The sequence below is a fragment of the Manihot esculenta genome, chromosome 15 (genome assembly GCF_001659605.2).
Source record: "Manihot esculenta cultivar AM560-2 chromosome 15, M.esculenta_v8, whole genome shotgun sequence".
Taxonomy (NCBI): Eukaryota; Viridiplantae; Streptophyta; class Magnoliopsida; order Malpighiales; family Euphorbiaceae; genus Manihot; species Manihot esculenta.
The window spans coordinates 11707335-11778704 of NC_035175.2; the positions used below are offsets into that span (position 1 = coordinate 11707335).

The window sequence follows — 71370 nt, forward strand, 5'->3', positions numbered from 1 at the left end:
GGAATAGAGATCGGTCTGGCATTGGGCATCAACTCAATCTCGAACTCTATTTCCCTATCAGGTGGTAGTCCTGGAAGCTCTTCAGGAAACAAATCTGGGAAGTCTCTAACAACTGGTACTGAGGATGGTTCCCTAACCTGACTGTCTAGCTCTCTCACATAAGCTAGGAACCCCTGACACCCCTTCCTTAACATCCTACGAGCCTGGAGGGCTGATATCAAACCCCTAGGTGTCCCTCTCCTGTCTCCTCTGAAGACACACTCTGACCCATCCTGGTCTCTAACACTGACTACTTTGTCTCTACAGTTCAGGGTAGCATCATACGTAGATAACCAGTCCATCCCTAGAATGACATCAAAATCTGTCAACTCTAGAACCACCAGGTCAGCTGGAAGGTATCTACCCTCTATGCACACTGGACTGAACCGACAGACTGACTCTGCCAAAGATGGATCACATTTGGGTCCACTGACCCATAGAGGACACTCTAACTCAGACACCATCAGACCCAACCTCTCTGCAGCTCTAGAAGAAATGAAAGAGTGAGAAGCACCGGGGTCCATTAAAGCATACACCTCGGAACACCCAATGATGAGATTACCTGACACCACCGTGTTCGACGTGTCTGCCTCCTGCTGAGTCAGGGTGAAAATCCGTGCTGGGGCTGACGGACCTGCACCTCGGGAACCCATCCCTGATGAAGAGGCTGCCCCTCTTCCTCTTCCTCTGCTACTGCTTGGTGGTATGGCTGAAACAACGGGCTGTACTACACTGCCCGTACTCATCTGCTGGGATGGTGCAACTAAAGTCGCCTGAGGACATTCCCGTGCATAATGTCCCTCCTGCCCACATCTATAGCAGGCTGTGGATCCCAACTGACAAGCTCCTCTATGTTGTTTGCCACACCTCTTGCACACTGGAAAATCTGCGCCAGAACTGGAGCCACTACTCATTCCCAGACCCGACTTAAGCCTGTTCCAGAACTTGCCTCTCTTTCCTCTGAATTTCTCCCATCTCTTCTTACTTGCACCTGCTGAACTCTGTGAGGAGGAACCGGGTTTAACACCAGAAGACTGTGCCTTGACTACACCTTGACTTATGGCACTGGCCTCCATCTTTCTAGCAGCATCCACAATAGAGTGGAAACTTTCCTTCTCCGCATGAAGAATCAAAGAGAAATACCTGGGATGAAGCCTTGTGGCATATCTCTTTGCCTTCTTCTGATCTGTATCATATGCCTGACCGACATATGGCAACAATTCCAGGAACTTATCTGTATAGTCATCAACGCTCATCTCCTCCGTCTGTCGCAACTGCTCAAACTCCACAACCTTTAGTTCCCTGGAACTGTCAGGAAAAGCCCATCCAGCAAATTCGTTGGCGAACTCTTCCCATGTCATACTCTCAAGTCTCGGGTCCACATAGTTCTTGAACCATTCTCTAGCTTTCTTGCACTTTAAAGTGAACCCTGCCATCTCAATGGCTCTACCGTCATCAGCTCCCAACTCACTTGTTATCATTCTGACTGCACTGAGATACTCAAAGGGATCATCTCCTGTATTGAATTTAGGAGCATCCAACTTTAAGTACTCGGTCATCTTCACCTTACTTCCCCCTGAAGAACTGGGTTGCTGTGCTTCCACAACAGTGGCTACTGGTTCAGGAGGTGGTGGTGGAGGAACTGGTTCCCTCACTTCAGGCTGTACTGGACTTGGATGAACAGGTGGGGGTGGATACATGTGATATGGTGGATAAAAGGACGGATAGGGCATATATGGCATGTAGGGTGGATATGGAGCAAAGCTGGAGTAATCCGACGTGCCTCCCATCGGATACTCTGGGCCCTGAGGAAAGGGTGGATAGCCAAAGCCCGAGGCCTGCATGCCTCCCTGGGACTCCCCCATACCTTCTTCTGACCTTCCTACACCCATGCTTACATCTCTCCTCTGATCCTCTTCCATCACACCTCTTTCTGCTACTGACCTTCCCCCTCTGCTTACTCCTCTCCTGCTCTCGTCAGAAGACCTTCTAGGGTCTCGTGACGTTCCTTCCCTGCTTGACCTGTGAGATCTTGCCCTTGGCAAGGCAGGTGGACGAGCAGCTGTACCCTCACTTACAGGTGGGACTCCAGTCAATCTCGCGGATCGACGAGTTCCTCGCATCTTCCCTCGCTGGAAAAACAACAAATCACATAACACATCAGCAACACATCACAAACATGCACATGCATAACTCATGGCATTGCACATCAGCCTATAGACAGGACTAACATCCTATCCTCGTGGACATGTTTTCCTATGATGCTTGACCTGCTAAACCTCTCTATGAGCCCAACTCTCTCTCATAGGTCCGACCATGTGAACCTAGGGCTCTGATACCAATCTGTAACAGCCCGGAAACCGAACTGCCACCGGCACTAGGATCCAGATCGACTTAAGGTCGCCGGGACCCGTAGTAAGCCTGCTATCCTGTCTGTATACCTGTGAAATCCCATACATGATCATACATTTTCTGTAAAAACATAAAACTTTTCTTCATTCCAAGGCTTAACCTGTGCATGCACTCTCTCTGTTCTCTACTAATCCCTACTAGAGCTCCTCATGGCTCTAGGCGGATCAAACTCGTAATGTTAAGCCTGGTTTTGCTCATAACCATACAACCATACAACAATAAAGAAACATACATAAACTGATCATGTGACTCTACAAAGGGATTACAAGTCTTATAAGTCAAGCACCATTCTATACACTGTACATATACATTATCTCTGTTCATTTACATGTCCACACTAGCTAGTACACCACTCTATACTCTTTCTGTACTCTGCTGAGTTCTCTCTAACCTCTGAACCTGCACCACTGGAATTAGGGGAGAGGGATGAGCTACGATAGCCCAGTGAGTAGAATAGTCATAAAATACCAGGTGATAAAACATGCTCTCATGGAATGCAACACATAATCACATCACCTCGGCCGGACGGATCAAAACTCCCTCTATCTCATCTGGGGTACCGGAGTACCATGTGCCTGGTCCCCGTAGGGCTGTTCCAGGTCTTTCCTCTGAGGGCTAATGAATCCTCACGAAGTCCGTGCCGTCTCACATAAGCAATGTACAAGGAGCAATGCCAAGTACAAGGAGAAATGCAATGCATCATCTTTGTGTACACTAATGCACTCACCCTATAGCATATTCATGATGCATGAAGCATGATAAAATACTCAGTTCTCAGATTAAAACATTACATTCAGTTAAATTCCACTCACCTCTGGTTATCTTTGCACTGACACTGCAGGTTCTGACACTGGACTCACTGCTGATTTCCCTGATTCCTCTGGTCCGTACCTACACAGGTGGACTCAAATGAGGGACCAAACTCACTCAAGAACATCTCTAAGAAACTCCCCAAAACCCCTCTAAACAAACCGAAAACCATCACATAAAACATGCAAAAGAAAGCTGGACAGGGCACTTTCGGCGGCAGGTTCGGCGGCCGAAACCCCACTCCAGAGACGAAACTCATGCATGTTCGGCGGCACCTTAGGCGGCCGAAGGTCTCGTCCAGAGACGAAACTCACACACTTTCGGCGGCCGAACTTCCTCTTTCGGCGGCCGAAAGTCTCTTTCTACACCGAAAGCCTAGCTTTCGGGGGCAACCTTTGGCAGCCGAAACTGCCTCCACAAGGGGTTCGGCGGCCGAACCTGGTTTTGCCCGAAGGACAGAACCCTGCTCTGTTTCATGCAAACTTTGCCCAAAACCCTACAAACATGCATATCAACTACTCCCAACTAGCATATACACATATATATGCACAAAGGGGTCTAAAACTACCCTAAACCCCCAAACAAACATAGCACATAACACTGAAACATGTTTGAACACCACAAATCACCAAAAACATCACCTCAACCTAAACATGCATCCTACCCATACAAACTTCATAAAACCTTTCAAAAGCATCAAAGAAGCTCAGGATCTTCACTTACCTCTTACACAACGTGAGGATGAAGGATCCTAACGTGGAGATATGAAGAAAAGCTCTTCCAAAGCTCCAAGCTTCAAAACTTGGTTCTTTTGCTCAAAACCTTCATAAGTCACCAAAACTCTTAAAACTCTTGAAAGATTTGATGAAAATCATGGAAAACATGAAAGTCAACGTGGGAGAGGCTGAAACTCACCTCTGGCTGCAAGTGGAGGAGAAATAACCTCCTTCCACCGACCCTTGGCCCTTTTATAGGTGGCTGGCCAGACCACCTTCGGCAGCCGAACGTGAAGCCGCAACCATGCCATGTTCGGCGGCCGAAAGTGACCTTCGGCGGCCGAACCTTTGCATTTCTCCCTTGTTGCTTTTCTTTCAACACTCAATGCTTTTCACACTTCAAAACATGAAAACAAGTGAAAAGACCTTGAAAAACATATGCATTACCCTTCTCGAGGGTTCCGACACCCGAGATTCCTCCGGACTACAGGAATTCCGATGCCGAACTCGAGCCGGGTATTACATAAGGGATCCCGGTCTTCTTTGTTTTCCCGAGAGTTCTAGGGCATCCCGGTCTTCATGCTCCTGGAGGTCTTTTAAGATCCTCGCCGGCCGTTTTTGTTTTGTTTTCCCAGGAGTTCTAAGAGATCCCGATCTTTTTTGTTTTCCCGGGAGTTCTAGGGGATCCCGGTCTTCATGCTCCAGGAGGTCTTTTAAGATCCTCGCCGGCTGTTTTTGTTTTGTTTTCCCGGGAGTTCTAAGGGATCCCGGTCTTCTTTGTTTTTCCGGGAGTTCTAGGGAATCCCGGTCTTTATGCTCCGGGAGGTCTTTTAAGATCTTCACCGGCCGTTTTTGTTTTGTTTTCCTGGGAGTTCTAAGGGATCCCGATCTTCTTTGTTTTCCCGGGAGTTCTAAGGGATCCCGGTCTTCTTTGTTTTCCCGGGAGTTCTAGGGGATCCCGGTCTTCATGCTCCGGGAGGTCTTTTAAGATCCTCGCCGGCTGTTTTTGTTTTGTTTTTCCGGGAGTTCTAAGGGATCCCGGTCTTCTTTGTTTTCTCGGGAGTTCTAGGGGATCCCGGTCTTCATGCTCCGGGAGGTCTTTTAAGATCCTCGCCGGCCATTTTTGTTTTGTTTTCCCGGGAGTTCTAAGGGATCCCGGTCTTTTTTGTTTTCCCGGGAGTTCTAGGGGATCCCGGTCTTCATGCTCCGAGAGGTCTTTTAAGATCCTCACCGGCCGTTTTTGTTTTGTTTTCTCGGGAGTTCTAAGGGATCCCGGTCTTCTACCTCTGAGGTCTCTATGTCTCAGGGTCTTCAGATTCTGTTCTTTCTTTTTTAAAAGAGAAGTGACATTCATAATAGAGATAACATCATTGTGTAAAGAATGGTGTTATTTTATTCATTTGTGCTTTTCAGAGTATAATATTTTTCTTTACAAATATTTCAAAGGAAATACCTCTTCAAGTGCTGGATATTCCAAGCATGGGGCTCAGGGTTTCCTTGCATATCTTCAATTCGGTATACGCCTGGCCTGACCACTTTTGTTATCCTGAATGGGCCCTCCCAGGTCGGTGCCAACTTGCCCATTGCTGCTCTTTTTTCCGTAGCCTCCAGGTTTCTCAGGGCCAAATCTCCCACCTTCAAGCTTCTTTCCCTGACCCTTTGGTTGTAATAACGGGCTGCCCTTTGTTGATAGGCGGCAGTTCAAACTTGAGCTTCTTCCCTGATTTCCTCCAGGGCATCCAGGTTGCTTCTTAATTTATCTCCGTTGGAGCTGTCATTGCTGAACTGGATTCGATGTGTGGGGACCTGTAACTCGATTGGGACTACGACCTCTGTGCCGTAAGCAAGTGCAAAGGGCATTTCCTTAGTGGACGCTCTAGGGGTGGTTCGGAGTGCCCACAGGATGCTGTTGAGCTCGTCTACCCAATTCGCCTTTGCCCCATCCAGTCGTTTTTTCAGCCCCTGGAGGATTGCTCGGTTGGTGACCTCTGTCTGGCCATTGGTTTAAGGATGGGCCACCGAAGAAAACTTATGCCATATGCCCATGTTTGCCGTAAATGCTCTGAAGGTATTGCAGTCGAACTGTCTGCCATTGTCTGAGATAAGCACTCTTGGTATGCCAAATCTGCAAATGATATGACCCCACACAAAGTGCGTCGTCGTGAGGCATCTGAACACCGTAAGCGTCCTCCGAGGAGAAAGTGATGGTCATTGAAGAGTGTTTGGCGATCTGCATGACCTCAGCACTGCTGTTTTCTCCCTCTCTGCTCCTCTTTTTCCCCCTTCGGCTCATCCGACCTCCTGTGCCTCCTACGATCATATTGATGGTCCCACTGGACCCATCATTTACAGGGTCAGCTCCCGTTCTTCTCGGCGTTTGGACTGCCGGATTGGGCTGAGGTCTCTGTCCTTCCGGTTTCTTCACGAAGTTCTTCAGGTGTCCTCTCTTTATCAACCTCTCGATTTCTGCAATCAACTGGAAACAGTTATTGGTGTCATGACCATGAGTACGATGGAACTAACAGTATTTATTGGGATTTCGCTGGTCGGCTTCCGATTTCAGGGGTTTGGGCCATTGTAAGAATTCCTTGTCTTGGACAGCTACGAGCACTTCAGCTCTAGAGGCATTAAGTGGGGTCGGCTTTTCCGGAACCCATGAAGGAAGTAGCCTCTGCTCTGAGACCCGAGGGGGAAGAGGTCTTTGGTCCCTTCGCTCCCAGGGCTGTCTGTAAGGCTCAGGCCTTTTGCCATATTTCTTCTCATGCTTCTCCGGCCTCCTTTCCTCCGGGGCTTTCTCCTTGCCTGCCACTCCCTTGGCGAATCGGCTTGTCACCAGAGCATCATCCTGCCTTATATACTTCTCAGCCCTCTTCATCAGCTCGGCCAGTGAGGTCGGAGGCTTCCTGCTTAATGAGCCGAAGAACTCGGCAGAGGTCGTCCCCTTCTGCATGGCCTCCACCGCCCTTCCCTCATCGAGCTCGGGAATCTGCAGGGCCTCCGCATTGAAACGAGCGACATACTCTCTAAGCGATTCCTCCCTTCTCTGCCTTACTGTTTCTAGATAGCTCGTCTTCCTATCCGCTGGCACCCCGGTGATGAACCGGCTGATGAAGCGAGTGGCCAGATCTCCAAAACTTCCAATGCTTCCGGTCTCCAGGCTATTGAACCACGCTCGCGCTGGCCCCGAGAGCGTCGTTGGGAATACCTTGCACATCAAGGCATCTGATAAAGTTTGCAGTTCCATGAAGGTCTTGTAGTTCATGACGTGCTCCCTCAGGTTACCAGCTCCGTCATAAGCCGCCATTGATGGCATCATAAACTTCTTAGGGACCGTCTCCTGCTGTACCCACTTCGAGAAAGGTGAAGAAGTGGGCAGGAAGGTTTGGCTTTGATCCTTCTTTCCCAGCTCGGCCAAGAGCTGCTCTCTCAACTTCTGCAGCTTTTGGTCCACGTCCTCATCTTCCGGCCTGGGCTTCTTCTCCAGGCGGTGTTTCTCCTCCTCTGCTTCACTTCTGGTCCACCTGGTTGTCTCGGCGGAATAGTTGTCAGCCTCATCATTTTCTATCATCTCCCTCACCCTCCTTCCATGGATTCGAGCCTCTGGCTCTTCCTCTTCTAAGGCTCTTCTCTCCCTTTCCCCGGTACCACGGTTGCTGGTTTGAAGGCGGTCGGGGATAGGTTGGGGCTCATTGGTCTGGGGTTCTTCTACCACTGGGAGTGTATTCATCGGGGTGCTGAGGCCCCTTTGTTGCATTATCTGCCCCAACCAGTGGGCGGTATTCTGTAGTTGGAGGGCCATGGTTTGAAGGTCCTGGTTGAATAAGGTAGCGGTGGGAGCGTTCCCTGCCAAGCTTGGCGAGGGATTGAGAGGAATGGGTGTTTGGTTGTTTAGTGTTGTAGGGCTAGAAAAGGAGAACTGCTGCCCCTCTTGGGCAGAGCTCAGGTCATTTGGGATGTTGAGGTTGCTTTCATTGTGATTAGCCATCGTGGATCTCAGTGGGTTTTGTTAAGAGCGGAACTCCGGTGATGAAAAGATCTCCTTCGTTCCCACAGACGACGCCAATTGATGATCTGAGATCCAGAGAAATAGGGTTTTACAAAGGGTTCTGTAAAACTAGAAAAAGCTTAGACCTAGAGGAGAGTATTTCTCCTTTTATATGTTTCCTTTTGTCTGCTAGTGACGTGCTAACAGAACGTATATCATTGGTCCACCTGTCTCTGCTACGTTCATACGGACGTACGAGGGAATCAGATCTCTGCTCCATGCGTCACGGCCTCTGATTCTTTCAGGACGCGCATGCGGGTGGATTCACACGAGGGACATGCGGATCTACTTCCTGGTTCCGAGTCGGGCCAGAGGATGAGGTACGGGCCGAGCCCATCGAGGATCGGCTGGTCCAGTTGAAAGGGTCGGGCTGGCCTTGGAGAGAGGGAGCTGGACTTAGTGCGAGTCGTGAGGTCTGAGGGCTTCGGGATGATGGGCCCGCATCGTGGGCTGGACCCCGAACCGGGGAGTGATGAGCCCAGCGGTCATCATAATTAATTTGCTTTTATTTTAAAAAATCAGAGTTTATATGCATCTTAATATTTATTACATCATTAATTAAAATTATTTTTTTATTATTAACATTACTATTTTTTTAAATATTTGTATATAACATATATATTAAATGAAATAACTTATAAATATTAATAATTTATATAAAAAATTTACGCATTAAAAAATATGGTTAATAAATTATATTGATTTGGTTTAATTGGTTATAAATTTTATAAATTAAAATAAGATCATAATTCAATCAATCAATTCCTTTAACGTGTTGATGGAATGATATCAATTTTTTTTTCTTTTAAAAATTACTAATTACTCTTTCAGAAACTCATTAATAACTCTTAATTTTAAAAATAAATTAAAGTAATTTTTATATTTTAAAAAATCTACCAATTAAATATATTAACTTTACTCATTAAATATTATCAAAAAATTAAAATACCTTTCAAAAATTAATTAGTAATTTTTATAAAATTAAATAATTAATTAATAGTTTTTTAATATTACATAAATTAAATATTAAATTAAACTAATTTAATATATTTATTAAAATTAAAGATTAATTAATAAATTTATTATAATATATGAATTAAATAGTAAAAAATTTATGTTTTCATCTAAATAATTCGGGTCCGGGTCAGATTTGGTCCGAGCGTATCCAATTTCGACCCGAAAAGCCCAAATTTGTCCTCAACCCATTTCCTGCCGATCGAAAAACGCAGTCCCAGGGTTGGCGTTCGAAATCTGAAGATGGAAATATAGAAATCGCTTTTCGTGCGAGGAAGGAGAGGAACCATGTCAAGCGTGAGTGCGCGCAAATCTAACGTCGTCGTTTCTGGGGGAGAAACTTCGACGAATGACAATAGTAGTGTTGTAATCGATGAAGGAGAAGGTGCAGCGAGAGAGGCGGAGATTGAGATAAACCCTAGGGATGGTGATCGTATTGGCGGCCCTCCGGTCGATGATTGTTGCCCTATATGTTTCGGTTCTTTCACTGTCCCTTGCAAAGCCAATTGCGGCCACTGGTTTTGCGGTTCAGTTCTCATTCTTCTTGTTCTTCTTCTTACTGTTAATCGTTTTTAATTTGATTTGATAAGGTTCCGAAATTATTTATTTATTTATATTCGTCCCTTTTTGCTTCAATTTTAAACTGCTTTTATTAAGGTCCAACTTTGATACTTTGTTGTTGGGAGACGATAAAATATAACAGAAGGAATTTTGCTGTCAAAAAGGGTCTCCTTGATGAAAAATTCGGCTGGTTATGGAATTCAATCATTTATACTTTGCATCACTTCTGTTAATTCTTCAGTAGCTAAAATTGGGCTAGACGAGGGTTTTGCTGCTCTGATTTATAGTATCCACAATTATACATTACTGCCTTTCCTTTGTTTTGATTCCACAATAATAATTAAGAATACTACTTTATCTATTGTATTTAAGCGTCTGGTTTGTTCAATTGAGCTACTAGTTCATCTAGCTAATCTCATTTATTGTTGATTTTTCACGAATTTGCATTATTATCTCCATGCATATGTGGGAAGTTAAATTATCTTTGCAAGGTTTTAACATTAATCATCCTGATAATGTTGTTTCTCTTTGTGCAGGCAGTTGCATTCTGCAGTATTGGAATTATTCAGCAGCATCTAAGCCTTGCAAGTGTCCCATGTGTGCTACTGGCATTACCAAGTTGACACCAGAGGCATCATTACACAGCCTGCAGGAGCAGGAAACTACCAAAGTTTTGGGCAACGTTCATAGGTATAACCGCCTCTTTGTTGGAGGTGCACGTGGCCTAGTTCAGGTAGGTCCAATTGTTGACCTGCATGGAGATATGTAATTTCGTACTTCTCTAGCTAAATGATCTCTTTTTTTTTCCCTTCTTGGTTTTCAGATATTTGCACTTTGATAATGTTTTAGAAAAATATCACTTAATTGTTTTTTTTTTTTTTTTTTGTGAATTTTATGAATTGTATAGGCACTGCTGTGATAGTTTATGTGTTTAGTTATGTGAAATGTTGGAATATAAGGAGCAAAGGATTGTTATGTACATGTTAGGTATCTGTTCTTTTTCTTCTTCCAGTAAGCAACTATTCTTCACCTATATAAATGTTTTACACTCTTTTTATGATTTTCTACTTTTCTTGAAGGAGATATATTCTTCATCCCGTTTATTCATATATTTGTTTGATTCTTATCTGAGACTCAGTATGTCATCTGTACAGTTTTATAAATTATAGGCTTAATTATTCATCTCTAAAAGATTTGTGGTGCACTATTTGGACAGAAAGTGCGTGAGTCACCATTATTCATCAAGAGGATTTTTCAACAAATGATGGATCCTGATAGACCTTATTCCTATCTTCATGAAATGCGCCTTTTTGCAGTAAGTTCAGCATCTTTCAACAAAATGGTAAAATGTGACTATTTGTGCATCTGTGTTTGCAAGTTTGGCTGAAGCTACTGGAATGCAGTAGCTAGTAAGAGATTGGAATCCTGCAGAAATGTGCACATACTTATTGTTGAGCATTTTCTATGGGCAGTCTGGTTAAGAGATTTGTGACCCTGTATTGCATAGGCAATTCTGCTGTGAGAATCTACCATTCTTTGGAGTCAATAGGTTTATCTTATTGCAGCAGGTAGCCTTGTCAAACGGCGGGTGAATATACAAGTGAACTGACCTGAAGGACTTTAATCTGAAATGGAGACTTAGAAAGGAGACTATCGGGGTGCTCTGTGGGGAGTGATGATTTTTATTAAACTCGGACAGTTGACTGCTTTTTAATCTAAAGTTGAATGATTACTTGGTGTTTTTTCTTTAACTTGTTATGTACAAAGTTGATATGGTTTTACTTGGACATATTATTTCAATCAATAGTGGGTACTTGTGATACTGACAAGTGCTTGGTGTATTTCTGTGGACTTATTATAAACTCATAAGTCATAACTATCTTTTGTTTCAGACTTTGGAGAACTTTCTTCAGAATTATCTACAGTATAGCAGCTCAGCGGCAAACAACTGCAAATTTTTTGTAGTAGTACTTGAGCAAAGTCTGTTTTATCTTCCAGTGTGACTTGATTTTCTTTTATGTATGCAGATGATACTTAGTGTCTTCTATGCAGCCACTCCTTTTAACTTCATTCCAACCGGTAATTTTCCTCTTGTTTCTCTTGTTAAGGTTCAAACTTTCTAAGTTTCTGTAAAAATGCAAAATCAGATATCTTTGGGTCTGTAGTTTAGAAGCAGGCCTGATACTTGTGGCTTGAGTGCATAATAATTTTTTTTTATTGCTGATATACTGAAAGCTTTAATTGCTGCTGATGTGTACAGGAGGCCTGGGGATAGTTAGATTGTTTGATTATGCTGCTATTATTCTTGTTTTTTCCCTACGTTTGGTTGGCCTTTATCGGAGACGACGGCTGACCCAGCGTGTTAGGCATTTGGCTGCTACTCAGCCTTCAGGAGAATGAAGTAGGAAGTTTCTAACTCATGCACCTAACCACTCTCCATTCCCATTGTTCTCAGAATTGGAAGATGACTTTATTGTGTGTGCATGTAGAAGGATTATAATTATTAACAAATGTATATTTGGCAGAGTGTAGCTGAGATGATGTGAGTTAGATTTTACACGAAGATGTATGCATTGCCTACCTGTGTATGTTGAAATGTACAAGGAAGTTTGTTATAAGCAACTGTGGTCTTTTCTGTACATAAAATCAAGAATTAAAGTAAATAGCTCATTCCCCTGTGCTCTTCAATAATTGATTATTTGATTTGTCATAAATTTTACCTAACAATATATTTTGTCCCTTAATTTCTTTTTTTGGGTACAACTTGCTCTAATTAGAGTTCGAACTGAAGATGATTCCAAGATCAATGAATTAAAGCCTATTGGTCTCTTAATTTTAGAATTAGCATAATTTTGTTAACTATGTTTCAAATGGGTGCAAATATTTGCACTTGGTGAGATTTAAGGCCGATTTAATGTATTTCACTGATATAATATTTTTACAAACATTATATATATATATGTATTACAAAAAATTCAATTAACGGCATCAAAATAGGTTACATTACGAGAAAATGAATAGTGTTTCATGTTGGTTATTTAACCTATAAAGTATTTATAAAGTATATTAGTTCCATCTTATTTATAAAAAAGTATAAATAGTACATTATTTAGAGAAAATTACTATAAATAATATCAAATAAATAATTTTTTTTTAAAAAAATGATAATGATTATAATTAGTAACTAATAAAATTAATTAATTCAGTTATCAGATAACTAAACTGAAAAGTAAATTTTTATTAATTATTAATGGAATCAAGTTAAAAATTAATTTTTATTTTTAAAATAATTAAAATTTGTTAATTAATTTAATTACTAGTTATAAATTATAGTCGAATAACTCAACCAAATATATATATATATGTATGTATTCGAATAATTCATTGTTTTAATTCGAATAATTTTTCGCCTTTTCCACTTAAAATTCAAATCAGATCTCTCTTCGTCACTCACCGTTCACTACCTATTCAGCTCCGTCGCTATTTCAGTCTCACGCTCCTCTTTGCTAGTCTGCCACCAGTCCATCGCCGAGTTCTACAGTCAGAGAAATGGGTCCGCCGAACAAGAATGCTCTTACGATCTCCCAGGATGCTTTCGACGAGCTGGTGAAAGAGAACATGGAAGACCTTGGCATGGACCCGGTTGAAGCTCTCGAAGACGCCATTCAGACCCTCACTCTCCAAGGCGTCGATCTCTCCGGTAATCCTCAAACATGCCATTTTTTTACTTCTCCTCTTTCTCCCTCTGGAAAGCGAGGAAAGGAAAAGAAAATGAGAACTGAAAAGGAAATTATTTTGCAGGTATTGTGACTTGCGTTCCTGGAGAGGGTAGTACAAAAGACAACCCAGTGATTCATTGTCTGGACAGATTGAAGGAGCTGGAATCTATTTCAAAAGATCGAATTTGTGGTGATAGTGTGGATGAGATGGCTGGGTTGTTTGGCAAGGTAGTGGAATTATGTAGTATTGAAGGGTCTGGAAGTGCAGCAATAGCTGTAAAGAATGGTGGGGTGGAATTGGTTTGCTCTATTTGTTCCAAGATACCGATGGGGTCCAAGCAGGTTCTCGTTTCTGCTTTGAAGACATTGGCATTGTTTCTTTATGGTATGGACATTCTAATACAGTTGTTTTGCTTTTTAATTTAGTTAATGCATAGAATTAGATTGTAAACATGAATAATAAGACGTGTGTGTCCATGTTTGTTTGTTTTGATTTTTGTTGCGGATAGACTGTTTGTGTTATCTTTCCACGGTAGCTTGTTGCTAAAAGACGTCCATTGATGGAAAAGCAGATACAGCTTGCCCGTAAAAGTACATTCTACGGGACTCTTACGCACTTACATATCTATCACGTATGTGGGAATAAAAGAGAGCTAAATTGCTGTTATACGCAGGGTTTTAGAAGTATGTCAAAAATAAAAACTTCAGTTAGGAATAAACGATGATGCAAAGATATAATTGGAGTAATAGCTAGATTTAGCCTTTAGGTTTTTGAGTTATTCATATTAGGTCCTTTTTGCCCATGCAAACAGGTATCCCAGCTATACCTACACTGCTAGGATCTGCTACCTCTGAATTGGATCCATTAAGCTTATATAAAACCTGAAGTTGTACTCAATGTTCTTTACTCCCTTGTTTGGAATCAAAGATTTCACAAAAATTCAATTGAATTCATTTATTTTCAAGCACATTTCTGGTTTGGAATGGAAGAATTCATTTCTTTTTCTAATTCACAAAATGTCATTTTTAAAGAAAATGAAATCATGCCAATCGGAGGATACATGTTCAAAGAAAATTGTGAACTGTTTTGTATAGAATGTTCTTTAGGTTTCATTGTTCGATTAGGATCTCAATTTCTTTATTTTTTGAGAATCCATATAAAGTAAATGTTACCATTCCCTTTTACACTAAGGTTCTTTTATATAACAGATTCTGGTGTTTCTATAGCAGGTATATATTCTGCATGAATTCTAATGTGTGCACATAGTTCTCTCCCTGTTAGCTCCTAATGTTGCATCTTAAATGTCTATAATTAAAGAAAGAGAACATATAACCAATATGCAATACAGCTTTTCCTAGTTGTCGGAAGCTTCTCCTCAGGGAACCACAATTCTGATGACGAGAAAAAAATATACTGATCAAACTCACAGATGCTTTTTAGTTGTTTATATAGATTCCAATAATAAATTGGATCAGGTTATTTCTCTATTTAGCTTGAAGTATCCTTCCTATACTTAATACCATCTTTTTTACTAGTAAAGGTGGTTTTAATTATCAGCCACTATTATGCTTCTTTTTAATTCTAAAACTGCATATCTGGTAATATTACATTCATTCTTCTTGTTGTTTATATGATGTGTGGCTGTGATCTGCAGACATCCAAAGTACAGAAACATTTAGGTCCAGTGGTGGACCAGCAATCTTGGCTAGTATCCTAAAAAGTGGAGTTGAAAGTTTAGACATCTTGGATAGTGGTTTTAATGTTGTTGCTGCGGCTGCAACTGGCAATGAGATTCTGAAAGAGTCATTCATGGAATTGAAAATTGATGAACTTATTTTGCAAGTACTGAATAGACAGAACACTGGAACCGTTCAAAGTTTATATGATGCCATTCGTGTTCTATTAACACCGGATGATAACCGTGTTGTGGCTTCACAAGTAAGTAGATATTAGATAAAGATATATATATATTTCTGTATAATGGGATGGCTGAACTTAAAAACTCAGGGGATACTAGGTGTGGAGCTGTTGAAAAATTTACTTGATCAATCATTTTAGAAAACAGGTTCATGGAACAATGGTTTTGAGGTTGAGCTTTGAAGCCAGATCATGCCTTAATGACTCAGCTGATATGTATGCAAATTTGCAGGTTTATGGTTATGCACGAAGGTTCGCGAAGATTGGGATTGCAGGAGCTCTTGTGGACTCGTTACATGGAGGACTTGCTTCAACTAGTCTAGTATCAGCAAGCATTGCTTTAAAGGCTGTTGCTGTAAATGTAAGTTTATCCAGATATGAGATGTCAAATTGCTAATGTGACACTAATTCTTAAATATTTATGGATTTCATATTATATCATTTACTCTGGATTAGTCTTTACATTTATGTGAGAAAAGTATGTGGAGGTTCCCCCCTTTTTTCTTATCAAATTTCTATTGTCATACAAAAATAACTGCTTGACTAAATAAATTATTGAGCTCTGTTGTCCTGTGTTTTTAACATCGTGTGTTTTTAACATTGTTTTTGTGTCCTTTATGATTTGCATGCTTCCAGAAACTAGTATTATTTTCATGACCGTCACAATCCTCAAACTTGAGAAGCATTTGGGAGAGTTGTTTACCATGGACTATGTAAATTAGTAGGTTGGATGTCAAACTTCCCACTGACCATGCACTGGAAAATTTTGGAACTTTCTGCCATGTGTATAAAACTATGGCTACTTACTATAATCTGAATACAGTCATCTCAACAGTTAAACCTTTGTTTCAAATAAGATATTAGTCATATGAATTCTTTTCCTCCATTAGAGCAACATGTTTCCTTCAGATGTTTGGAAATGAAATATCTTCTTCTAGTTTCAATATTTCATGTGATTCTCTGCTTATACAATTCAGATAAGTAGACTTGTTAGTCTTGTGCATCTGTGAGAATTGTTATTTTGCATGATGTGAATGCATTGAATTGGGGGATATCCTTATTTGCTCTTAAGGTTGTTTTCTCATTCTACTCCAGGATGAAATATGTAAATCCATTGCTGAGAGAGGGGGTATTGACACAATTCTCCAATGCATTGATGTCAGCGGTGAACAAGGCAACAAAGCAGTAGCTAGAACTTGTTGTTCCTTGTTATCCAAGGTATAAAGAGAAGACCACTAATTGAATAAATTTTAGTTTGATTTTTCTGTGAACAACACCAGACCAATTGAAAATCTATCTTTAATTTCATATTTTCAATTTTTTTATAATTTTTTCTATGTTGCACAAAAAATGAACTTGTGTTTGCTCTAATGAGATTTCACAACATTCATATAGGTGATTGTCATATTGATTGTTACCAACCTATTGGAAACTGAACGGAAAGCTGCATAACTCTTGAACATTGGCACTGGTCATGATGCATTACTGTTCTACAAATTGGTCTGTCGAAAAATTATTCTGTAGTACTCATTCACGATTTTATAAACCAAGTATAGTGCAGCACTTTTTTCAGATTTCCATAAGTTTAGCAATTAAATTGTCTTTCCATGTTTAATTTCATCAATATTGAAATTTGGGGCAATCTGACTAACTAGTAATGAAGCAGAATATGCCTGAAGTTTCTCTAAAACATTATTCTTGGAGTGATTGCTTGTTGAACAATATGGCATTGCTAAAATGTTTTGTTTGAGTAGTTGGCAGGAAGTGACTCAAATAAGAGTGTGATCATAGAAAAAGGGGGAATGAACAGGTTAATCCAACTTTCAGCAAGATTCTGCGATGACCCTTCTGTCCTGCAAGAGGTAGAAGTCAATCTCGTACTGTTCTGCGCATAATCATGAAGTCGATATTATTTTAGTGTTCTGCCCGAATGAAATGCTTGGCTATTGTCACCAGGTGCCATTGGGTTCTCAGCGTACTGTGCATATCATTTATTGCACTTGATTTCATATTTAGCTACCATGTTGTGTTCATGGGCAGCAAGATTCGTCTAGTTCTTTTACACGTGTCACTTAGAAGAGTACGAACAACAATAATACCGTTCAATATTTTTTTGACTTGCTCAATTTGTTGAAGTTGTAACCATTGTCCGCAAGATTATTGCTTTTAATCAGTTCTATACTTCCATCGTTATCTTCGATGCAGTTTTTTTAAGTGATATATTATACTATTTATAATTTTTCACTATGGTTCAGGTTATGTCCATCATTACAGTACTCTCCTTAAGGTCCCCAAATAACGCAGCCCGTGCCATGGAAGCTGGAGCTGGAGACCTTGCCATCCAAGCAATGTTGAGGTTTCCATCTTCACAACAATTGCAGAGGAACTCCTGCCTCATGATTCGTAACCTTGTTGTTAGGAACCCCGAGAATAGGCAAGTTTATTTATTGCCCTCTACAAATAATTGTCACTTTTTTCAATGGTGTTTTTGCACATATTATCAAAGTACCAAAGAAGGAAACCATGGGTCATGCAATAAATCTGAGACCATGGACCAGAGGTTAACGCTGTTACTGAATTGTGATGCCTTTGCCATCACTAACCTAGAGAACTCTCTCTCATTTTACAGAACGCTCCTGCTCAGTCATGGCATTGAGAAAATTATAAGGAAGGCCAAGGAAAACCATGAAACCTGCAAGGATGCTGCAACTGATGCTCTGAGGGATTTGGGCCTTGATAACTACAACGCGTAGCTTACACCCAGGGGTTGATGGCTTGTATCTTTTTCAGTTAAGCTCATTTGCAACCCGTTTTGGTCTTGTGTGTATCATATTCACAACTTCTAGATGGACACTTATCACAAAGGTCTTCGCTGAAATTTGCAGAGCTTTCTTACGTTGAATGTGTCACGATTTTTGAGATTAAAAGTTGGAAATATATTTCATCAAGCATTATTGAGTTTTATATTTCATCAAGGATTAGAGTTTTTTTTTCCCTATTTTCTCATGTGGTCGAAGTTCGCCAGGAGTATTTAGTAAACTCAAGATTAAGAGCATCTCAAGGTTTTAACATAATTTTATTAATTTTTTAGATTCTTATAATTACAATACATCAATTTAATTGAAATTTCATATTTAAATTCAATTAATAATACCAAAGGAACCCTAATGCATCAAGTAGAATTCTGGTCCACTGATTTTGGTTTTCAATTGTAACGTGTCCAGATGATAATAATAAGAAGCTCAGGTTAGATCAAAATCAAATCAAGTGAGAATGGAAATTAAAATCAAAACCAGAATTGGGTACAAGAATGAGAGGAACCAGTGCAATCCCCGATTCTGTTGGATGTCTGACCCAGAACGGACCCAACAAAGCTAATTGCTAATTGCGTTTACAAGGCTTGTGATGGGAATACAGAAACAGTATCCCAAACTTTAAAACAGCACAGAACTCAACCGCAAGAGCAGCCCACAATTTAATGTAGGTGGTAAATGTATTTAATTATTTATAAGCTATTCTGTGGCTCGATAAAAATTTAATTTAATTATTTAATTTAAAATATAAATAAATTTAATTATTTATAAATTATTTAATATTTTACTGGATAAAAATTTAATTTAATTATTTAATTTAGTGTGTAAATGAATCTATAAATAAATTAAATTTAAATTTAATTTTTAAATTTATTTAATAGACGAATTGAATTTAAATTTCATAATATTTAACTCTTTTATATTTGTTTAATAGATGAATCATATTTAAATTTCACAATATTTAACTCTTTAAAATTTATAAAATTAATTATGTTTAAATTAATGAAAAAACTCCAAATTGAACATTTCTTTAAATAATTTGAATATATTTTAAAAAGAGTAAGCTTAAATCCTATATAAATTTTCTAAACTAAACCAAGTTTTCTAAAATTTAATTCTGCAACACTTTGATTATCTGTTTAAAACTTTAAATATTGAATGAGTCCACATACTTATAAACTAACATGTACATAAATAAATTGAAACACCATAAAAACTTGAAACTTATAATAATCATAAATAAATTCAACCCTTTATTATTCAAAATTAACTTCCATACTTGTCTAAAGTCTTTTACTAAACTAATTAAACTTGAACTTGAACCTGTTAATATACTGCTTGAGTTTGAAATACTGAACTCAAATTTTAAAAAAATTTTAACAAGCCAAATTTAAAACAATTCAAAAACTCGACTCGATTCCCACACCCCCTATAAATCAAATTAGATAGGCAGAACAAAAGATCAGATCAATACGAGTAAATTGAACATACAAGCATCTAGTTACAAAAATTATATATGTAAGTGTAAGGAGCAGCAGCTATAGAGGGCAAGTAATATTCTTGACAGATGATAAGTGGAGCAAAAGAAGAAAAGGTTACCCCCACCGTTAAAAAGAACAGAAAATTGTCTGGCCAAAAGTCAAAATGTTTATTTTATTCTCAATTTTTCCAGGAACATAGCAAAATCATGTCCGTTTAATAGTACTTCCTCAATATTAAGCAGTTCTAAGCTTCACTAAACCTACTCTCCTAATTGAACATCCATGGAAACTGTAGTAAGAATTGGTTCAAGCATCTGATTTTTTACTGTCTGACTTTGCTAAGATTTCTCCAGCTCTCTAACAAAACCTGAAAAAGTAATAGGTTGAATATCAGAGAGATGCATTCAATCTGGTCCTCAAGTAGAAGAAAATTGTGTAATATACCAAAACCACAAAAGTTGAATATCATTACCTAATACTCAGATCGATAATGAGTTCTGTAACAAAAGAAGGCCTGAACCAGTTTAAGTCCACCACCCTATGAAATACCACAAGAAATCTGATGCTGATCATTCAAGGAATCCACAGCCTGTATCAAAACCATCACTTGGCAATTCCCCAATTTTAAGCAGTAAGGGGGACAATAATTTCAAGGAGTACATTTGCATACCAGTTGGAAAGCTAATTACTATTGGAACATCTTCTGGTACTGCTTTCTCTCTTGATCACGCCTATCATTAATCTGAAAGCAATTTGAAACGTTCATTACACAGACCAGCTAATTAGGAGCATTTGTTGTTTAAAATACAATAGATTTAATTTAATCTACCAACCTTCTTCCTGGCAGCTGCAAGCTCCTTTTTTATTCCAGCTGGAAAGCACCAGAGGACAATTAAACCATCAGCCAGTTTCAACAGATTTCATTTAAATAAGAGATGCTCTACCAATTAATGGTTTCATCTTTTTAAGTACCCAATATATGTAACAGCTCAGACTCACAATCTGCTGAGCAAATACACTATACAACAGAAAACAAAAATTTCTATGTGAGGCAGACGCCAAGTTAATCACTAACCATCATTCGGCTCCAACTGCAAGGCCTTCTTGAAGCTTTCAACAGCAGCATCAATGTCATTAAGAGCCATGTGTGCCTAAAGAATGCAGAAAAAGCATCCATTACTATCTAAACACTAAAAAACAAAGAAAGTCACTGCATTTAACACATGGAAGAAGAGGAGGAGGTGGTTTTTGTTTTTTCATCAACTTGTACTTCTAGATACAGAAATCATTGTCAATAACAGATGTCAACCTGTCCCTGGCGAAATAAAGCCTTCACATTGTTATCTCCTTCACGCATCGCAAAATCTGTGTCCAACAGTGCTCCTTTTAGATCTCCAAATTTCAACTTGCAAGCCTATAATATTAATAACAAGCAGAACATCAGCTTTCTGAGAACAGTATTTGGACAAGAAAGAGATCTGGCCAAAATTTTGAAAACCAAGTCTGATCTCACTATAACAGCTATTATCAGACAAATAAAAGTTACCATGACATCATGCTCCTCTACAATGCATATTTATCATTATGGCCAAAATTCACATTTGCACTATTTATCCATTCCAGTATAATCAAATAAACGCCCCACAACATGAAAGCCAGATTTTATTATGTAGCATACAACACTTGCAGTAAATAAAACAAAATACTTTTGACAACTGCATTACTACTACTAGCGCTCCAATTGCAAATCACTTTCTTGATGGCATGTTAGTATTTAGCAGCCAACAAAAATCTATAGGATAGTGGACACAAGAACTTACTGCGCTGTTTGTGAATATCTGTGACTTGGTCTTTCTCAGAGATGAGCTCTTTTCTGTACAGACACCACGAGAAAATTGAAATTCATTCATATGAAGTTAAAAAACAATGCACCAAGTAGTATTAATGATTCAAGTACAATGAACATTATAAAGAACACAGACTGTTCACCTTCATCAATCCCATCTTTCTCCCAGCAGATATCCAGATAACGTAAAGCCTTGCGATATTTTCTTAGTGCCATCTTAAAGTCTTGTTTCTGTAATCAATAGTTACAGAGTATTTTATTAACATAAGAAATGTGCCGAGGGGAGAAAACCAAGAAACATGAAAAGAAGGCAAATAATAGGCAGCCTAGGATTCAGCTTCTGACAAAGTAGATTTTAGAATAAAAGATTGTCCAAAAGCACAATTTGATTACTGAATTATTATGATTCACATGTCCTTAAGTTTCACTGGGGTAAACTTTGGAAAAGAAAATTAAACAATGAAGACGAAAACCTTTACCTTGTAGTGTTCATTTCCAAAAGCCTTGATGGAATCCACAGCATCCATCCACCAAGCAAGTTCATTAGGACTCTCACTAAGGTCTGCTGGCCAATCAGGATAAATATCGCCATCCTTGAAGAAATTAGATATCCCATCATCTGCACCCTCGGGAATCTCCCCACAATCCGCAATTACAACATCAACAGTAGGGCAGTCACCATCACCAGTTGTGACATGCTCAATCGAGCGAACAACTCCCATTCCTTTAACAACCTTCCCAAAAACAACATGTTTACCATCCAAATGAGATGTACGGGTGGTTGTTATGAAGAATTGTGATCCATTTGTGTTGGCACCAGCATTGGCCATGGATAACATGCCTTTCCTTTCATGTTTTAATTCAAAATTCTCATCCTCAAATTTCAATCCATAGATAGATTCACCACCAGTGCCATCTCCTGCAGATATATCTCCACCTTGCACCATAAATCCTTTGATGACACGATGAAATCGACATCCCTGACAACCAAAATAAAAGGAGCAGAAATCAACTGAAGGAATCTTTCAATTCTCTGCTCAAGTATATTTACAACCAACAGTATGCAAAAGAAAAATCCTGAGATGAGTTAGCTGTAATATTGAATAAGAGTAATAAATGACTGCCTCCAGTTGTCGAAATTAGGTGGACTAATTAATGGGGCAAAATCATAAATGACAAATATCGATGTCAAACCTGTAACAACATTTTTAGCTTTCAATTTCTGAGAAACCATTTTTCAAGCCTCTATAATCTTTAAGGAATACCAAGAAAACAATAACACGTCTCCGAGTATAATCAAGAACATAAAAAGCTACTTTTATCCCCAAACTTCAATACACAAATAGCAGCTAAATTCAGACGATCCAAATAAAAATAAATAATCTACTAATAAAAAGGAGAATCAACCGATTGCGTTCACATTAATTCTTCTCCTAACATATGAAATGTTCCAAATAGCAGATAGAAATATAACGACAGTAGCTGCTAGTTATGGCTCATAACCCGAATCCATAACTAATATAATATTTCAATATAGATAATACAAGTAGCCTAAAATCCAAATCAAATGGAACACGCACAAAATCAAAATTTCTCAAATTTTCACCTCCTTTCCTTATCTTAACATAAACCAATTAAAACCCAGAAGATATTTTCATCTCTACATGTCTCAGGGACCAGGAAAATGAAAAGAAAAAGGAAAAGGGATTAGGAGAGAACAACTAAAACAAGAATCTTACCTAACAGCAGGGTAGCAAACAGAAAATCAAAAGACTGTAATGCCCTTAATATTCTCAAAGTACCAAAAACAGAAAATTAAGAAAAAACCCATAAATGAACACTTTGATCATAAAGAATTTATTCAAAATCACGAGCTAAAATCTCAACAGAACCACTAGCATCGAAGGACAGCAACGTCTTTTCATCATCGAATCAACCATAACCCAGATACCCACATGCATACACACACATATACATACATACATACATACATAAAAGAAAGGGACTGACCTTGTAATGGAGAGGGACACCAGTGTGAGGACCAATGCCTTTCTCGCCAGTGCAAAGAGCTCTGAAATTCTCAGCAGTTTTAGGAACGACGTCGTAGTAGAGCTCCACCACAATCCTCCCTTCAAGCTCTCCCCCTATGCTAATATCCAAGAAACACCTTGACCTGGCCATTTTTGCTTCTCTTTCTGTTTGCTTGGGAGTGTGAAGTTGTTTATGTATGAGGAGAGGACTTTGTTCTAGAGACTTCTCTGCGTGCAGGGAAGTAAAACCCTAGAAATGGGCTCAATAATTTAAATTTATGGAAAAATAAATAAATAAATAAATAAAAGTCATAAATGAAATAGAAAATATAATAATGGAGGGATCTGCTCCTCTTTCTTTTCTGTCTCTGCCGCGGCTGTTCTCCTCCTGCCGCCCATTTGAAATGTCTCTCCTTGTTTTAAGGGGCTATGTTTTTGTTTTTTCTTTATTTTTTTTTAAATAATAATTTAGCCGTACGTTAATTTTATATTTTAAAAGGAAATTTATCAAAATTTATTTTAAATTTTTTTAAATATTTAACTCTTATAATTAATATACATATTAATTAGTCTATTTTTAAAAATATTTTAATATATTTTTAAAATTAATAAATTTTTATATTATAAAAAATTAAATAATAATTTTTACATATTTTAAATATAAATTTTATTTTGTGTTTGTATGAAAGCCATCTGAAATCAATAATTTCAAGAATTTTGTGGTTATTCAATTTAATCAATTTATTTTTTAATAATTTTATTATTTAAAATAAAAATAAATCAATTTTTACTTAAAAAATAAATCATTATATAATTTTATAAAAATTTATTTAAATTATTTTATTACAAAATAAATAAAATACAGAAAGTTAAAATAAATTTGTACGTCATTAATTTTTTGATATTTAAGTTTATAAACATATATTCATTTAATATTATAAATTTTATAAAATATAATTATTAAATTCTTAAATTTATAAAAATATGATTATTTAATTTTAAAAATTCAAAATATATAATTTATATTGATATATACAAATTAAATAATTACATATTCATAAAAATAAATATAAAAAAATAATAACTAAAATATAAGTACCAGTTAATTTTTTTATAAAAATTATTTATTATTTTTTTTAACATTTAAAATTCTATAAAATGATAGAGAAAGGAAATTGAAAACAGTTGTTCTTTTCTTGGAATAATCTCAGAGATGGTTTTTTATTGTTAAGATATTTAAAAAAAAAAAGAAAATTACAATGAGATCCTTAAATATTTAAAAAATTATTCACTTAATTAAAATCTCCATGTATTTTGTAAAATAAAATTTTTTAGTCATAGTAAAGAAATAACTAGTCAATTTAATTTATTTTAAGCTAAAGAAATTAAAAAAGATAAATATTTAAAATTATAAATTTAAATAATATATATAATTAAAATTATAACGTGTACATAAAGAATATGGTTATTTTTATTAAATAATATTTTTTTAAAATAAAAGATTAAAATTTAAAAAATAAAATATAAAATATCTCAAATTTATTAAAATGGAATTAATAGAAATATTTTTTTAATAAAAAAAATTATTTTTTAAATCACTCAAAAAAATTAATTAATAGAAATATTTTTTTAATAAAAAAAATCTAAGTTATTTTTTACACTTTAAAAAATCTTATAAATATTTTTATATATAAATTTATTGATATATTTTATTTTTAAATTATAATTAAATTATTAAAAATAAATTATTTTTATTAAAAAATATTTTTATAAAAAATATTTAAAAAAACATATTTCATTTAAAATATTTTTTAAAACTAAATCATTTTTCACAAACAAATAAAACTTTTTTTAAGTGTTGCATGTTTTTAAAGTAGCATAGAAAACTATAAAGTATATATACATATATATGGCTATATTATTGAGAGATTAGAAGGTAATTTTAGGAAAATATTTTAAGACATTATTTAAAAATAAAAAAATATTTTAAAATTATTTATGATTAAATATACAATAAATTTAATTTTAATTAATCTATAGTTTTCAATTAATTTGTTTAAATATATTTAAATTTGGTTTGGGCAGAAAATACTTGATAATAATTTAATTACGATCTAAAAAAAGTGGTAGGTGGGGAAAGGAAATAAGCATTCAATTATAAATAATAATTTCAATATAAAATTAACATGATGTATATGAAGAAATTTTTTTTTTAATAATGTGAAAATAGACATAAATTTAGAAAATTATTTAGGTGGGTCATGCCTTATTGGGTGGGTTATGTGGATAAAGAGGGCACTACTTTGTGTGGAGAGAAGACATTACCAAAACATCAAATTAGATTTAAACATGTCAATCCCCACTAAAACACACCATTTCCATCTTTATCATTTCATCCCAATGAAGATATTGAATGCCTCTAAAATGGACACTCAAGATGAACCATTTCATTTTTTTTTCTAAATATTATTCGATTCTTTAGTATAAAAAAATATATTGATATAGCACAATAATCATCTAAAATAGACTATGAGCTAGCATTCAAAGATAAAGTCACGTGGCAATAGTTTGATCAAATGATAATCGGTTTTACGGGCAGAAAAAAGACCCGGAGGACACCGTAGTTCTAAACTCTTCGTTAAGACTCACCCTCTCAACTATAGAATGAGACTCCATGGAAAGTTATTGTTATAGAATACAATCCAGTGAATCCCCATTACACTTATAATCACGAGATCTTATATCCATTAGCATGTACTAGTCGAATTTTTAGGAGATTTGATAACCATCTTTATCTTCTTGCAATATAAAAGCTGATGAACATAGAGATCAAGGTATACAATTCTCACACAATTACTCTTCAGCTCAAAACATTGTATTACACTCGCCATTCTCTTTAGTTTACTGACTTGAGCGTCAAAGTGACTGCTATAGCCGTCAACCACCTCATATTCTCTTTTTTTGCAGGTTAATCAATCATAGTACAGTTTCGTTTCAGTCATATCATTTGGTTTTGCTGTCGGGAGATCTATAGGATTATCTCTGTTTAATTGGATTAGAAACCAATCTTTCATTTTCTCTTAAAAAGCAACCTTTTTCCCCTTCTATACTTTAAAATGGTTGATAATTCATGAGTTACTGCCAATGCTACTGCCAATAAAGGTGTAATCATTTCCTCCACTCCTAGTAGTAGACAAAACACCCCATCGATGACCAATGAGGCTGATCTGAGCAATCTAAATAATGAGCAGTTGCTTCAATATATAAAAAGGCTACAAGCTCGGGAGGAGGCCTCCTTCATGGCTTCATGGCTCCCAGGATAATGGAAGAAGCCTCTATCAATACCCTGATACGAATCCAATAGGGCAAAATTTTAAAAAATGGTATGTAGCAACCTTATATCATTCAAATGGGCCTAAAAAGAGTTCAAAATCATATTCATATGATCCAGATACACTTGGGATATACTTCAATTCATATGGGGTAAATTTGGTATAACACTTGTAATTATAGGCTTACAAAGCCTAATCAAGCCTATGGACTAAAGCCTAAAGTGAAGATCAAGTAAGACTTTTGTGAAGATTCAGCTTTATCATGATGGACTTGCTATATTTTATTGTTTAAACAATTGCTTTATTTTATCTTTATTTGGTCTTGTATTTTGACCATAATTTATTGGATCATGTTTAGACTTATGTTTTGTCACTTATGAGTTGATATGTTATTTTAGTATGTAATTGGGCTTGGGCCTTGTGCGTGGTTCGGCCAAGTCTAAGAAGAGTGTCTTAAGATTTTATTTTTTTTCTTCTTACTATATAAGGATAAGGAATACTTGTAAGAATGAACTTTTAAATCAAAATTTTCAGAATTTTTTTCATACTTTTGGCGTGTATTGCTTTGAGTGAGAATGAAGATTTGGTTTTATCAATTACATTAAGAATCTTGACTAACTTATCAACTATTTGTTGTGGCATTTGTTAGATTCTCATATAAATCCTTCTATCATTGGTGTTTCGGCTTCTCTAAGTATAAGGTGCCATAGGAGGTAGGTTTACCAAATCTTTGGATTTCATATCTACTTGTGCGTGTAGATTTGAGACTTATGCCATAGGATTCTATGTCACACCCCAAGGACTCAGACAGAGACAATCCAAATGCAGTCTAAGGGGAAGGCAAAGCTGGAGGAAGAGGAGTCAACGGACGAGACTTCAAAGGATGTCGACTGAAAGCTGATATGGGCTGTACAAAGGTATCAGAAGGAGCAAGAGGAGGATCATGGGCTGGACGATGCCTCGCCCCTGTCAGAATAGATCTTAGTAGAGACATTTTTTGCGAAGTTCAAACTTCTAAGTTTGGACAAATACGACAGAACAACAGATTTTAGAAGTCACCTGGCGATCTATAGGACGACCATGCAGCTTTAGAATGTCAATGATTTCATATTGTGTCGAGTGTTTCCATCAACACTCACAGGTTTGGCTCAAAAATGGTACCAACATCTGAGTCTAGATTTAATTTAGAACTTTACCCAATTCTCTATGTTATTTAAATTCAGGTTTTTTGCTTGTATATCTCTTAAAAAACTATTCTTTGACTTGTAGAAGATCCGCCAAGGAGAAGGCGAGCCTTTAAAGAGTTTTATCTCACGGTTTAATGCAGAAGCAATAATTAAATTATGAGATAGTATATGAAGCATTAAAGAAATGAACACACAACATCAAGTTCATGGATTCCCTTATCAAGAACTCAGTTGCTACATACCAACAGCTAATTAGGGGAGAGCATATATCGGTTTAAACTGAGAAACCAAAATGATCGATTTCGATTCAATGGTTTAGTTAGTCAGAACACTTAGTTCGGTTCAGTTAGTGTTCTCTAGTTTATTGGGTTCGATTCAGTTTAAACATGTTAAATAACTGACAAATCAAATAACCGATTTTTAAACATATTAACCCTTACCCAACCCAGCTAGCTGCCCAAAGCTAACTTTCCCTCCCTTACCCAACCCAGCCAGCATAGCCTAAGCCCAACCCCTTTCCCCCCTCCTTTCGTGGCCCTTGAATTGAAGCCCTTCTTCACTTCAGTTTAGTCTTTCTTCCCTTCCCTCCCCATTCACGATTCACAAATGGTGAAGTAGCGAACCCTCCATTGAACATTCACTCTCTCTTCTTCCCTCTCTTCTTTTCTATCGATCGTCTTTTTTGATCTGTTGAGAGTGTGGCCGTCGTTCAGCAAGTTGCGAGTGTGTGGCCATCAGAAGAAGTAGAACCATTCCCTATCGATCTCTTTCCCCCCCCCTCCCTGTCGATGTTCTGTGTCTATGCGGAATGCTGAGTGTGGTTGCCGAATCGTCGTTCATCTTTTGTCGCGAACGCCAAACAATGAGTTTCTGTTTCTTTTAATAATACCTTTTATGACTAGTAGAGTTCATCTCTTTGAATTTCTTGTCTTTTCAATATTGTTGTCATTTGGGTTTTGTGAAGGAAAGGATGTTGTGGCTTAAACATAATTAAATAATAAAATTGTGCAAATTATGTTAAATAATAAAAGGATGTTGTGGCTTAACCATAATTAAATAATAAAATTGTGCAAATTATGTTAAATAATAAAAGGATGTCGTGGCATTCTATATAGCACTATTATCGATTTAGTGCCATTAGAAATACAGAAATTGCAGTTATCTGGTGTATTTACAAGAGGTGCAGAAAAGTGTCCAAATAACTAACCCTACGCCTAACTGATATCATGCCCTATCTAAATCTTGTATTTTTTAGATTTATAATTGGTTCCACTCCATCAGCAGATGGGTTTCTTTGTTTTATGGATAATAATATGCTTATGCATAACAACTATACATTAAAAAAATTGTGGCTTGAATTTTAGAAACAGCTAGTCTTCTAACCATAATAAAATTGTGCAAATTATGTTAATAAAATTGTGGCTTAACTATAATAAAATGCTTATGCATAGTAGCTATACATTAATAAAATTGTGGCTTGAATTTTAGAAATGCTAGTCTTCTAACCATAATAAAATTGTGCAAATTATGTCAATAAAATTGTGGCTTAACTATAATAAAATGCTTAAGTACAATAGCTATACATTAATAAAATTGTGGCTTGAATTTTAGATAGTGCTAGTCTTCTAACTATACAGGATGCTAGTCTTCTAGCCATAATAAAATTGTGCAAATTATATCAATAAAATTGTGGCTTAACCATAATAAAATGCTTAAGCATAACAACTATACATTAATAAAATTGTGGCTTGAATTTTAGAAATGTTAGTCTTCTAACCATAAGATAGGATATGGTACAATCTGCTTCAACCTTGTCCATAATGTGATCTCGTTGCTTTTTTGCCGCTCTAATGCTTTTAGAGTGTCATAATGGAAAAGGAGAATCGATATGTGTCCTTTGGGAATAATAAGTTATAATTTAGTACCTTTTTTTTCCTATGCATCTTTTTGCACTTATTTATCTATTTTCTTTCTAAGTGGTCCAAATAACAAGTCATAAATGTTGTCGTTACTTGTTAGGTGAATCATGGAGTCACAAAATGATCAAATCCTCTCAAACAGCACTAGTGAATCCAATCAAACTAGTACTGACGCTTCAACAGAAACAATCACATCATCAAAAGCAAAGAGAAAACCAGTAAAGCTAAGGTTTGTAGTTTGGGATCACTTCACAAAATTCATCAATGACGAAGGTGAACTAAAAGAAAAGTGTAAGTATTGGAAAAATGAATTTTGTTGTGATCCAAAGAGAAATGGAACCACTGCACTTAGAAATTACCTTAATTCATGCAAAAAGCACCCATATTCCTTTGAGACTAGACAAGCACAATTATCATTGCAAAAAAATGCAAGTGATAATGATGTGAATGATTTAGGCACTCTTACTACTTGGAAGTATGATGAAAATGCAATTAGGGAGGCCCTTGTCCATATGATAATCATTGATGAATTGCTTTTTAGATTTATAGAAGGGGAAGGTTTTAGAAGATTCATGATAGCAATTTGTCTAAGGTTTAGGATTCTCTCTCGTTGGACAATTTCACGTGATTGTTATGATTTGTTTGTTGAAGAGAGATCAAAATTGAAGTCTTTTTTTAAGAAAAATTTTCAAAGAGCGAGTCTTACTATATATACATAGACATCATTGCAACACATTAATTACATGTGTATAATTGCTCACTTTATTGATAATGATTGGAAGTTGCATAAAAGAATCATTAGTTTTTGTCCCATTTCAAGTCATAAAGGTGAAAATGTAGGTAGGACAATTGAGTCTTGTTTGCTAGAGTGGAGGTTAGATAAAGTGTTCACTATTCCAGTTGATAATACTAGTTTTAATGATGTGGTCATATCTTATTTGAAAAAGAAGCTTGCTATTGGGGTGTTAGTATTGCTAACTCTACTTACTTGCACATGAGATGTATGGTACATATCATCAATTTAGTTGTCTAGGATGGCTTAAAAGATATGAATGATTCAGTGATGAAAGTAAGAGATGCAGTAAGATATATTTGGAGTTCTCCAAGTAGGTTGAAGAGGTTTAAGGAGTGTGTGCTTCATGAAAAAATTGAAAGCAAGTCTTCATTATATTTAGATGTGCCAACTAGATGAAATCCAACTTACTTGATGTTTAATACAACTTAAAAATATGAAAGGGCATTTGAGAGGTACGAGTCACAAGATCCCATGTTTAAGATTGATATGGGAGAGAATAACATACCTGACTATTATGATTGGACACAAGTTAGAAAGATGACAAATATGTTGGCTCATTTTTATGAGCTCACTTTGTGTATCACGGGCTCTAAGTATGTCACATCAAACCTATTATTCAGTGAGGTTAGTGACTTAGCCTTTATTTTAAACCAATGAATTAATAATAATAATCTTGATATGAAATCTATAGAGGAAAGAATGAGAGTTAAGTTTGACAAGTATTGGGGATATGTGGATAAAATGAATAAAATAATCTATTTTACTGTTGTTCTTGACCCTCATAACAAATTTGAGTTTATAGAGTATTCTTTCTCCCAAATGTATGGTAAAGAGAAAAGTGTAGAGCTGTTCAATAAGGTCAAGAGTTCTTTGGTTGATTTGTTTAATAAATATAAAAAATGTATCAACCTGATGTTGAGCAATTCAATAATAGTAGTTCACAACAATTAAGTGGGAGTTACACTACTACCGATTCAATAAACCCTAAACCTAAATTCTTTTTGAAGTATCACTACAAGAAGCAGAAGTTGAAGTTGAAGGAATCTGATGGGTTTAATTCAAAAACAAGTTGAAAGTGTATTTAAGTGTATCTAGTCAGATCTTTAATAACCATCTCGATTTTCTTACAGTATAAAAACTCATGAACATAAAAATCAAGATACGCAATTCTTACACAACTACTATTGAGTTCAAAACATTACATTACATTGTCTCTTATCTTCAAAACATTACATTACATTGTCTCTTATCTTCAATTTACTGACTTCAACGTCAAAATGGTTGTCATAAACGCCAACCATCTTATATTCTCTTTATTGCAAGTGGACCAACGACAACCATCTTATATTCTTTTTATTGCAAGTGGACCAGCTACGACACAATTTCGTTTAAGACATATCATATATTAATTAATTTATTAATTTTTTCAAATATATTGAAATATTTTTAATATTTCAAAAATATATTAATAGTTAAATGATTTATTAATTTTTAATCATTTTACAGAATTAAATGATTACATGGTAAAATATTACTTGATAGTTAAAAATTAATAGAATTGATTAATTAGTAAAAATTTTTAAAATTTTAGGAGGTTTTAATATATTTTTAAAAAATTAATAGTAATTAATGAATTTTTAAGACTAAATGGGATATAAAGAAAGTGCAAAACAATAATACCAAATTCAAAAGCAAACTCATCAATCCCTAATTTAAGTGGTCCATTTAGATTTATTTTTTCATATTAATTAATAATTAGGGTGAAATGCTACATTCCCATATTAATAGGCAAAAGTATAAAGAGTTGCAACTCATATATTAAATTTTTGTATTCAAACTTACATATCTATTGTATATATTTTAATTGAGAGTGAACTTTCAGTTAACCTAATTAAATCCTGAAATTTCAATTAATTAAAATTTTATAGACTTTTAAAATATTAAGAAAAGCTAATTGAAATATTGGATTAGTTATTAATTATAATTAAATTAATTGAAAAAAATACAAAAAAAATAAATCAAAACTTTTTTATAAGTAATTAAATAACAAACAAACTAAATTGCATATATGTCTATTAGAATAATTCAATTTGTAAATGCTTTTAATAATTATAAATACATTCTAAAATAAAGTTGTAATTTAAATTAAATGTAAATTTTAGGAGCAACTATGTAAGGGAAAAAATGGGTTGGGCTAGAACAAGATCAGCGGATTAGAAATCATTTACTGGGCCAGGCCGATCTAAATAATTAAAAAAAAAAAAAAAAGCAAGTTTTTTTCAACGGCAATTTTAAAAATAATGTCAAACAGATCCAGTGAGCTGAAGAGAATGGAAGGAAAAGGAATGTGTCCCAAAAGCACAGTACATGAATGTCCTTTGGGGAGGAGGGAATAATCTTTTCCTTCCAATTTGACCCCTCCATTTTTGGTGGTGTCTCGGACAAAAGCTGCCCACCTTCACATGCATTTCACCTCCACAAGTCAATCCCCATTTCTTTCCCTTCTCGTTTCCCATTCTTCCCCTACTTCCAACCATACGTTGCACAATAATAGAGCATTTCTTTTATAATATGCAATAACAATTATTAAATAAATAAATTAACCCTACTAGATTTTCCAATTCAACAAACCCTTCGTTGGGTTCTCGAATTAATTATTAATTTGAAATTTTTTTTTTAGCTTCAAAGCTCAGTAGAACAATGAAATGAACCCAAAAAACCAGAGAAACTAATTGAAAACCAAAAAGAAAGAAACCATTTTTGGCTTACAAACTGAAGAGATGACTCAACAAAACCAATGTAATATACCCATTAAAAATCAAGAATCACTTGTACTTGCTTGTGATTTATGTCTTTTTTGTTCATCCTCTTCTTCCTTCATCTCTTGTGGTCCTTCTCCTTCCACTGGCTCTGCTACTGGAATCTCTGCGGGTCGGGCTGATGGTGGCTCAATCCGCCCATCCAAGCAAGAAGAGCATTTTCTCTCTACCCAACCCTCAAAATCATATTGCCCATGCCCCATGGTACGACGTCCCGAACAGAGGCGACCAATCATGCCGGCGATGACTCCTAGGATGGTGATTACTGCTAGAACAGCTATCACCGGTCCAACCGACCCGTGACCTGTGTGGGCTGTGTAGGCTTGCTGGGTAACTTCCATGGGTGGTGGCTGTTGCTGTTGCTGCTGGTCTAGTGGTGTAGACATTTGAAAATGGTATATGAGAAATGAAACAAGTGATGAACTTTGAGGGTTTTGGTTGGGTGGGTGATTGATTTGGGATTTTCCTTGTTTTTTCCAGGAAAATAATGAACAAAGATTGGTGGAAATGTAGAAAAGAAGTCGGTATCTTGCAAAGTTATGGTTTCAAATTTTGAACGGAGTTTTGATCCTGAAATGCAAGAATTTTCCAGGATTTTGAAGGTTCAGGGGAGAGAAAGAACACAGAGTAATCAAGCTGAAAAAAGAAAGAGAAAAAGTGAATGGTGTTGATAAGATTTTGTTTTTTTTTTTTTTATTGATATATTTTTTTACTCAAGACTTTTGGAAGGTAGGGAGCAGAGGCAGAGGATGTGAATGATGATCCAAGTGATGAAAAAGTGGGAATGTTTTGAGTAGACACCAAAACCCAAGAAAAACCCTTTTCAAATTGAGGATGAGCTTTCTCTACATTTTTCTGGGACTGCAACAATTTATCAAAATTTACCTTTTTTTACATTGTTTTTATGTAGAAAAAGCCAAAAGAGTATTTATTTATTAAAATAATATTCTTCTTATGAGAATTTGTTTAAATTTATTTCATTGGTATTTTATTATTTATTATCTATATATCAATTTATATTCATTATTCATATTTATTTATTTATATTTCTGATACCTTGTATAAATATTTTAAATAAATTGAATATAAATATATATGAAAAATGCTATATACGTATATCATCATCAAATTAGATTACGTATATATATTGGTTGTTGCATAGAATTAAGCTAAATTAGTATTTTTGATAAGATTAAGGGTAAACGAACCAAATTATTCATCACGGCTCGATAAAAATTCAATAGAATTCAGCTCGTTTTTTAAACGAGTCAAATTCGAATTCACTTTTTAGACTCATTTAATAAACGAGCCAAATTTGAGCTTAATAATATTAAATTCGTGACCAGACTTGCTTTCAAACTCGTGAGTAGACTCGCAAACAAACTCGTAAATTTGCCAACAATAATCCCATATCGAAAGTTGAAGGGGTACGGAGGATTTTGACTTTTCTATACAAAAACAACTATTTTATATTTTTTTTCATTAGTTTTAAGTTTAAAAAATTTTAATTAAAAAAAATTTTAATTTAAAATTTTTTTAACGATTTTATAATTTAAATTTATTTATAATTTAAATAAATTTAAATTATATTAAATTTGTTTATAATATAATGGAGCGTAAATTCGAAACAAAATGAGTTTAATTTCAAACTTTTTAAATGTAATTTAAATTGATTCGATAATGTTATATATGAGCTTATTATGAATCAAGTTCGAAATTAATAAACTCGAGTAGAATTCGAACTCAAATTTAAATTTTTAAATTTATTTTTTAATCGAGACTAATTTATTAAAATTGTTCGATTTACTTCAATTACGGTCCTACACAAGATAAAGACCGGATTATCTAGCACATGATGTCCATACTGCTGCTGCTGCTTTTTTTTTTTTTTTTTTTTTCTTTTTGGGCTTTTTTGAATTTCCAGATGAAATGATTTTTCAATGCAACAAACAGAACCCAACCCAAGCTGTCTAGCAGATGAGCCACCCAAATCATCGTTTAGCTTATTTTCTCTAGCTGCTATGAATAACTTTGCATTGCTTTTCATCACAGGTCAAAAAGCTATGGATTTTTCTTTTTTCTTTCCCCTTTCTCTATATGCATAATTTCCCTTTTTTTAAAGAAAAGAACCCAAAAGTTGAAAAATTATGTTAAAAACTTTAACCCAATTGGTCCAAGTGTCTTTTCATATCTTTCATTTCTTTTTTTATTTTTTATTTTTCTTCTATCCCCAAATAATGCCTGCTGAAGTCTGCTACTGTCTATGATGGCTAGCAGCTGTCTGCATTTAATATGCAAGGTAGAAATTTCCTCCTCCCATGGCGGATAATGTGCGACTTTTTTATAAAAGCATATTGATCCATCTAAATAATTTTTAGATTTATTTTTTATTTAATTTAAAATAATTAATTTAAATTATTTAATAAATTTATATTAATCCACACTTACATTTTTTAATTGCAAATTCTAACTGAAACCCAACAAAATAAATTAAATTATATGACTGTGTTCCTAAGTGGAGGTTTCAAAATTGTCTCTACTTTTAAGTGATCAGGCTTCCAATACATCATATTGGAAATTTGAACTGCCACTAACCTCATCTTTATCAGAATATTAATATTGTCTTATTGCTCTTAATCATAATTATTTAAATTTCATATTATCTTATTCCTAGTCATGCTAAGAAACAGAGAGGTCATCTATTATAATTAAGCATTCTTTTAATAATTTGACTTTGATTGTCATTCCCACTCAAAACTCAAATTAATTTTGCTTTTGACACTCCTCCGTTATTTGAAATTTACTAACTCAACTATTAAGTTTACGGGTAAAAAAGTAATTGAATAAATATTGAATAAGACAGTATCTGAAAGTTCGCAATCGGCCGAATTTTTGTTTCATAAAAGCTTATTTGATTTAATTGTACCGTGTAATCTTTTAAAGGGCGTTTTAAATGAGTTACTCCATTTCCACAATTTATTACCTTTGAATTATAAATTAAAGTAGAATTTTAAGTAATTTTGATAGATAGAAATTCTATCAAAACTTTCTTTCGAATGATAGATCAAACTCGGTGTTGTCTCAATTCTCGAGCAATTGCAAAAAAAATTTAAATTCCCTTTGAATTTCTACTACGATAAGTTTATAATAACTTGTTTTAAAATTTAGAAGTACTCCATATTAAAAACTTGAAAAATGGCCGATACTATTCCTATTCACTAGTTAACTTAAAAAATTAATTATTTAGTCCCTATAATATGATAAAATTCACTAATTAGTCCTTTTATTTTGAAAAATGTATTAAAACGTTTTTAACATTTTAAAAAGTTTATTAATTAATCATTCCGTTAATTTTAATCATTAAATATTGCAAAAAAATCTAAACTACTCCTGATGTAGAGGGACTAATAATTAGATTTTTTAAAAATTTGAGAGACTAACTAATAAATTTTTCAAAATATAGAAACTAAAAAGTAAAAGAGTCTAAAATGTTCTTACTATGGAGAGACTAATAATTATATTTTTTAAAAACATGAGAGACTAACTAATTAATTTTTTAAAATTATAGAAACTAAACAGTAAAATATTTAATGACTAAAATTAACGGAACGACTAATTAGTATACCTTTTAAAACGTCAGAAATATTTTATATACTTTTTAAAATATCAGAAATATTTTAATATATTTTTCAAAATAGAGGAATTAACTAGTTAGTTTTGCTCCATCATAAAAGCTAAATAATATTTTTTTATTAATTTTAACATATTTTAATACATAAACTTTTTGAAATAAATATATATTTTTAAAATATTAAATTTATTTAGACAATTTTGTATTAGAAAAAAAACCTATAAAAACCACATTTTTTTCAATCTACGAAACGTTTTAGCATATTGCATTACATTACTTTACAAAACTTACTCGTCACAATAGTTCACATGCGGCTTTCACATTGATACCAACTATTAAATGGCCATTGTGCATTCCACATAATACCTAATTAAATTATTTATTTTGCTGATAGCTTACACATAACTTCCATAAAAAAGATCACCAACATTACATATGCCAACTTGGTTTAATAAACTTAATTTACAGACCCACATTTCTTTCTAATTTCCCCATTTTCCCCCGTAAGTACGCCAACTTTGCCCATCTTCACCATGGATGCTGCAAAATCATTGGAAAAAAGATATGGATATGCACTATATGAATTAACCAAAGCAGCAGTTGTGTCGTCATCCATTAGAGCTTGATCAGACTCAAGAAGAACTGAGTTGCTCACGAGGTTGGTATAATATGAATTGTCAAAGCTGTAAATAGTTGATGAGTCTAGAGGAGCAAGATTGCTGTTTGATGTATCTTTGTTGGGACACATGCCTTGCAAGTTTGTGAGGGATGAAGAATCAAGCCTAGGATCAGGCTTGCCAGAGCCTTTGAAGTTAAAGAGCCTGCTCTTGAACGTGAAGCACTGAGCAAAACCTATGGTATGTGCTCCTGTAAGAGACCAATCAAAGAAACATAAAGTATAATCGTATTGGTTAATCATGTGAATAGAATTTTGGCTACACTTTTTATGGGAAGAATTAAGAATCCATCCGAAAAGTTCTACCACAGTGCGAGGCCGATTTTCACATTAGAATTAAGATTTTGAGAGTTCTGAGATATTATATCATTATTTTTTTATCCTAGTGAAATTTTATCTTTAATTTAGTACGTAAATTTTACACTTGAATCATATTAAATTTACAGTGTTTTTTCTATTTTTTTTTAATATTGCAATTGAAGATGGGCGTATGTGGTTGTTTCCACAATATTATTAACTTCTCTTTTTTCATTTCTTTGTTTTGATTATATAAGAAATGAAATGCATGGAGAGAGGTGAAGAAGGGAAGAAGAAGAACCTGAGAGGACCACAAGATCCTTTACATCAAGGCCTTTTGCTATGAACTTAGCAGTGAGATTTTGCAGTGAATCAAAAGGTCCTGGCAAGTTTTGATTAGCTGCCTGCTGACTAGCCGTTAGTCCGTCTCGCCGGCCTAAGGGAACATACCAAAATGGCCCTCCAGACTGACCGGAAAAATGAGGATAATAAACAAAACAATAATAGAATACTTAAAATACTTTTGAAAAAAAAAAAAGAATACTTAAAACAATATATATATAATTAACGAGTTTTAGCTCGTGATACTGAAACGGACTAATTAATTACCAAAACGACAGCTTCTCTTGCGACAAGGGCCACAATATCAGCACATGAAACAGTTGAAGGGCAAGCTCTTTCAACGTCTGCTTTTATACTCTCAATGATTTCAAATCCTCTAGCAGAGTTTCGATTTGGACGAGCGTTCTTCTCCCCTTTGAGTTTATCTGTGTCGTCGAGAAGGATTGACGCATCGCAACCCTGTTAATAATCCAACAAAATTAATAGCAAAAAATGCACCAAGACTTGTAAAATTACTTAAAAGCAAATATATATTATTATTACATTAACAAAACAATCATGGAAGTGCAAGCGAAGGAGGGAGGCAGCAATCCTGGTCTCATTCTGGATGGCTGCCCAAACGCCATACTTGACGATCATTTCCAAACGTGGGCATGAACTGTCGTAGAAATAATAGTCGAGTTGGCTGTAGGCAGAAGGGAAAGGAGTTGCTAGCTGAGTTGAAGACAATGCTAGCAATAATAAAATGGGGAAGATTGAAATTTGTTTGTAAGCCATTTGCTAATGAAAATACTGATTAAAATCTCAAGGCTTGGCCTTGTATTTATATTGACATATCTGCATATATAAACAATGGAAGATCGAATTGAATTCATTGGTTGGGCTCTGAAAGTGGCAGAACCACTATTGTCAATGGCTTAAACTATGAATTGGCTGGTAAGCAGAGGAGCTAGCTATTGGATCACTACTGGACAACTTCAAGTCTTCTTTATATATATTAAAGATTTTCTTAAAAACATTCTTGATTTTGGAAAGCACCTGGTATTGATCCGATGACGAATGCTGTCCTTTTTTTTTTATGAGCATTAATGAACATCTACTCATAATACATATTGCTCGAGTGTGACCTAATGATCAACTCACGTTTTGCAAACGTGACATTATTTTGATATTTAATTACACTAATATATTTGCAAGAGAGTCGGCAGACATTGTCTTCATATACAAAAGATTGAACACTTGTTTAATAGTATGTTTAGTAATTAAAGTATCAAACCATCCCTAATATTTTAATTTAGTGGGTCGAAAATGTGAAGCTTAGAAAGGTTTTGAAATCTTAAAAAACTTTATATTTCTTTTTTTTTATATATATAAAAAAATCTCCCAAACATGATTATTACTTCTAATTATAAAATACTTGCTTTGTATTCTAAAACTTCATTCAAATATAATATCAAAAATAAAAGTATCGAATTGATAATATGTATATTTGTGTGGTTTTAATATTTTAAAACACTTGGATTTTGAATTTTATTCTATTTAAAAGAGGTTGATTTATTTGAGTTTTGATAGCTTGACAGGATAAATAAGGATCGGAGAATAATAAAAGAAAAATCGTATTTGAACTCTGCATTCTGAAATTAAAAAAAATCGTGTATAACTAAATTCAACAGAGAATAAGGAAGCAGAGTTATACTTGTACTCTAACTCTACGTATTATATTATAGTCTATATTATGAGTATAATGTATTTGACGAAAAGAATCAGAGTGCAGTTTCAAATCTGATATGTAATCAGAAAATTTTTATATGCCAATATATATCAGACTCCACATTTTCGGAGAAAACTTTTCCATCTTATTTTGGTTATTGGTATTTAGCTTGAATTAGGATTTTTAGTACTATATAAAGATACATTTTGATATACAACATCATCTTTTTTTTTTTTTAAATTAATGTTGAAAGGATGAGAACATTTTTCTTCTTATTGTGTTTCAGCCATTAACATGTATGGCTAAATTCTTATTTTCAGTTGGAAGATAATTAAAGTTTCAAAATTGGTTGTGAGATCTAATTGGTTTTATTATTTCTTTATTATCTTTTGATATTTATATAATTTTTGTGATTATTGTTTATTATTATTCTATTGATTATTATAATAAGAGTTCGTCGTGCAATGGTTAGAATAATATATTACTATCTAGATTGATTAAATTCGTAATTATTTAATTTAATTTCAAACAAGTGATGAAATAGATTGTGTAAAGCTTTACTGAATAATAATATAATTTAACTTAAATGAATTAAATGACTTGCATTTATTAGTTAGAATCAGATTTTTCTAAATCTTAATGTAATAATTGGATTAAATTTTAGAAACATCTTTTAGTGTTAGTTAGTTAAAATCAAATTCTTCTAAATTTTAATACGGTAATTGGATTAAATTCTAAAAACGTCTTATACGTTTGTCCAAAAACTAGAACTAGTTAATGAGCATAAAGAAAAGATTGTATACCTGAAAAGTTTTCGATATCTATAACTGATTTATCAATTATATATAATTTAAATTATCTTTTCATAGGTAATTAATCATTTGAATTCATTTTATATTGATTTTCTCCTTAAATTAATTTAGTTTATTTTTTCATTAAATTAATTTTTTTTCTTTTACACTTGAAATCTCTCATTTTATTATTATTATTATTATTATTATTATTTATTTAATAAAATTATTTTCTTTTAATATTTATGAGATTAATTCTGCTCACTATTATTGTAATTTATTTTATTTTTTAAAAAATAAAAATTTATTTTTAATGATTTCTACGTTTATCAAATTTTAAATCACTCAGCACCAAAAATAACTATACAGAAAACCGTAATTTTTATAGGGAAAGGGGGATAAAATGATATATTATTGATAAGCTGACAAAGAAATGATTCAGCAATTGAAAATATTTGCGCATACGCATAAAGAAAAGAAAAGAAAAGAAAAAAAACTGCGGGCCTGAACATGATATCTCGCATGCAGCAAGTCAACTTGTAAAAGATAAAGATGTAGAAAATTTCCAATCTCGCAGATAATTTAGTAATTAATATGCAATGAGCTATTAGGATTAGGGGGTGGAAGTACAAGTGTCTCTGTAATTTTGGCTGAATTATGATATTTATAACAACACCTAATTCTTAATTTCCACATTAAGTTGTGATAACATTATTTATATATATTAATTAGGCATCAATGTGTATTTTTAAAGGATGATATACACTACTATTCATTTTTTTTAAGACAAAACTACTGATTGTATTAATAAAATTTCGTCAAATAAAGAGTAATATCATTCTTAATAGAGAAGATTATATGTGACAGATTCTCTAACCAAAGTATGAGCAGCTAGAATAGCATTATGACGAACTCATCTAACAGAAATATCAGTTCTAGAGTCTAACAAAGATTTACAATTATTCAAAATCAAACCCCTACACAAAATAATTTGGTAAAATTGCTCCTCAAGTGCCTGTCTAAACCCCTGTATAAGATAATTTGGCAAAGATAATTTTCTTCTTTCTCATCTCTTGACCGTAAATCATTAAAGTCTTCCGAACAAAGTCACGAAAGAGAGTTTCTACAAGATAAAACTCGAATATGATTTCAAGATTGACGTCGTCGTTGCGATTCCGAAAACTCATAATAATTAGTGATATACACTGTATTCATAAAATCAATTCATGAAGACAAGAGTAATGTAATTTTACTATCTTTTTAATAAGAAAAGAAATATTTCATTGATTCAAAATATAATACAAAAGGTAAGTATTTATTTCATTATTTACATTTTTTAATTTATTATGAAGGAAAGTATTTTCTTTTTTGATACTAAGGGATCCAAAACAAACAACTCAATCACTAATATTTAATACTTATACTATATATTCATTATTATATAATATATATTATAAACAATTTTACAAACTAAAACCCTGTTAGGTTCAATTTAAATCTATTAAATTAATGGATTTTAATTAAATTTTATATATTTTTTGCATTTGGTTTGAAAAAAGAATTTTAATTTTATTAATTCAATTTAATAAAATCGATTAACTAAAAATTTTTTAATAAATTTTTAAAAAATAACTATGTATTTATTCAGATTTAGTAAAACTCATTAGTTAATTTATTGATTTAAAAAATTTATTAAAATATTTTTGAAATATTAAAAAATCTATTAATCAGCCATTTATTAACATTAAACATTAAGTATTCTATTATTTAATTTCTATAATATAAATAAAATTCATTAGTTTAGTTTATTAATTTTATAAAAATTAAATTAATTTATACTTTCAACTGATAATATTTTAGACTTTTCTCACTATTTAATGGCTAAAATTAACGGAAGAATAATTAATATATTTTTTAATATTTTAAAAATATTTTAAAAAATATTTTAATGTATGTTTTCAAACTTAAGAAATTAATTAATGAGAATGACCATACTATAGAGATTAAATTGTAATTCTCTCTATTGAATTTGAAATAAATTTCATAAATTTTACATAATAATATATTTTACTAAAATTTTGAGATTAGGTGATTATCGTAGGAGTTGCAACTAGATTTTTTATAAAAATTATTTATAATTAAAAAAATATTTTTTAAATTAAGCAATCCGAAAATTATTTTTCAAATTGTGTGTCAAAATTGTATGTTCGATACTGTCGAACATGCAACTTCGACGTTTATAATGTCGAACAATGAACTCCCATATCACAGGAGCATATGAATGCCGAATGCTAGTTCGGTACTGTTCCAACATCTATTACTATTTCAACGTCTACCTTCACAAAATTGCTCCCTCATCTATAAATTTCTTATTCCCTCCTCTATGAATTGCACAAAATTGCTCCCTCAAATTGATTGCTTCGGAACAATTGAAGATTTTCTATGTTTTATAGTGAGAGAGATTTTTATAAGAGAAAAAGAATTTTTGTAAAAGATTTTAAGAGAAAATTACATGTATCCAATTGTTTCAATTCGACTGTAATTAAAAAGGAATGTCGGTAAGTTTTATATATTTGTTATATATAATTTAAATTAATTTTATATTTTTTAGTAAATTTAATAAATAAAAATAAATATTTAATATTAATTATTTTATATACTAAAATTAAAAGATTTCATTTTATTGATGGACTTATTGAAAAAGTTATACAGTGATTCATCCTAAGTATACAGAAAATTATAAATTTTTATTTAAATATATATATATTATATTTATTGCGACTAATTTTAATTTATTGTAATTTTAAAAAATAAAAAGTTTTAATTAACAATCACAGGATTATATGGGAAGAATGAATATATAAAGACAATTATGAATATATAAAAACAATTAATTTTAGAAAATTTATAATTTTGGATGAATTATTAAAATTTAAATACATTGAGATATGGGATGAAGATAACTATTTAATATATTTAATTATATATGTTAAATTGGCGGTATGATTGGTATAAAAATATATGTTATGATATTTGAATGAGTTAATGCGACGAGTGAAGATGTCGATATTGGTCTCTCTGAAACTGCTCTTTAATCAAATATTGAACAATATAAAGTGTTAGGATAATGGCTTTCTAAATTCTTTTGATTTGTGATAGTATTTGAAAAACAACTCAATCAGAATTTTATTATATGACTTCCAAATTATTTGAAATTAACGTATAAATGTTACACGTAAATTAATTTAATATTAAAATATTTACCTTATTTTAATTTATTACATGCTCAGTTAATAGTCGATTTAATTGATAATACAATTCCATTAGCACATGAATAATAATTTCAATAATCTGTCTGTCATTACTCCAACTATTTAATACATTATATTATTAAATATTTAAAAAGTGAAAAATATTACATGATTTACTGTTTAGAAGAGTATCATGACGTGGTACACGATTAGTTATTATCGGTAATATTGCTGTAATTCAGTCTCATGCCCATATTTAAAGGGATATATTTAAAGCATAAACGTATCAAAACTTATCGTTTTACACCATTATCTATACAACCATACTATATAAGTTTCAACTATTTAATACATTATATTATTAAATATTTATGTAAATAATAAAACAACAAGTGAAAAATGTTACAACATCACATCTCTAGACAATCTAGTCTTTAGAGGAGTATCATGTATCATGATGTGTGGTACATAGTTAGATTCGATCTCATGTCCATATTTAAAGGGGATATTTAAAACATAAACGATAGATCAACCATCTCAATAATATCAAAATTTATCGTTTTACACAATCGTTTTACACAATTATCTATACAACCATACTAAAAATTCACATGAAAATCAAATGTATCACTGAAATTAAATTCAGTAATTCACATGAAAATCAAATGTATCACTGAAATTAAGTTCAGTGACTTATAATATTGATCGCATAAACCTTTGTTAACTTCCTCGTCAGCATCGTCCAAACTTGACTGAACTCCTTCGCAAAGAAAGAGGAGAAGAAATTTGAGAAGTTATTTGCAACTGGAGGAGAAAGAAGAAAATGTTGGGGAAGAGACCTCTGCTGAAGAAAATGGGAAGGGAGGAGGAACTTTGGCTTTTTAAAAAGCCAAAGTTGCTAGCTAGAGTAGCTGTGCATGCAGGCGCTAATGTGGCGCTTGCATGCATCAAAGCGTTTGGCAAGTGTCCAATATTTATAGTGTTGAAAGCTTTGACATGATTGATCCGTCAATCGAAAAGTCAATCACCTGATCAGAGGGTGTAGAGACTGCAGTGATTGACCGAAGGGTCAATCAATATTGACCTGATTCCATGCTGCGTCTTTGGTGCCATTCTGCGTCTTTGGAACGTATAACTTTGACACGCACAATTTGAAAATTATTTTTGAAATTGCATGAAAAATATTTTTTTAATTATGAATGATTTAAAAATAAAAAAATAAAAAAGGCTCTTGCAACGTTGCTTTCTATCAACCCGCTGCCGATCGATCTCCGAGGACCACCTGATCAAATTCTGACCCATTTTTCACCGCTGCTCCACCACCCAGCTAACGTCTCTTTCTCTCCTAGCCATCCACCAGTTGGGTGGCCTCCACCTCCCAATTTCTGAAATCAGAAGTTTTTACCTCAACTTCTTCTGCATCTGCAATGAAAATATTCTTGCGAATTGTGTTTCTGTAATTTCGGTAAGAGCTTATTCCAAAGAGTGGCGCGTCCTCTAACACACTGATATCGAGCGTCCAGGTAATTAAGCATTCCCTTCTTTTGATTCTATCAGTTTTCTGCTTCCCTTTCAATGTTATGATAGTATACAAATCCATATGTTAATCAGAGAGAACATACATCAGAGATGACGACTTGGATTGGGCTATAAACTTGCATCCTGCACAATAAGAAATTGCATCTGATTTGTTTCTTGTTCTCTCACAAGCATCAAAATAGAATCGTCATTATTATCGTGCGAAGTGAAAAATCAATCGGTATGGCACTTGTGTTTGTTGTTGGTGGCAATGATGGATTGCAATAGAGATGAAGATAAAAAATTGCAAAATGACATATCTGTAGAATTCCTTGCAATCCCTGTGGTAGAAGTGGCAAGAAGCCAAGAACCACTCCCATTCTCGGAACCACTCCCATTCGAAGAGAGTGAGAAAGTGCCTGTGGCCATCATACTCAATGGACATGCAGCTCAAATGGACACTTCGACTTTGTTGCAGAATAAGTTAAGAGAGTGATTTCACTACTGCAGGCATCGCAAAAGAACCTGGGCTGAGGAGGTGACACGGATGATTTGTGTATAAAAGAGTTGCATCTTTTACAACTATAGACGAAATGGAATCCAAGCATATATTTGTGCATGGGCAGCACGTAATGTTGTGATCACCGGAATCATTCTTCTTCAACTAGCAGAGAATCAAGAGATGTCGATGGCTAAACAGTTCGATAAGTTCAAGTGCTTCAGGTATGATGGTTGTGGGAAGCATGGAACATTCAACTTCTATCAAACTGTAAGTAGTATGTCATGGTGGAAGTAGAAGTCTGAACAAGTTCTGTGGCAAGATGTCATTTGCAGGATGAGAGGGCATGGATGAAAGAAATGTTGAATTTCAACACAAGATTTATGAAGATAGAAGCAGCAGCGGTCACAATGGCAGGCATTTAGAACCATAACAGAACTTCCCACATTGCCTGACAACAAACTTTACTGTCTTCCTTATTATCAAGTGCAAGTGACCACCATCATCATCATACTAGCTATTATATACAACCGCACTATTCACTAATCGACCGACCGATGTGGGACTCACAAAATCTCAGTTTTTATTGTATTACTTACCAAATGCCCATAAAGATTAGAGGCACACATACACCAAATATATTTATTGAGGAACATGGCCAGACTCAAGGATGAGACAAGAAACATTTATACATTTATTTCATGAATTATGGCAGACCAAGAGAAGAGAACCTGAAATAAAAGGTCAGATAGTGAAAGATGAAACGAAGCCACAACTCGGAGGCTAATTTATGCTTTGCCAATGAGCCATGTGATTATTTTACTTAATATCCCAAGTTAGAAATAAGATCACAGCTTAGACAGCTAACCTAATGAAAGCAAGTGATCTGTGCATTGGATTACAAATCTAGAGGGATTAGGTTTTATCCTATAAAACCAACAAATAACTTTCAACTTCAAGATGAGAGTTATTCTATAAATTTTGTTCATACTAATTTGAAATGCAAATTATAGTGTTCATTTTATTAGAAATGGGAATGAAAAGCAAGAGATACTTTTTCAAATGAACAAATAAAAATTTAACTCTTAAAAGAAGCCTCTCAAAATTTGATTGATTTAATTTTACAAAAATTTGTTTTAATGGCAAAAAAAATGGCATCTCACATACAAATAGCCAAATTACACAGATATGAAATTTCATTTAAAAAATAAGATTTTTTTTTTATATCGGAGATAAAAACTTCATTAAAATTAAGTAAAGTGTAAGGTCCAAAGTACAACAATTAAAGGTCCAAAATACATTAGCATCACTATCAAATTAAAAAAGAAAAGAAAAAAAAAAAACACACTTGCATCACTATCAAATCAAAAAAGAAAAAGGCTTAAGCCCAAATTAGCAAACCTTAGTACTAGTAATTCTTCGAAAATAAGTTCGATTAAACTTTTTTTTTCTCAAATAAGTTGAATTTAAAATTTTAAATCAATTAAAGCATTGTATTTTTGTTAAGAAACAAATAAGTTCTACATAATATAGTATTATTTTTTAATAATAAAATATTATTTTTTAATAATAAAATATAATTTTTTTAATAATTAAAAAATAAAAATTTTAGTATTTTAATTACTATAAAAATTTAAAAAATATATAAATATAATAAATAATTATTAAAATTACAAAAACAAAGTTTTATTATATAAAAAATATTTCTATTATTAAAAAATAATATTTTATTATTAAAAAACTATTATATTAGATGATAGTTTATTTGATCCTTAAAATAATAGTACAAGAATTTAATTGGTCTAAAATTTTAAATTAAAATTATTTGGCTTGTAAAAATATAGAAATTTAATTGGACATATATACGTAATTCTTTAACCCAAAGACACTGACCCTAGAGAAGAATTTGAGTATCGCTGGAACAAGATTGTCATTTTGTCATTGAAAGAAGATGAAACTACCATTGAAGCACTAAAGATAATGCAATTGTGACATGAAAGGCTAAAGGCCTAGGAGAGTATAACAAAGGCATTCTTATCTACATAAAGTAGCTTCACATGAGCAAAACTTTGGTAGAAAAGTAGAACCAACAGTTAGTAGTGAAGGGAAGAGGGGCAATGCTCATTGGCATCTTGCTCGTGCCTTACGAGTGGCCAACTTCGATATCTTTTCAATGAGATGCCACACTTTTTTTAGCCGCCATAGAAAACTGAACTCCACACAAATTCACAATACCAAATTTAGGAAAACCACCATTTTACTGTTATTTTTATCAACTACACCATGCGAGACGATCGTAATCAGTTCACAATCCTAACTCGACAATAAGAAAAGAAAATTCAAAGCTACATTAGGAGAAAAAGGTCTTCCTTGCCCAATGGAGCAAAGGAGGCTGCACAGAACCGTAGAAAAAGGGTCTGAAACCCTAAGATTTAAGAAGAAAAGGGAGAGGATTTTCTCCCTATATTAGTTGAGAGAGGTGTATTAATTAAAAAAAGGTGAATTACATTTTTATTTCGATTTTTATTTTTTCATTTCGAAGTTATGTTTATAATTTTTTTTTCAAATTGAATTCATTCTCTATGATATTAAAATCTATTTTTTCTCTCGGTATGAATAAATAGATTAAATAATAGATAGAATAAAAATTTTAAGATGTATTAATGAATTTTTCAAAATGAAGAAAAAGCGGTGAATTATGGGTTTAGATTGAATCTCAATATGAATATGAAGAGAAGGGAATTTAAGAAGTGAATTGTCCGTATCATTAACATCAAAAATAGAGAGAAATTATCCCTCAAACTCATTATTCAAAGTGTCAATACAATAACACGGAATCAACATACCATTCAAAAATGTCATGCAATGATAATATTGCAATGCTTACAGCGGATGTCACAAGACACACCATACTATACACCTCAGATTATTAAGAAGAAACCTCCACAATCTCTAAAACAGCCCATACATTGGCTTCATAACTGAATCTTGCTTCTCCAACTCTATAAAAATGTAGAGCAGCTTAATAGTAACTAAGCCACTTGGTAACTAATTGATCAAAAGAAAATACCCATTTATTCTAGCATTGAACAGGCCAGAGCTGGACTTCCTAGTGGCCTCCCACGGCCCATGGTGAAACCCCTTGTCCCATTAGGCATTCTTGGACCCTTGGAGGCCTGTTTAGCAGATGCTTCACATTGGGGAGAGCTAACAGACAGTGGAAACGGGGCAAGCAGGCCTCGACCACCATGGCTTTGACCACGTCCTTTGCCCTTGCCACGACCTCTTGCCCATCCCTTCTTCAATGGCCCTGAATTTTCTTCCACCTAGCCGAATTTCATATCACATCAAAATTAACTTTCTCGTTATTGGAAAAATGTCTTTTTTTTTTCTTTTGGATAAATTGTGTAGCAATGTTTTCACATAAGGCCAATGGCACATTATCCCAGTAATGCCAAGGCAATTTGTTTGCTGAATCCATTATCACTTTCACAAGATGTGACAGGAAAATATGGAGTTCAAAAGTTCAGATATATTCTCTTGTTTGAAGGAAGCAAATCTTTTTGAGATGTAGAATGATGCTGCAAATGAAACTAATATCTTCGTAGTATCCAACTGGGAAATTAGTAAACATGCATATTATCATACATGTAACACGAATCTTGATTGATCAGATAAGAACATTTACTTACATTAATACTCTCAGCGATACATTCTGCATTGTGAATCTGATGAATCGGAGGAGAACCTTCATTTGATTCTGGAGCTGGAAAGTCTTCTTCATCCAACAGGACGTCAAAGTCAGACTTTCTGCTCTTGAGGACAGATTTTGGCTGGACAATTTCACATTCAAAAGCTACATTAAGCAGAAGACGACATGAAGAAGATGCACGAATTAACAGATTAGTTTAGTCATACTGAGCATCTGAGCAGCACCCTGACTCGGAGGCCTTTCCTCCAATTCCTTTCATCATTCAACTTCTCAACCTGACAAAGTTACAAATTCTCATTTACATTGCAAAGAGAAGATAATAAATAGCTATTTTTTACACATCAGTATTCTAATAGACCTACCGCTTTCTCTGCTGTATCTAGATTCTCAAACTCCACAAGTGCATGTAGCTTGAAAGGAAAAAAAGACACAGAGTTGATAAGAAATTTTTCTTATCAAACTATCTTGGTCCCAAAGCAAAGTGGTTAATACCTTGTTGCTCATGAAAAAATCACTTTTACTACGAGAAGAATTAGACTCTTGAGGATGACATATTCTGATGGTTCTTACACTGCTTCATTGATGGAAATGATTAATATGCAACAAAGACATGTACTAAAACACTTGAAAAGAAAAAGAGATGAAGTTGTAAACTTAACCTTCCAACCACGCTAAAAATTTTCTCAAGGTTTTGATGAGAGTGATCTTCAGGCAAATTCTCCACCACAACAGTACGAGACTGCAAGATGAAAGGAACACGCTTTACATTAATAAACTGGTCTTACACCAACACTTTTAGAGCATTTACTAACAGAGAAGTACGCTATGCCTGCCTGCAATTCTTCTCTGTCTTTCTCAGTAAAAGGGATTTTACGTTTAACTCTCTTGCCATCTTCGCTGACAACCTTAAGCCAAGACAACAAAGGTGGTAATTTAAAGATTAGTAGATGATGGTAAGCACTATATTTTCCATAATGTTGCTTTAAATCGCAACAAAAGAAGGTGTAATTTAAGCTAAGAAGAACTCACAAGTTTTGCAGAGGACTGAAGTGCTTGGGCAAGCAATTGGTTATTATTAACAAGGGACTTCATTTTCTTTGTGGAAGCAATCACAGATATCGGTACTGTGGTAGAGGCAAAACGGGTAAACTAATGATGTCTCAGAAGTATAACTAACTAGTATTACTGAAACTTGTTCATAAGAAACTCGATTTTGATCCTTACCATAACCTTCAGGATCTTTGCTTATGTTTTTTGACATGGATTCATTTGCAAGAAGGCTCAGATCACTGAACTGGTACTCCACCTGTTTCACATATACAAAAAATCACTAGATTCAGAAGGCACTTCAAAGTATAACTGCAAGTCTTATAAATGAACAAATATTTTGACATAATGTTGCACTCGGATTTTAGATTGAAAAGAAAGAGAGGCCTTGCACATTAAACTAAAAGGAAAGGAAAATATTTCCAAAGCAAAGATTATTCACTTGTGCATTTACAAAAATAGATAAGCATAGTTGATAGTAATGAATGCTTATATAAAAGTTGTTGAATTTTAATATGGCAGGATCAATTTCTACCTTAAGAAGTGTAAATTTCTAGTTTTGATCACCATCTAAATGTAATCAAAATTTGCCAAAGGTAAACAATAATGCTACAAAAGACAACGATAAAGCAAATTGCCTAGAAAAAATAATTCGGTAAACAATCTTGTTAAATTCCAGTGACTTGGTTGAATACCTGCCTCATTCTTCCCTCATCCCCAAGTGCACATGTGAAAACAGATCTCAATTACCAGAATTTCGTTTCACTAAGCCTCATTTGAAAGTATTTTTTATATATATAATTTTTTCAACGTTTTGGACACTTACTGATTAATTGATTTTCTTTTTATTAAATAGAAAACTATAATGTTTAAAGAAAATGGCTTTGTGAATTCTAATAATACACCCAGGTTTCCGATACATCAATCTTATAAGATGCTTTATTTTTCTAATATACATTTTTCATGTACAAAGTTATTTTTCACAAAATATATGGAGTCTAAATTGATGCATATCCTATTTTGACATCTTCTTTTCATTATTTGGAGTGAGGAAAAAGAAGAAGATTGAAACATGAATGAAATCTTGGCCGATAAAAATCACATTCACCAGGCTAGAAGAGAAGACAGCCAAAATTCGGAAACCAATTCATGAAATTGAAATATGAATTATCCATTAAATACAAAATTGATAACCTAAAAAGGAAATCATAGTTGGAAAAAAAAAACGGAACCTGTTTGAGGATCTTTTGGCGAAGATCATCAGTAAGGAGAGTAGTCTTATTGGAGGAATTGGGCAAAGCAAGATTTGGATTAGAGATCAAATAGGCATGAGGGTCTTGTTCCCCAAGAAAAAACCAATCAGATCCAGCAGTAGCACCAAGATAATGAAAGCAAGGATAAAAATAACCAGAAATAGGCATCTGAGTCTGAGCGGCGGTGGACGGAGAATGCGATCTAGGGACGAATTCACGTGCCTGAACATTGAATTTGAAAGAACAAGGAGAACTGGTACTACTACTGCTACAACTAATACTCTGAGATGGTTTGGATTTGATAATTTCTTTCAAATCCATGTGATGATGGGAGATTTCTTCTTCTTCTTCTTCTTCAATCTTGCGATGGGGCTGTGCTTGAGCCATGATTTTTTTTTTAATATTTTTTTTTGGGTTTTTCCGATTGAGAAAAATTTTTCTCAGTATACCTATATCGCTCTCGCCTCAGCCACCGTGTGATTGATGGGTAGAAGTGTGTGTTTGTATCATGAGAAAACTGTGGGTCTCTCTCTCCCTGAAGTTTAGTAACTGTATCCTCAGATATTGAATCCACGTTTCCCGCCAAAGATCGTTGACCTTTTTTATTATTATTACACAAGACCGTTGCTCGTGGGTTTGACCAGTTTTCTGAGGCTTGGATTTCCCCATTAGCCACCTCTCTCTCTCTCTCTCTCACATTTCATTTTTTATTAAAAAAAGCTATTTTAGTAATTATTAATTATTTTATTAATAATTAATTAAAATTTAAAATAATTAATATTTTAAAATGGTAAAACTCACTATAAACAAACAAATTCCTTGTGTCTCAAGGAATTATTAGAAAGTGGTTCTAACCAATTGCCAAAGTTTGCCCACTCTTCACATGAGGAGGCCCAAAAACATATGTTAGGGTTTTGAGCAGTCCAATTAATTTATATGGGTAAGAAAGAATTACAATTTGGATTGAGGCCCAAAAGTGAAATGTTCTTTTTTTTTTTTTTTAAGAATCCATCATGTTGATCATAGAGATGAAACACATTGATTGAAGGTAAAAAAATTACTCTATAATGAAGGATATAATCATTTAGAATAGGAGTTTGGAACCCATGCTTGTCCAACTCCATCAATAACATACCTAAAACCAAGAGAAAGGACAATCAAAGTTGTATTTAATAAAAATTCAAAGACACCGGTGGAGCATTCGGTCAGTTCGATTTAAAATCAAACTGAACCGAATAAATTAAAAATTAAAATTTTAGTATTTATAAAAATCGAACCGAACCGAAATAACCGAAATTTCTAAAATTAAAAACCGAACCGAACTGAATTGAATAAAAAACTGAATTAACTCCTGACGTATACGAAGTAATGCGGTTAAAAAAAATTTACATCTTTATTTATCGATAAATATTATATACTTATATATTTAATGATAAGTGTATTTAATTGAATTTTAAGAAATTAAATTTTCCGTTATGTTAAAAAAAATCATATATTTTGGAGATAATATTAACATTAATTATAGATAAAATACAAATTGAAGGTGCTTGGAGGGCATACTTGATGGTTGATATAACCAATGCTTTTTTCAAATGGAAAGTGGAAGTCATAAAAGTACCAATTAAACTCATTTTGTCTGCCTGATATCACAATTTACTCTTCTTCAAAAAGCTTTGTCAACATAAAAGACAAACAAGAGCTTCATGTTTTCTTTTTCTCCTTTTTTTTTTTAAAAAAAAAATATTTTTTTATATCAAATTTAAAAAAATTATTTATTTATATTAAAAAAATAATAATTTTCTTTGCCTCTGTCACACATTTTCATTCAATTCAATAAGATAATTTTCCTTGTTAAGTTCCATTTATCTTGAAGAAAACATTGTTAAGACAATTTTTTTGCATTTTTTGCATTTGAGACACTAAAAAGGATATTTTTTATCATAAAAAATAAATTATGTTTAAAGAAAATAATTGAAGAAATCATATTAAACCTTGTATATATAAATCTTATGGACATCCTTTGTTTTTTAATATTATAATTAAATAATAAAAAATAAAATATTTCCTCAAAAAATATTTTTATATTTAAATAACTTTCCATAAAATAAACAGAAAAATTAAACAATTAAAATAAATAAACGATGAGAGAAATGATAACTTTTAAAAAAAGTTGTGGGCTGGCCTTTTTGCCAAAATACAATTTATTTTATTTTTTCTAGGTTAGGGTTTTGATAGCTTTCTTAAATTTTAAAGTTTTTCCATATCAAATCCATGAAGAAGGATCATCACATCTGGCTGGACTTTGAAGGAATCTTCAATTGGAATATTGTTTTTTTTGTGGGGCCAATTTGTAATTTGTATATAATTTTAATCTAAGCTGCCATGTGGGTAGCTGCTGTACTGCACATATTCTATTCTATTAAAAGAGACATAACAGTGCTTAAGATTTGAAAATCTAATCACCCAATTAATCAATGAAGAAATTAATGAGAGGTTCCATCATTTTCACTCTTCACTTGTTTCACCAAACAATTGATACCATATTTAAAGTGAGACCCATCAATGTGGGCTCCCTCATTATATCTTGTCTCTGAGATTCTCTCTATTATTTTATTTCTGAGAGTGACTGTTTCTTCTTCTTCTTCTTTTGAGAATTACTGTTAGTGGGATGCTGCCAGATTAGGTGGAGGGATGAAATCTGAGGATTTTGAACAATTGACTAATTTAAGAAGCTATTAGCAGATCACTATTCAGCAGCTGCCACTAATTTATATATTGTTCTGTTTGTCTAATAATAAATATTTGATAAAAAAAGGTAAATTCAGAAGAAAGTATGGCCTTTCATGGAGAAGAAGATGAAGAATCTCAAAAGGGTATGTAAAATAGTCAAAACTTAATTCTGGGATGAATGTTTGGTTTCTTCATCATTTTTTATATTTACAGAAATATTAGGCTTAAGGTCAAAATCAGTTTTGTTCAGATGTCTTGCTTTCCAAACATACCTTCAATTTGGAGAATAAACTGAACAGAACTTAGAAGAATAATGGCAAGAGATTGTTCTTATCATTTCCTTTAAAAAAATAAAGAAAAAGAAAAACCTCACCAAACATATAAAAAAAAAAAAAAATCTGCAGAAGAAAGAGATGCGACTTAAAAATGTTTCTAATTTCTCCTTTAATTTCCTTAGGATACAGCAAAGAATTACAAATGACTAAGAATCTTAGAATAATTCCAGGTGTAAAGCTAGCTGTGTCTCTTAAAAGTTTCTTTCCTTCCTTGGCCTTTCTGCCAACTATCCATGGAGATTTATTATGAATTTTCCCTCTCAGAATTCTATTAAATTTTGTCTTTCTCTCAAAGCAAATCAAGGTAAGGAACTTTCGGAAAGTCTTCAAGCAAACTAGAGCTAACTTGAATCAGTTATCCAAGAAATTTTTTATATCAATTCCGAGAAAATACAGAACTCAATTTTAAGACACAAGGAAAGCTAATCCTGCAAAATTCCACAGCCTCTCACTCTTAAGATTCCACTCCATTATGTGATTTTAAGTATTATTAATTTTTTCCCTTTTACTAATATAATCCCCCCATGTGTAATTTTTATCTGCAAAATTCATGGTGGATACACTATACATCATCTTTCACTGATCTGTGTATATGACTCTTCCAGCTATAGCCCTCAGATTTAGCATCCTCATCATCTTCCATGCTATCGCCTCCAGTGGTAGAGGTTCCTCCAGTGTTTCCTGCAAATTGCAGGGGACCTTGAGGAGAGCCAGACTGGGAACTGGTAGCCTTCATGGAGTCACCATACTGATCTTTGGACATCCACAAACCCCCCAAAACAACTACAGATTGGTTTGCAGAGGCAGCTGTTGCTGGTGGCATTCTTCGCGTATGGAGTCGGTATTTCTGCAATGACAAGAGATATTTTATTTTCCATCAAACTTCAAAAGTTTTGCTTAAAATGAGACAAACAAAGGAAATTGCTTAAGCAATTTATGCATTTTCTTTCCTTTTACTTGTGGTTAAACAAAGGAATGAAACAGAAAATTGAACTCACTTGCAAATGACTCTTCACTTCATCATTGGTCAAGCCATCAACTTGCATTAGTTCTCTAATCTGCTTTGGAGTAGCAGCTGCAAAATATCAAGAACATTCAAATTAGAACTTCATAAAGAAGCAGAGATTTCTACTCAGTCTTCCATTAAAATTTCACACTCCAATCTCTCATGTCATCTCTATATCCATGTTTCTGATCAACTTATACATAAAACTGCAAACTTCATCAGTTTATATCTCAATCTCTTAACCACACTTTCCATCTTTGAAGATCAATTCTTGCATTAAGTGACAAAAATGTCATCTACCTTCTAAACTTCCTATCCCCCATGTACTATGTAATATCAGGAATCTCATTGCAAATACATAGGACCAAAAATCACCATAAAGATTTATCCCATTTGCTTACCTTGAGAGCCTCCAAGTTGTTGCAGAGCATTGACAAACCGGCGATGCAACTCCGGGGACCAGCACCTCCTCTGCTTCCTAGCAGTCTGTTGCTGATGCGGTTGTGGACCATTTTGTAAATTAGAATGAGGATTAGGGGCAGAAGATGAAACTGCTCTACTGCAACTGATTCTTGAACTTGTAGAGCTAGATTCTTCCCTAAAGTTCTTGATTCCTGGAGTTAAAAGAGAAAGGCCAGGAACCGGCAATTCTCCATTACTATTATTATCATTATCATCATTCCTTGATAAACCAGAGTAGGTCTTAAATGGCATAAATGCTCTTGCTGCACTCCTGCTATTGCAGACCTGGAATGTATCCTCTTTTTCATATTGATTTCCTCTCTTAGTTATCTGTGCAAGAAAATCAATTGAAAAAAGGACCAATCAATCCCCATTTTCTCTTTGTTTTAAAGATTTTTCAACCTTGAAATACATCATAAAATCTCGTATACACTTTCATATGCACACAACTGTATTTTGGTGTTAATGTGTTACCTTAGATTCTAGTTTGAGACTTTGTTTTTTATCAAAGATGTAATTAGTAGATGGATGATCATTAGTATTCCATAGCTGAACAGAGCTCATCCAATTTTTCTTGTCTCTGGAGTCTTTTTCCTTATTGATTCGACCATCTTGTTCATCATCATCATCATCATCATCACAGTTTTTCTTCAATGGAATGAATTCTTCTAAAATTGGTGGATTATTTGATGCTGCATACTGTATTGACTCTGCCTTCAAAAATAGAATTGCTGCAACAAAATAGTAAAAAACAGCCTGTAAGATTAGTATCATCAAGAACCAAAACAAGTCTAATCTCGGAATTACTCTCCTCAAAGCTAAAAAAGAACAAGAAAACTCCAACGATCAATTCATTTAAAAAAAAACTCATTTCCCATACTGAATTCTTCCATTCACAAAACTGAAAATCAAAAGAACACATTGAACAAAATTCATTAAAACATAAAAAAGGCGTCAATCAAAATCGCCAAAAAAAACAATTTGAAACACTTCTCTGAAAAAAAAATATAACCAAAAGCAACCATTAAGAAAATTCAAAACCCAATTGTTTTTTAATTAAAAAAATGTAAACATAGTTGTAGACGATAAAAAAAAAAATTAAAAGAAAAACCAACCATCATTCAATAGAAGCATGCAAAGAGGGAGCTCTCGCTTAAACGCATCGATCTTGTTCATTTCCTCTTCCAAACCCTTGACAAAACCGTCAAGTTTCGAAACCTTCTCAGAAACGTCTCCGATCAACGATACCTCCTTGAGGAAATCACTAATCGTTTTGGGCACATAAGTAGGCCTAAAATCCAAGCTCAGATCAGGAGGGACCGAACCCATTTCTTATCCGTCTTCAAAAACTCAGATTCTCCTCCCCCTTTCTTTCTCTGTAATCTTACGTTCAATGGACGGAAGTGTGAAATGAAACCAGCAGAGATGGTGAGATCTATATATATAGAGAACATAGATATGTGATGCAGTGTGAGGGAGAAGTGTCTTTTTTTTCCTCAGAAAAAAAAAAATTCAGAGAGAGAGAGTGGAATGGAAAAGATTCTGCCGTGGGTTTTTCGGGTTATAAAAATCTATATCGCGTCGTCGCATATTTTATCTTTTATTAATTTGTTTTTTAAAAAAAAACCTTTATATTCTCTCGCCAAACTGAGTCAACTCGCCTCCGATCCGTTTGACTCACCATAATTTGCTTACCTTTTGTGATATAAAATCTTCACTATTAAGATACTTTATTTCCTAACTATAGATTTTTATTTTTATTTTTATTTTTACCAATGCTTGATATTTAGTATTTAACAACGCCCACAATCTGGCAAAGAAGAGTACAATGATTTTAAAGTCTCAAAATATAAAATAAATAAATCAACCAATAAAACAAATTAAATTAAATAAAAAAATTAACTTAAAGCAAGAAACAATCCAAGAATAGATAAATTGAACTCTAAAATAAATTAAATAAAATATACAATTCAAAACAAAAATCAAATTTAAACATAAAATAAATCAAATTAAAAATTAAAAAATATAAATATAAAATAATAAAATAAAACATCATAATAGAGATTGCAATCGACTCTATTAAATTAGAACTATCAAACACACCATCACACTTACCGATCATTAAAGTACAGAATTAACACAAAGTAGGATTAATAGCAAAGAAAATTTAACGTACGAAAATAAAAAATTTTTAAAATAATAAAATTTAAATAAAAAATATCAATCGTGAAAAGTCACGATAAAATTTAATTAAAAAGTATATATAAATAATATTATTGAAATATCTTATCGTATAAATATTTACTAAAATAAATTTTTAACCGATACAATATGAGAATTCTAAAAACACAACAACCATAGAAAAGCAGATAGATACAAAAATAAACCCATCAATAGTGAGGGATAATAAAAGAACAATGATTCAAATCTTCCGATGAACCAAAGAAACTCTTTCTCCGACATGCACAACCCAAAATGAAAAGGAAGCAAGAGGAAAGACACCTTTTCTAAACAAAACCGACGGTTCCTCTGCCCCTAAGGACAAAGGCACCACAGCATCAACTACCAACAAACGATCCTTCCAACGGTTAGTAATTTTGATGACCATAATCTCTTCCGCTTCCTTTTCCCTTCCTCTTTTTATTTTCAAGTATTAATAGTTTATTTATTCATTTACTCTTATTAAAAAATCTTAATTTTTTTGGGTTTGATATTTTATTTTAATAGTTTTTGAATTTAAATTATTATAATTAAAAACCAATATTTCAAAATTATTTGTTTTGTTTTGATACTTTATTTTAATACTATTAATTTTTTTTTAATTTTTATAAGTAAAAAAATTAATATTATAAACTTATTTAAATATGATATAATTGAAATGTGTAAATTAAATAAATATATTTTGCATTTTTATTTTAATTATTATTTTTTATTTTTTATTATTAGTATTAATAAGAATCTAATATATATATTTACTATATATATGCTATACATCATATTTTATTATAATTTATAAATATTTTTTTTAAATTATAAACATGTATATGTAAGAAAATTCATAAAATTAGAAAATAAATTAAAACTTTGGGTTAATTTTATTTATATTTTCATATATATATAATATATTATTTTAATTATCCTTATATTTTATTATTAGTAATATTAATATATTTAAATTCTTTTACTATTTGATATACATCATATTTATTAGAATTTATAAATAATTTTTTAAATGTAAATATATATGAAAGAAAATTCATAAAATAAAAAATAAATAAATTGAAATATTGGATTGACTTTTATTTATATGTTCATATAGTAAATTTCACATTAAAAAGTTTAAATTAATGCATTGACATAGTTAGAAAAAAAAAGTAAAATTAGTAAAATTTAAAAATCAGTAAATCAAGATATATTATCTTTTTTTTAATATATCCTCCACTCAAATTATTTTATAATTAAATAATTATTGAAAATATTTATTTTTTATTTTTTAATATAATAATAAATAAGGGTATATTAATAAATAAATTATTATATAAAAATGAAAATAATTTATAAAGACATGAAAAATGAAATATAGTTTGTATTTATGGCACGAAATGTATTTTTTAAAAAATATCAAAATACAAAATTAATTTTTTTTTTATAAAAAAAAAATAGATGATTACCTTCGATTAACAAAAAGTTTTTTTAACGCCTTCAGAAGTCACATCTTGTCCAGCAGTTTCCTGGTTGACGCGGTTTAGTCAACTCGAGACTCGGTTCAGCAACTGGTAATGTCTCTTCCGGTCGTACACGCAGTACCCTGGACTTTCTTTCTTTCTGAAAAAAAAAACAAATCTTATATATAAATATTCAAAGTGGCGCCGATGGGAGAAAAAAAATTCGAATTAATTTTTTTTCCAGAAAAAACTTTTTTAGATAAAGTTGTTTTTAAATTTTATAGTAAATTATTTTTTTATTTATTAAACTTATAAGCTATGTGATAATTTAATTTTTAAAAGAAAAATAATTTTTAATTTTTAGATATAATATAATTAATAAATTTATTTTTTTATTTTTAAAATTTAATGCTTTCATTATCGAAATTTAATTTTATCAAAATCTAAAATCTATCGATATTTTAAAAAATTTTATCACTAATTATTAGTTAATTTCTTAAATTATTAAAAAGTTTACTAATTAATCTTTTCATATAATATGTATTTTAGATTTTTTTTATAATATTTAATGATTAAAATTAATAAAAAAATTAACTAATAAACTTTTTAAAATATTAGAGACATTTTAATATATTTTTTAAATGAAGTCGCATCACAAAAATAATTTCTATTGAATTTTAATTTTTTATTTTTAATAATTTAAATTTATACATTTTAATTTTTATTATTTTCGCTGAATTTCAATCTTAAATTTATTGAAATTTTTATTTATTTATGAAAATTAAATTTAAATTTTTCTTTTTTAAATTTTGAAGGACCAAAGTGTTAAATTTAAAAAATAGAGAAATAAATTTGTTAATTATGTAATATTTTAAAGATGAAAATGTATTTTTTTTTAATTTTTTAAAAAAAATTCAATGAAAATATTAAATTTTAAAAATAAAGAGATAAATCCGTTAATTATACTACACTTTAAAAATAAAAAAGTAAATTTTCCTTTTTAGAATGTTATATGCATGAACTGTGGAATCAAAATTTTTGGCACTTCTCACTGAAATTTAAATTATTAGTAGAAAAAAAAATAAATTGGAGATAATTTTGGGCAATGTTTAAATATATTTTATTAGAGTAATAAATTGGCGCTTACAACCTTTTTTATAGTGTCTAAATAAATTAAAATTAATATTTTTAGAGTAATATTTCTATAAAACTTTATAAATTATAATGTTTAAATTTTAGTAACATAAAATAAAGTGAATTAATCCCACAATGAATTTTAACTTAAATTAAAATATTACGACCAATTTAGACAATAAATATTTAAATTGACTTATTTAAATATCATAAAAAAATTTACATGTGAATTAATTCCATAATGATGCTTACATGTAATTTTTTTAATTAATAAAAAAAATAAAATTATCGTGAATTATATATGGTTAATTTCATTTTATTTTGAAAAAACTGTGAATCAGTGAAATAATTAAAAGTAAAAATTTTATTTATTTAAAATTAAATTCAATCGAATAAAACATAAAAATAATTAAATTAAATTAAAAAAACCTCATTTAATTCTATTTAATTTATTAGTGAGAGGACGTATTTAAAGGGGCAAAACATGGTGACTAACAAAGAGCCTCCTAGTTACAAATGCCATGGATTTTGATTATGTGAGTTCTAAGTAAGGGAAGAGAGCTAGATTCAGTACGAGAATTAATTTGTAGGGTGAGCATTCGGTCGGTTCAGTTTAAAATTGAATTAAATCAAATAAATCGAAAATCAAAATTTTAGTATTTATAAAAATTGAATCGAACTGATTTTAATCAGAAACTGAATCGAATCAAATCGATCTGATTCGATTCGATCAATTTCAATTTTTAATAAATTTTTATTTTTTATATTTTTTAATATTTTAAAATTTAATTAAAATATTTTAATTTTAATATAATTTAATTTCTCTATATTATTAAAAATAATATATTATTATCACTAATCAGTTCGGTTTGATTTTTTTAATTTTTTTCTAATCATAAATTTTAAAATTAATTCGATTCGATTGATTTTTTCAATTTGAACCGAATACTGCTCACCCCTATTGAGTTTAATATTTTAACAATTAAATTATATCAAAATTATGTAAAAATTACCGTAATTTTAATAGCAAATAGTTTTATCTTTAAATTCTAGATTCGTAAATTTTTTTAAGAAAAAAAAAACATTGAAACACTTTTGTTTGGTCGGGAAGAAAGAATACTATTGGAGAAAGTTTAGTAACCTTTTTGAACACTTTGAAAGCAATGAGCTTTTGTAGGGAAAAAAGTTGCCAGAAAAAAGGGTGGTCCAAGCCATAACCCACAAGCACCAAACACATGAAATAAAATTTGCCTTTTTATTTCTTTATAATCAATATGGATGCAAGAAAATTTGGTCAATTTTGTGTTAAGAAAGTCTGAAATTAATGACTTTTTAGTTTTCAATCAGTGATATTAAAATTTTCTTAATCAGTTTACTAAACAAATTAATCTTTATATTTTATTTTAAAAAAATAAAAAAAAATATTTGACCGTTCATCTTTTAACTCATTGCAATATAATTATTTTTAAAGCTGAGAACTTGCAATTTGACATTGCAATGAAGACCAATTTAATATATTTATAGATTTAGTCTGGTGGCAAGTGTATTTGAATAAATTTAAGAGATTTTAGTTCTATTCTCTCAATTTCTAATTTTTATCTTTTAAAAAAATAAAAGTCCATTTAATAAGTAGAAAAATAAAAATCTCAGTTATTTAAAAATTTTTACTTTAAAAATCACAATTTGTTTTCAATAATAAGTTTGATAAATTTATTTTAAATTAAAATATCAGAAAAGATTAAATTCTTGCTTCAATGTGGTTTATGTTATCAATTCAATGAGGTTTAGTTTTGTTAATTAAAAGTAATTTACGTTTTTATTCTAACTCTAATAAAAAAATATAATATATATAAAAATATTATTTTTTTATATATAAAATAAAATATAATTAATTAATATATTTTTCTATTTTAAAAGCGAATTACAAACGGATCTTTTAGGCGGATAAGGCATCAACGAGGAAGATTGAGAAAAAAGAGGTACGATATGCTACTGCTGAGAACCACAGAAAAGACTGCCCCTGACAGCCACTTAGATTCCAAGTTTTCTCATCCATACAACTAATAATATTTCTTCCAATCAAATTTATTTATTTTTAATAATAATCCTCGATTTAAAATAAAAATTTATTATTAAAAAAATTAATTAACCTTTTAATTTTAAAAATTTGTTAAAATATTTTTAAGATTTAAAAAATTAATAATTAATTTTCTAAGTTATTGGTCCTGCAACGTTTAATTTGGAATTGATATGATAGGATCCGATCCACTCCGGGTTCCCGCATCTCCAGTGGTTCTGTCGGATGCTTATTTTCAAAGAATTCAGGAGTACGAACTTTCAAATTCCCATTTTGCCCTTTCTTTTTTTAAAAAAAATTTAAAACCAATTATTTCAGTACACGTGTAATGGGACACGGTAATTATCTGATCTCATTTTGTATACTTATATAGAAAAATTATGATATTCTACTTCTAATTTAAAAAAAAAATCGAATAACTCATAGTAATTAATTATTAGTTCTTAGTAAATATATCACTGATTAAAAAAATAATCTATAATTTAATTTAAGACAAATGAAAAATATTTTTAATATAATAATTCAAAATTAAATTAATTGAAAATTTTTAAATATTAAATAATTAAAAAAATGATAGTAAAGTAAAGTCTTTTTAAGAAAAGGAGATGGGAGAAAAGTTATGATCAATTCAAGAAAAAGCAAGAAGTTTGGAAAGGTGAATAAGTGAAAAGCTGAAAATCAATTTATATTTTGAAAGACAAAGCAAAGCATCTAATTTTTGAGATGACAACTCTCAATCTCAGCCTCAGGGATCCAAGAATTGGTATCCGTAACTATCATGTGTTTCATGCTTATCTACAATCCAACTCTTTTTTTTTTCGTTTCTTTTTTAAATAAAAATTAAAAATCGAGAGTATAAAATATAAAATTTCTTATATTTACTATTAGATTAAGTCTGTTAATATAATTTAATTTTATATAAAATATTATTGTAATTTATTATTTTTAAAATTTTTTCTAGTCTAAGAAAATATGGAGATAATAGTATAATTGGGTTTTCTACATTAAAAAAAAGTTTTAAAATTTATTCTTTCAATATTTAAATATTATTATTTTAAGTAAATATTATTGGCGAATAAAGTGGATCCACTACCACCACAAGTAAAAGGAAGAAAGAAAAGGAATAAGTTTTGGACATAAGAAAAAACAAAATGCAAAAAGATTCAAAGAAAGGGCCAATGAGGTTTCACTTTCAAGAAAGTTGAAAACCAAATTGATTGAATCCAAAGAACAAATGAAGATACCTTATATAAGGGCTAAGGAAGAAGACATATCAAAAATCCTTATCACCCACTAACCCATCTTTCACGTGATGACAATGTCTCTTGTTCATGGCATTCCCTCTTCTTATGAGACTATCTTTTATTCTTTTTTGCCTTGTCTAACATAATGGAAAGAAGGGCGAATTTGAAAATTTAAATACCTAACTACTAATAAAATAATTGCTAAAACAGTTAATATGGTAAATAAATGGCTTGTCATTTAGGGTTTTTTCTTAATTTTTATTTTATGTCTTTGTCTACTTTTGTAGGAGTTGTTGAGTAGCATTATTGTTTGTTCATGCTTGATCCTTGCAAGAATTCCACTCAGTTGGCCCTATCTATGTAACATCATCATTTTTCCCCATCTCCCCTTTTCTCATTTTCTTTTTTCAACTCTTGGGGATAGACCCTTATGATGATCTTGCCATAGGCTTCACAACCATTCAATTAACCTATATTTATTATTTTCATTACAATAAATTTGAATTTTAGTAATAATTTAACAGATAATAAATAATATCAAGATCAAATTATTTTTGAAACTAATAAATTTTATTTTCACCTATAATTTTGAAATAGAGAATAATAAAAATAGATTCATCTTTACGGATGAAGAGAAGATGTAAAGCAAGGTTAGGATTTAATTAGCTTTTTCCTGTCATCTTCTTTCTTGAGTCTAAATTAGGAATCCTAGTCTACATTAATGTTTCTCTTGAAGGTATTGAGATCTCAACTCATCTTTCTAGAAAAATTTCTTCAACTTTGAAGAAAATCAATAATGAGTTGGGCCAAAAGTCCTTCATGCGCATCATCTACAGTGTAATAATGCTATGAGTCTTCTCCTACAATCACATTCATACATATAAACTAGGGACCCAAAAAGAAAAGCACTTGGCGATTCCCAAAACTAAATTATGATAGAGAAAAAGGAGGCAACGACATGGTCATTGTCGTTTTAATTTGCATTGCAACTCTATAGATAGACAATAGAGCATAAACCAACCAAAAGAAAAAGAACCCATACAAAAATTTGCTTCTCTTTTCAAAATTCTCAAACACCAAGTCTTGCTACTTCTTTTGAGGAGAAAAAGAAAAAATAAAGAGAAATATATTAAAGTGAATCAACATGTCATATGTAAGATTTTTCAAATTAGATACACTTTGGGATTGCCATTGCAAAAGCCAACCAAATTTTTTATACACAATGTTGTAATTATGAGTCTTTATTAAGAATTTCTTTTTTCTAATTTGAAAAACATGTAAGAGCGCATTCAAAGGATCTATGCTACAATTTTACATAAATTTTTAAATGGAAGTGTTAGACTACAACTCAAGATTCTAATAGATGAATTGGGCAGAAGAAATATTTCTCAGTTAGATCGAGGATTATTTCTTATATGATTTTGCTTGGTTTATTTGTAGTTGACTTGTTTTCACAAAATTGTAACAAGTTATTCGTGCATACTTCAAATTGATTGTTTATGGTTATGGATTTATTGGGTTTTCTATTTTAATTTTACTTGGAGTTTTAAATGTTGACTAAAACACACAAGGAATTTATAATAGAATCTAATTTAAATGCATAATATGAACTACACTTCTACGACAAGATGGAAATCTGTTGGCCCAGTCACTATTAACTACCTTAATAAACACATGATGGGAAATTCAAATCCTATGAAAAAAGTAGAGAGAGAGAGAGAGAGAGAGAAACAGAAGCAAGTAGCCTCGAAAGATAGAAGAAGAAATGAAGAGGATAAGGATGAAGACAAATCCCTACATGAGCAAAAGGGAAAAAATATATATATAATATACTTTCAGAAATTGAAGGTCTAAATCAGCAGAAGATGGGGCTAGCAAAAGTATTCAACTTTTAAATGGATGAGAGTCATATTAGCTTCACGTGAACAAGAACATTTCAATTCAACAAAATTCTCCCAATCCCAGAACAACTCAACTCGGATACATATGGGGACAAATTCATTCTTTTTACACCATCCATCCCAATCCAACCGACTTTTCTAGTCCCCTTACAAAAGCCATATTCCTCTTCCTCCCACTATCTCAAAGATGCTTCCCCCTTCATGCTATGGCTAATATATATATATATATATTTGATTCACATTCTGCTCAACTAGCAATATACTGTACACTATCTTCTAACAAATTCCACAAATTATATTCTAGACAGACCATAATTCAGATTTAACAGCCAGTGAGGCTAAGACAATAAATCTAGTTCTAGGGAAGTTATAGAATTTGCACAATCATAATCAATACTAGTACTTCAATTAGAGGACATGCTAATTTTGCCATTTTGGTATAAAAAAAGAATGAATATATACACAGACACTAATGAGATAATACTTGAAGTCACACCCAGTTGATTTTGTAAGTAATACTATATTCTCACGACTGATCAAGCCTACCAACTGGACAACACAGAAGGCGTGAGAACTTATTTATGTTCAGATAGAGAATATAACATTGGAGAAGGTAAAAGCAGGTATGAAAATTTTCTTGAGCTCATGGTCCTTGGCTCCAGCAACAAGACCAGCGGCAATCTAATTTTCCACGTGGCAAATTTAGCTTTACATTCAAATTCTTGGAGATGCCCCATATTTAGCCAATCATGTAAACAATAGATGCCAAAAAATAATGCCCAGAAAAACTCGAGATTTTCTGAAAAACCATTTCCATTACTTGAACAAGAAGCATAAAGGGTGCCGTAACACATTGAAGATCCTAAAACAAAATTGCCGCCTCCAAAGGGCTTGCTTATGTACATTTAAGCAACTCACTGTTCCATCTTGATGAAATGAGATGTCAGGAGCTTTGAGACTGAGAATCCATTGAATGAGTCGACCTCAAATAGTTCTTTTAACTTTTCATCGCAAATGATTCTCCTCTTATCAGATGGATCCTTTAGCAAGAGACATAAAAAACTTTAGTAAGACAAAAACCAGGCACTTGAAATTTGACAAGATCTAAAATTGTGAAGCCAATTACGTTCATCAGTTAACAAATCTATCTCAAAAAAGTATCAATGGCATACCTATAGAGATCATCTAATGAAAAAATGGGGGAAAACAGTGAAAATTTAGTAAATGGTTCCTCACAAACTAGAAATATACATGCCTCAAAAGGTAGAATTTTACACACTGGCAAAACAGGAACAAGCACCACTGCCAGAAGAATATTAGGCCAGTGATCTCTCTCCAATAAGGCTCTACATTAGAACTGAACCATAATCCTAAGCTTCTTGAGTATTTGACTATAAATTTTCTTGAATTCCTTGACTGAATCAGCCAGGTAAATGAAATTGAGCATTCCTGTTCTTACCTACCTGGCCCCAGGTTGATTTCAAATTTCAGTAATGGAACCAAGCCTTTTAATACAACAGGTGCAGCTAAGGTTTTTTATTTTTTAATCCCTCTTAGGCAATGAACTAGCTTTCCTATTCTCTCAAATTCTTAATTTACTTCTATCATTTTCCCCTTTCTTTTCCCCTTTCAGGAGAGGAGAGGGTAGAGGGGTGGGGGGACTGGGGGAATTGCCTGCATAGTTGACAGGCACTACTGCACAAAGTGGAGCCTGCCAATGGGCTATTTGCCTGGTGGCTTCACTTACATTGATATAGAGGTATATTTGGTATTTGAGACTGAATCAGTCTCCCTAAGTTGATGCAGCTAGTCTTCCATTATTGAGGTACAAAAGGAAGCCCTGGAAAGTTTAATTGTTCATTGCAAAGCACCATGACAACTTATTTTTCAATGGGAGACACAGTCAATTAGAATATAGATTATCCAAGAATTAAAGCATATGCTTTGTGCAATGACTTGCATGTTCATGGCTTCCAACAACTAGATCGTTTTGGTAACTGTTAAAAAGATCCCATACAGTTTTATTGTCAGGAAGGTCAAATATTTACTAGGCTCAATGTGAATCTGATGTTGAGTCAAACATCATCAATATGGACTCAGTGAAGTCGAAGCTTGCTCACAACTTGTACTATTATTATTATTGATCCTTAATAATTCTAACTTATTAGCTACACCTCAGCAATAATGCTCTATTTATATCAGGAAATTTTACTCTTTGCTTCAATTTAATTTTCAATCCATCATGCCTAAACATAACAGGATATGTCCATTTCAAATTTTCACAAACCTATTACCTTAAGACTGATGTTGCAGAAACGTAGCAAAACCAACCTACATGAATAGCTAGTAAGTATATTTAATGAAATTAATTGCATGAGATTTGTCCATTCATCATACTTCTTCACAGGTTATCATGTGAATTTATATTTTCTTGGAGATTTCACTGGAAATTGCTTTAGCCAAACAACAAAATTATTTAAGGCGGCAAAGCCACAAACCTGCAGATCATGTTGTTTTATGTATTCCCACATTCTCTTTACAACATCAGCCCGAGATAATGTACTTTCGCCAGTGCCAAAAAATTTTACAAGAGCATCTGAAAGAGGAAGGGGAACAAGAAGACCAGAAGCTCCCTTCTTCTGCCGTTTTTCCTTCTGCTTTAGTTCATCTGAACCTAAAAACAGTGTTGTTTTTAAAATACTATCAATGAAAGAGTATCAGGGGATTTTCAATTTTCTAATATGAGTATGCCATTCCACCACTGATTAAAAAAATTTGGACAATGGAAATTAAATTTGCCAGATCAGCAAGTTAATATAAAGATTCAAATTTACAGCTCTGACCTTCTTCTCTTCCTTGCTTGCACCGTGTTTCCTTCTGTATAGAGTTGTCTGGAGCTGCCAGATCAGGATAATACATTTTATTCAACCATAAAAATTCTACAAGCTTTCATAAAGACTTCATGTAGGAGAGGGGGAAAAGCACTCTTTTGGTGAATGACGAAAACTTAAATCATAATAAGTGACAAAATTACAAAATTTTGCACCAAATTCTTTAACTAATATCATAACTTAAAAACAAGAGTTCATTCATACATGTACCATCTTCCTCATTTAATGGCCCTATGTGCTTGGACAATTCTTTGTTCATTTGAAACATATTGATAGAATCAACACGAAAGAGAGCACGAAGTGATTCATCACATATTATATTCCGTTTGTTATTTGGATCTTGTAAGTCTTTCTCCCGAATATAGGCCCAAAGTTTCTTCACAACCTAGAATCAAAATGATAAGTAAAAAATGAGTATACTTGTCATCCTGAGGAATCAAAACAATATCCTAAACAATCAGAACTGACACTTCAGAGGAGAGAATCCAAGCCTCTATTACCTCTGTCCTGGCCAATTCAGGCACTCCAGTGAATGCTTGAAGTTGTGGAGAAAGGCTACACAATTTAGTAAAGCCTCCTCCTCTTTTCTTAACATCTTTATCCGCCTTAGAAGACCCACTGGATAAATAGGGAAAAAAAAAGTTTAGAAATAGAAATGCTGGCACACTAACAGTTTTCATATTCCAATTCAATAATCATGACAATTGACATCATGCACTTCAATAATTCTTGTGATAAATACAAAGGTTATAGTCATCAAATATTTTCAGAATCTTCACCAAAATAGAAATGTTGGCATAAAACTGATAAAATTTGGCAATAGGAGGATGACCTCAAACTGACCACCATGTTATTTCATTGATGGCAGTTTTTAGGTCAACATAGCTGATGTATGCTTAACCAAATATAACTTCCAATTCTCCAGTATCCATAAACATAAGCAAAAGTCATGAAAGCAATTTCTGCTCTTTCAAGCATGTAAACATTAAAAAGGAATTGAAAAACAGTAAACAAACAAATCAACATTTAGAAAGGATATAAATAAATAAATAAGTAAAAAAGCAGGAGCAACCCACCCTCCTTTATTGCTTTGTACAGTACCCTCTTTCTCCACAGCTTCCTCTTCCTCCTCTTCAACTTCCTGTTCTTCAGCTGGATCATCGCTTTCTGACACAGAATTACTACCATCTTCACCTTTTTCCTTCAGCTTTTCATGCTCTGATTGCTCACCAATGGCATGGGTTAATACAATAATTAAACACCTAGAGCATGCAACTTCAGGAGAACATCTCCAAAGGTAAATAATTAAGAAGATTATATTATACCGTAAATGAAATAAAGCGGAAGTTCAATGTGGAAGCCTGTTTGTGGTAGTTGAAGTTGAAATTGCAGAAAATATAAACATCCTAAAGTTGTCCAAATACTGGCCAAAAAATGATTAGTTTTCATGGAATAATAAATTATCATGCCACAGCTAATGAAACGAGGAGAAGGGTGGTAAAGACAGCCCAAAAACGTAATGGATAGAAAAAGAATTATTTACAAATGACTAGCATTACAAGTGCAAATACTATGTTTCAGTAATCAAATATAACTTGTATTACACGGCATTTGTTTTAAGACTATGTCCTTTAAAATTCCATCCTCCCTTCATAGTATGCACAAAGAACAATACCACTGTTGTTAGAATCTTACTATTCTCAATTCGAATCTATTTTCCAACAAATCAATTCGAATCTA

General features: G+C 32.5%; 7 protein-coding genes across 14 annotated transcripts in view; 1 reads left to right on the top strand and 6 right to left on the bottom strand.

Annotated features, from left to right (window-relative positions):
* Positions 1–9193: 9193 nt before the first annotated feature.
* Positions 9194–18198, top strand: LOC110601632 (armadillo repeat-containing protein 6). The gene is made up of 13 exons (XM_021738839.2): positions 9194–9562; positions 10134–10330; positions 10814–10912; positions 11625–11676; positions 11858–11956; positions 13139–13297; positions 13399–13701; positions 14972–15255; positions 15467–15595; positions 16330–16452; positions 16989–17096; positions 17490–17668; positions 17864–18198. The coding sequence occupies exons 1-13, from the start codon at positions 9325–9327 to the stop codon at positions 17985–17987; spliced, it is 2094 nt and encodes a 697-aa protein (XP_021594531.1). The 5' UTR covers positions 9194–9324; the 3' UTR covers positions 17988–18198.
* A 1473-nt stretch (positions 18199–19671) lies between these two features.
* LOC110602343 (peptidyl-prolyl cis-trans isomerase CYP40) lies at positions 19672–23788 on the bottom strand. Of its 4 annotated transcripts, none has more exons than XM_021739843.2 (10): positions 23385–23788; positions 21854–22354; positions 21518–21605; positions 21349–21401; positions 20838–20942; positions 20604–20679; positions 20362–20399; positions 20199–20270; positions 20001–20066; positions 19672–19885 (listed from the first exon to the last, which is right to left on the bottom strand). In XM_021739843.2, the coding sequence occupies exons 1-8, from the start codon at positions 23553–23555 to the stop codon at positions 20217–20219; spliced, it is 1086 nt and encodes a 361-aa protein (XP_021595535.1). In that variant the 5' UTR covers positions 23556–23788; the 3' UTR covers positions 19672–19885; positions 20001–20066; positions 20199–20216. The 4 variants fall into 4 exon arrangements, with proteins under 4 accessions (XP_021595535.1, XP_021595534.1, XP_021595533.1 ...); XM_021739842.2 differs by having other exon boundaries at positions 19672–19895; XM_021739841.2 differs by having other exon boundaries at positions 20001–20117.
* Positions 23789–33456: 9668 nt separating this feature from the next.
* LOC110602010 lies at positions 33457–33843 on the bottom strand. The gene has a single exon (XM_021739440.1). It carries the CDS (start codon positions 33841–33843, stop codon positions 33457–33459), a length of 387 nt encoding a protein of 128 aa, XP_021595132.1.
* Positions 33844–37379: 3536 nt separating this feature from the next.
* LOC110601362 (peroxidase 10) lies at positions 37380–39275 on the bottom strand. Its single transcript, XM_021738474.2, has 4 exons — positions 38947–39275; positions 38671–38862; positions 38363–38528; positions 37380–37955 (listed from the first exon to the last, which is right to left on the bottom strand). Exons 1-4 carry the CDS (start codon positions 39178–39180, stop codon positions 37546–37548), a joined length of 1002 nt encoding a protein of 333 aa, XP_021594166.1. The 5' UTR covers positions 39181–39275; the 3' UTR covers positions 37380–37545.
* Positions 39276–48936: 9661 nt separating this feature from the next.
* LOC110601361 (la-related protein 6C) lies at positions 48937–52741 on the bottom strand. Its single transcript, XM_021738472.2, has 10 exons — positions 52165–52741; positions 51110–51191; positions 50915–51009; positions 50719–50790; positions 50545–50624; positions 50378–50456; positions 50248–50295; positions 50092–50160; positions 49866–50006; positions 48937–49499 (listed from the first exon to the last, which is right to left on the bottom strand). Exons 1-10 carry the CDS (start codon positions 52570–52572, stop codon positions 49248–49250), a joined length of 1326 nt encoding a protein of 441 aa, XP_021594164.1. The 5' UTR covers positions 52573–52741; the 3' UTR covers positions 48937–49247.
* A 2591-nt stretch (positions 52742–55332) lies between these two features.
* Positions 55333–58277, bottom strand: LOC110600850 (transcription factor HRS1). The gene is made up of 5 exons (XM_021737754.2): positions 57834–58277; positions 57193–57449; positions 56658–57048; positions 56249–56325; positions 55333–56097 (listed from the first exon to the last, which is right to left on the bottom strand). Exons 1-5 carry the CDS (start codon positions 58045–58047, stop codon positions 55813–55815), a joined length of 1224 nt encoding a protein of 407 aa, XP_021593446.1. The 5' UTR covers positions 58048–58277; the 3' UTR covers positions 55333–55812.
* An 8837-nt stretch (positions 58278–67114) lies between these two features.
* Positions 67115–71370, bottom strand: part of LOC110601770 (gelsolin-related protein of 125 kDa) — an 8563-nt gene continuing 4307 nt past the window's right edge. Inside the window, exons 4-10 of one of the 5 annotated variants that reach the window (XM_021739071.2) lie at positions 70956–71036; positions 70707–70848; positions 70131–70248; positions 69841–70015; positions 69583–69636; positions 69238–69407; positions 67115–67779 (exon numbers count right to left, since the gene is read on the bottom strand). In XM_021739071.2, the coding sequence (XP_021594763.1) occupies positions 67654–67779; positions 69238–69407; positions 69583–69636; positions 69841–70015; positions 70131–70248; positions 70707–70848; positions 70956–71036 (866 nt within the window). In that variant the 3' untranslated portion in view covers positions 67115–67653. Of the gene's footprint in view, positions 67780–69237; positions 69414–69582; positions 69637–69834; positions 70016–70130; positions 70249–70706; positions 70849–70955; positions 71037–71370 lie in introns of all 5 variants that reach the window. The other 4 variants (XM_021739069.2, XM_021739070.2, XM_021739068.2 and 1 more) reach the window with 4 other exon arrangements.

Excerpts from the sequence above, each read along its gene's own strand:
- LOC110601632 (XM_021738839.2), top strand. The coding sequence starts at position 9,325 with ATGTCAAGCGTGAGTGCGCGCAAATCTAACGTCGTCGTTTCTGGGGGA. Across the intron at positions 11,957-13,138 it reads GAGACGACGGCTGACCCAGC|TCAGAGAAATGGGTCCGCCG; the intron begins GTGTTAGGCATT and ends CGAGTTCTACAG. Across the intron at positions 17,097-17,489 it reads ACCCTTCTGTCCTGCAAGAG|GTTATGTCCATCATTACAGT; the intron begins GTAGAAGTCAAT and ends ACTATGGTTCAG.
- LOC110602343 (XM_021739843.2), bottom strand. The coding sequence starts at position 23,555 with ATGGCCAGGTCAAGGTGTTTCTTGGATATTAGCATAGGGGGAGAGCTT. Across the intron at positions 21,606-21,853 it reads TTGGAAATGAACACTACAAG|AAACAAGACTTTAAGATGGC; the intron begins GTAAAGGTTTTC and ends TATTGATTACAG. Across the intron at positions 20,680-20,837 it reads CTTTATTTCGCCAGGGACAG|GCACACATGGCTCTTAATGA; the intron begins GTTGACATCTGT and ends TGCATTCTTTAG.
- LOC110602010 (XM_021739440.1), bottom strand. The coding sequence starts at position 33,843 with ATGTCTACACCACTAGACCAGCAGCAACAGCAACAGCCACCACCCATG.
- LOC110601362 (XM_021738474.2), bottom strand. The coding sequence starts at position 39,180 with ATGGCTTACAAACAAATTTCAATCTTCCCCATTTTATTATTGCTAGCA. Across the intron at positions 38,863-38,946 it reads TCCATGATTGTTTTGTTAAT|GGTTGCGATGCGTCAATCCT; the intron begins GTAATAATAATA and ends GATTATTAACAG. Across the intron at positions 37,956-38,362 it reads GGATCTTGTGGTCCTCTCAG|GAGCACATACCATAGGTTTT; the intron begins GTTCTTCTTCTT and ends GGTCTCTTACAG.
- LOC110601361 (XM_021738472.2), bottom strand. The coding sequence starts at position 52,572 with ATGGCTCAAGCACAGCCCCATCGCAAGATTGAAGAAGAAGAAGAAGAA. Across the intron at positions 51,010-51,109 it reads CAAAGATCCTGAAGGTTATG|TACCGATATCTGTGATTGCT; the intron begins GTAAGGATCAAA and ends CCTCTACCACAG. Across the intron at positions 50,791-50,914 it reads TTCAGTCCTCTGCAAAACTT|GTTGTCAGCGAAGATGGCAA; the intron begins GTGAGTTCTTCT and ends TCTTGGCTTAAG.
- LOC110600850 (XM_021737754.2), bottom strand. The coding sequence starts at position 58,047 with ATGGGTTCGGTCCCTCCTGATCTGAGCTTGGATTTTAGGCCTACTTAT. Across the intron at positions 57,450-57,833 it reads CATGCTTCTATTGAATGATG|CAATTCTATTTTTGAAGGCA; the intron begins GTTGGTTTTTCT and ends ATTTTGTTGCAG. Across the intron at positions 56,098-56,248 it reads AAGTGAAGAGTCATTTGCAA|AAATACCGACTCCATACGCG; the intron begins GTGAGTTCAATT and ends TTGTCATTGCAG.